The sequence below is a fragment of the Lissotriton helveticus genome, chromosome 3_1 (assembly GCF_964261635.1).
Source record: "Lissotriton helveticus chromosome 3_1, aLisHel1.1, whole genome shotgun sequence".
NCBI lineage: Eukaryota > Metazoa > Chordata > Amphibia > Caudata > Salamandridae > Lissotriton > Lissotriton helveticus.
In genome coordinates this window covers 373,746,738-373,818,826 of record NC_136061.1, presented here as the reverse complement: position 1 = coordinate 373,818,826, position 72,089 = coordinate 373,746,738, and the positions used below count along the sequence as shown (strand labels likewise).

Sequence of the window (72,089 nt, the reverse complement as noted above, 5' to 3'; positions counted from 1 at the left end):
CTAGCAGCCGCCACTGCTAATATGTAAAGATGAGAAATGGCTCAAAAGCATTGTGCTCCTATGGGGAACAGTTTCCAATCTGTGACAGTATTTAAAAATGATTAGACTGCATTAAACGAAAGAGTAAGGCTTCTATTTTAAAACTGATTATGAATAGTAGGGTGTTGCACTTTCTTTTCAACACGCCATGAATCAGCAGAAGTCTCGCAGTTATGTGGGGTGAGATTTTTTTTTAATAGTTCAGTCTGTAAGAATATGCATCCACATCACAAAACAATACCAACATTTACAATTATTACCACCTATTGCATCATTTTGGTCCCAGGGCCACATTAAGAGATTGCTTCTGTGTGTTACAACGCCGAGTATGCAAAACAAATATTTTACAACTAACCTCAATGCGCAACTTTTATTGAGCAAGAATTCTTGCAGAATGCCTTTTATCACAGTTCTTTTTCATCCCTGCTTCAGTTCTAAAATCAGAATATAATGGGAATACATTTGCATTTTACATTTTATTCCCCTGCTTTTTATCTTTATGGTAGGAGCTTAAGCTTATCTTTGTGCTTCTCCCGACAGATCTCTATGGTGTGGGATAACAAATCCAGGACCTGCCTCTGCACAGAGTTATGTTGAGCTCTGCCCACTATTATTTCCTTTACAGCACCTGGTTCTGTAAAGCATGAAGGGAGGAAATCCACAATGTACTCTATCCTCCCTCAGTTGCTTCGATTAACCCCAGCAGAGCAGCAATCTTCCTCTATCCCTGTCCTCAATGTCACTTAGCTGTGCAGTGTGTGATTTTATCCCCGACTTTATGCACACCATCGCCCTTGATAACCCATTAGTCACCTCTTCTGCTGCAGACACTCTTTTAAGGTCTCTGCTACAGATAGCTCTAGCTCTGTTGGCCAGCCCCACTGTTCCCAATATAAATAGAGTGGGGTTTTGGATCAGCCCTTTGCATAGGATTGGATGGATGGCTGGTTGTCTATCACAGACCTCGGTTGGCCTTAAAATTAATTTGTTTGTTCCATCCAGGTGCATATCAGTGCCACAGTAGTCTGATTGGCCGACATGTGATGTAACCTTCCTTTGCTGATGCTGCTTGTGTTCAGGGAACAACTTTTCCTTTTACTTTAAGCCATCAATTGGAGTGCATCTATTTTCTTGTTCTCTCCCCCTTGCCACTCTTGCTCTCCATGTTTCTTTCCCCTTGCCTCAAGCTTGTATGCTGCTTGCCCGCCCATCTCCATCCCGCTTGTATTTTTTCCTCACCCCTGTTCCCCTGTTGCTCTCTCTCCCACTAACTTATTTTTTACTTTTTTTAGCTCTACCTCGCTATTGACCATTGCTGTAATTCATCTTAAGATGTATTTGACCATTTCAAGGTGGGTGCTTATGAGCGCGCCTCTGCATGCAGGTGCAGCAGGCAACAAGAATGGTTTTGTATTATTTTAACACACCCTTTTAAGATGGCCACTGTGGATCTGCACACATCCACCGTGGCCATGTTTGAACTGGATTTGTTGAAACATTATAAATGCATTGCAGGACATTCTGTTACAAAATGGCTGTGGCAGATGCATGCATCTTCGCTGTAGCCAGGTAACCCTCAAAAGAATTACTGGCAAAATCTTTCACTGTCATTTGGCTGGTCCTGTGCTTAATTCTAAGTCTGATGCTCTGCTTCTTGGTTTGTCAGTGTTTCTCCTTTCTTTGGAATGACAACACACTATGGTCTATCATCGTGCTTGTCCTTTTATTTATCTTTTCTTGGCAGTAACCATCTGTGCTTTTTGCAGTATTGTGATAATGTTGGAAAAGTCTTTAGGTAAGAAAGAACTCAATTACGTATTTGTGTTTATCCATACTTTTCGTGCATGTTATTTCTCAATATATGTCAGCCCCCCCCCCCACTGCTATTTTAATTTTAACTTACGATAACAGTGGCATTTTTAACATTGACATTTTTGGTTAGAATTACTTGAAGAAACACGCAACCACAACAGCTGTGAAATGCAGAGATCTGTGTCCTTTATTATTTACTGCGGCTGAGCCCGATGTGGATAAAGAGGCCAAGCCATACAGGATTTCCAAGCTGGAAGTCCCTATCATTGACCTCATAAAGGCACATAAGAAAATACAGAAATATTTGCACAGGTGTGGAATTGGTGTGGAGATTTGTTATGTGCACATTAGCATATGTTCCACGGTTTGAACTTTGTAGCGAATGAATACTAGAACTGTTCACATGACAGCGTTATAAGGGTGGAGCATCCTTCGTGGGGAAGGGGCTATGAAGGGAATGTCAAATAGCGTTGTAAAATGTCTCCTCTACGGCCTCTCCTATAAGGTGGACGCCCGCATCTATGTTCCCTCTTGTGAAGCGTGTCTCTTCTGCTCTATGACCCTGCGGAAGGGGGGTGACCCTCTTCTTGTTTCTCAGTAGAATCACCATCCAAAAAACATGGTGCCTCCTAGTTCCCTCTTTTTTTATTTGACCCTCCTCTCTAAGATTTGTCCAGCAAAATCTCCATCTTAAGGCTTGGGATCCCTCCTAAACAGCTGGTGAATTATTTGCACTATCACTGAAGGGCAGTTGTTAGTAAAGCTCTATTCCAGAGGTTATCACCCCCTGGAGAACAGATGTACCCTGCTATGACTCCAGCATCCATGATGGTAAAGTTAGGCTGTACCCTCTGTGCTACTTTTCTTTGAGGGGTCCCTCTTATAGTTTGTCGCTCACCTCTATACATTCCCTCCTAGAAGACGTGGATGTGCTTGTCTCTATGCTTCTTACTATGAAGTGTATCTTTCCTCTCTATGATCTCATTTGTGAAGAAGTTCTCTCGTAACTATTTCGTAGAGCGGCTGTCTACCCTGTATTCCCTTCGGTAAAATGTGACTTTGTTCTCTATGGTCACTGTAGCATTCTGGGACTGTAGCCCCTCCTATAAAGGAGTGTTTCTAGGCAAAGCCAGCACAGGTAAGAGAGGTGGGGCGTTGCAGAGGTGGGGGGTAGGGGGCTGGGGTAAGTCGACAGACGAAAGGATAGGTAAAATTAAATAATAAAAAAATAAAACCACTTACCTTGAACTTGCTGCATCGGTAATGCGGTGAGCACAAGGTAAGTGGTTTTATTAATAGTTTAATTTAATTTTACCGGGTCCGTCTGTCGACTTACCCCCCATCGCCCAGCCCTCGCCCCGCTCTTACCTGTACCAGCAGCACTCGGGTGTTGTGCTTGTCAGTGGTTAATCCTGTTGCTATAGTGGGATTCCCTCTATTTCTTTTCCCTCCTCTTACTATGGCTATCATAAGTGAGAATTACACAAATACATTTTACATCTCAACTTTTCTCTTTCTGAGGTTGATAAAATGAGAACCATTCAGCTGAGTTACAGAGACACTTATTTTAGTGCCACGTGGCCCCAAGACTGAGGCACCAAGTGCCACATGCTTATTTTCTTATCATACATGTGGGGAGAAATTCCTCGTAATGTATGCAATAGAGCTACATGATCATAGTGCTTCGAATATGAGGAAATTTCAGGCAGCTTCAATAACAGTGAAACAGAACCGCAACACCGAATATAAGAGAACATCAAAAACAGTGAAATGGAACAGCAACACAGAATATCAGAGAGCATCAATAACAGTGAAACGGAACAGCGACACAGAATATTAGAGAGCATCAATAACAGTTAAATGGAACAGTGACACAGAATATCAGAGAGCATCAATAACAGTGAAATGGAACAGCAATACAGAATATTAGAGAGCATCAATAACAGTTAAATGGAACAGCAACACAGAATATCAGAAAGCATCAATAACCGTGAGATGAAACAGCAACACGGAATATCTGAGTGCTTCAATAATGGTGAAATAGAAAAAAACACGGAATATTAGAGAGCATCAATAGCAGTGAAATGGAGCAGCAATACAGAATATCAGAGAGCATCAATAATGGTGAAATAGAACAGGAACACTGAATATCAGAGCATCAATAACAGTGAATCAGAACTAAAACAGAGACTATCAGAGAACATCAATAACAGTGAAAAGGAACAGCAACACAGAATATCAGAGAATATCAATAATGGTGAAAAAGAACAGAAACACAGAATATCAGAGAGCATCAATAAAGGTGAAATGGAACAGGAACACAATATATCAGAACATCCATAACAGTGAACTAGAACAGCAACAGACAATATCAGAGAGCATCAAAAACAGCGAAAAGGAACAGAAACACAGAATATCAGAACATCAATAACAGTTAAATGGAACAGCAACACAGAATACCAGAGAGCATAAATAACATTGATATAGTACAGCAACACAAAATACCACAGAGCACACCATAAACTAGTATAGAGTAGCAAGATAAACTATCATAGTGCATGCATCCTCAAAGACTAACATGACGGAAAGAGCAACACATAGTATCAGAGCAGCAACCTACAAATTGGGAGAGCTAACAGAATATAAGAGTGTGTTAACAAATAATAACAGGGAGTACCAACACAGATTACCAGAGAGCCTCAACAAAGGATAAAAGAGGGCATCAACACAGAATACTACAGAGTCACTGAATATTGAAGAGCATCAACACAGAATAATTGGGAACATCACACATTATTTCAAAAATCGTCAACAAAACTAGCCTGGAACAGCTGCACAAAATATCCAAGTTCATCAACAAAGAGTAACATGGCGGAACAACACAGAATGCACAACCTTTCAACAAAAAGTAACACAGATAAACAGCAACAGCAAATATATCAGAGAGCACTAATAAACACTAATGTGTAGGAACAACAACATATAAATCAGAACAGCAAACAGCAATGAATAGATCAGCAGCATAGAACATAAGAGCAGCAACCCAGGTACTCAGAAAGCAGTCACACAGATTATGAAAGAGGCTTTCACACAGACTGACATGTAGTAGCAACCCAGACTATGAAAGCTGCAACCCAGGAATTCAGAGCTTGAAACACAGAATATTAGAGAACAGCAATAAAGAATAACTAGGAGCAACAACAAAATATCAAAGAGCATTAAAAAGGGAAAAGAAACACATCTTATCAAAGAAAATCAACAAACAATAACATGGACCAGCAGCAAAGAATATCAGAGAGCATTATTAACAACAAATAAAACAGCATGAACAATTAATAAAATGGAGCAGCGGCACAAAATAAAGGCATATCAACAGAAAGCATCGTAGAACATCAAAAGACAGCAGAGCAGCAACACCGGGTGTCAGAGAGCATGAACAAAGACTAGTGCGGAGCAGCAACCCAGAAATTCAGAAAGCAGCAACACCAAATATCAGAGAATGTTAACAAAGAATAACAGGGAGGAGAACTCTGATTATTACCACAGGATAACAGATCAACACAAAATATTATGGCACATCAACAAAAACTATCATAGAGGATCAACACAGAATATCAGAGGACATCAGCAAAGTCTAACTTGAAGTAGCAACTCAGGAATTCAAAAATCAACAACATAGAGTATCAGAGAGCATCAACAAAGAATAGCAGGGCGAAACAACACAAAATATCAAATAGAGTACAGTGCTTAAAATGGAAACATCGAAGTGTAGGTACTGTGTATCAGAGTACCTCCTTGTTTCTGAGAAGTGCTGGTACTCTCCAATTAAAAGTATTACATCTCTCTGGAGAAGTGCAGGTACTCTACCTCTCAAAATAAAAAAGTGCTGGTACTCTGTACCAGCCCATTTAAAGCAGTGACAGGGAGCAACAACAGAGATTAGCAGAGCATAAAAAAAAACAATGTGTCATAAACATAGAGTATCTTGAGGAGTCCCACAGAATATCAGAGAGCAAAATAAAGTCTAATAGCGAGCAGCAACGCAGAACAACAAACCGCATCAACAAGGACCAACATGGAGAAGCTACAAATGACACTAGAGCCTCAAAAAAAGCAGTAAACGATCATCAACACAGAATATCAGAGCAGAAACCGATGAATACATACAAAATCAACAAAAAATATCAGAGAGCACCCACAAAGAATAGCGGGTCCAGCAAAGTAAAAGAAGAAGCACAAAATATCAGAGTGAATGAACAAAGAATAAAAGAGCGAATACCAGAGATTATTGATAAAAATAAAACAGTATCAACACAGAACAGAGAGCATCCAAAGAGATAATAGGAACCAGCAGTGAAGAATACTGTAGAGCATCAACAAAGAATAACATGGACAACTAAAGCCAAATATAACAGAGTATCAGCAAGAATTTCGGAGCAGCAACCGAGAATTTCAGAGAGCATCCGCAAAAACTAACATGGAGCAGCAATGCAAATTGTCAAAGCAACCACACAACGAATCAGTAAGCATCAGGAAGGATTAATAATAGCAGTAACAAAGAATATAACTGAATATCAACAAACACTAACATGAGCCCGCAACACCGAATGTCAGAGAACGTCAACAAGGACTAGCGTGGACCTATAGCACAGAATCTCTGAGAAAATAAGCACAGGATTTCACTGAGTGGTAACACAGGATACCAGAGAACATTATCAAAGAGTAACAGGGTAGAAGCATGGAGAATATCAGGCGTGAGCAGTGGGGAGCATAAACAATGAGTAAACAGCATTTCATAATGTAATCAACGCTAACTGACACAGGGCAGCAATATAAAACATCAGCAAGCATCAACAAAAAGTAAAACGGAGCAGCAAACACTGAATATGTATAATATCCTTTCTCCATGTTACTGCCAATTGTATCCGCACTCTTGCATAGGTGCTCTGTCCCTGCGGTGGCAAACCGCTTCATCTCCTGCTCCACTTCAAAAAGTACGGAACAGCACTCTGGTTTTAATGCGCGTATAGAATTCAAACAAACAGATGCGTTTCAGCGTAAGCCTTCGTCAGTGTCGACGGACGCCGTTTTCCAAAACATACATATACTGAATTAATTTAGTCAAAATCAAAGTAGAACAATTACATTAGTGACATTTCAGGTGCCATCTTAGAGTGTTCAAGTTACACAAAAGTGGTTTAAAATACTATAATAATTCATCATGTATCCTATTGTTTATATCACACCACTACATATTGTCAAGAGTTGATAATCACATTGGGCAATTCATTATACACTGTTGGTCGGTCTCAAACCTACTAACCGATTTTCAGATGCTATCGGTCTCTCATGATTTTAAACACATCGTTAGTACCCAAATGAGCACTTAATTATTCCGCCCAGGATGGGCTAACTCTTTCAAAGTTGAGAACACCCTAATCAATTATATCAATGAGTGATTATCACTATTATTCCTGCTTCTAGTACCTGATTCTTCAGTGTCCTGCTTTGCTATGTAAAACTCGATCCACTTCCAATACTATTTTCACAAATGTATCATTAAATCTTCTCCACCATTCAGACCTCCTGGTGACTTAGTTTGGATATCTGTAATATATCTTGACTCCAACTGACGTAATTTATTTTCTCTGTCACCGCCTCTGATATCCCTAGGTTACACAGTTTAAACAGAGAATCGTAGGAGGGCCCTATTGCTGTTGTGGTGGCTTGCAAAATGACTTGCAACTGGATAGTTGACGTCATTGTTTGTTATCACCCTTTGATGCTCTAACACTGTAGTTTTGACCGAATGTATGGTACTCCCTACGTAACATAAATCACATGGGCATACCGGACAATAGACTCCATAAGTCGTGGAACAGGTCATGACCTTTGATCTTATATGTGATCACTCTTCTACTGTTGGCACAGGCCTTACATTTCCCACCTGGGAAATGAAATGTGATGCTTATATAGCTCAAACTGCCACTCCTAACAGAGTCTCCTGGCGCTGTAGATGACACAGAACCGCTGTATTAGATCAGGACCTATATTAATACCAGTCAGCAGGTATCTGATATTCCAAGGATCCATGTCTTTAGAGCTTTTCTGAGAGGCCCTTACTGCTCCTTTGCTCTAAGTTCCTTTGGCATGCAATTCCAGGCCTTTGCTCCTAATACCGTTGCCGATTTCCCTCCTTTAGTTGTCAATTTGAAGACAGGCGGCTTGAGAGGGTTGCAGCACTAGATCTAAGTGTCCTCACTGTAGTGGAAAGAACCATGAGGGCCTTGTATGCTGGCACTTGAACTTTTCTCTGTCAGATGACTTTCTACTACATGATCCCTTATGGATTGCGATCGTCTAAATTACACCTTCGGGTAGAGTGGAAATTCTTTCCCAACTACACTGTCTGATTGTAGGATCTTCAAATTTCTGGGTAGAATTGCTCTAATCTTATCTGTTGCATTAGAGTAGCTCGTAATCATTCTGTGGATTCCCGCATCGTTCTCCTTTCCCGATCTGTCTCCTGCAATAATGACACTCTCTCCTTATCCTTGACCTTTTTCTGTGCTGTTTCAAGTGTGTGTTGTGAGTAACCCCTCATTCTAAAGTGTTCTAGGCTTGCCTATGCTGCCTATTTGTAATTGCTTTGCTGTGAGCTATTCCTTTTAATACGAGGTAGCTCCCCATACAGAATACTTCTTATGAGGATCTTTGGATGGTTACTCCGTCCATGTAAGACAGAGTTGCCTACAGTACTTTTCCTATACAGGGTGTCTGGATAGCATTAGAGCTCACAAAAACATGCAAGTCAAGGAAATTCACCTCGGTGGTAGTTGTTTCCCCTGTGAATTTGAGATTTAAGTGGTTGCTGTTCAGACTGGAGATATATTGATTTGCTGATTCTTGTGACCCTCTCCAAATAATGAAGAGGTCATCAATATATCTCCGCCAACAAACAACCTGTCCACCCATTCCTCCATGTCATCAGCCCAGGCCACCCGCTTCTTCCACCAGCCTACAAACAAGTTCACATAGCTGGGGGCGAAGCAGGTGCCCATTGCCGCTCCCTGTATCTGTCTGTATCGTTGCCCCTGGAAAATAAAGATGTTATTACTCAGACAGAAAGCAATACATTCCAAAATCATATTGTTATGTTCTAGGTATCTCAGGGATCAGCTTTTCAAAAAATATTCCACTGCTGCCAGTCCATCGGTATGTCTAATGCTTGTATACAGATTAGAGACATCAAGTGTAACCATTGTGAAGTCTGCTTCCCATTCAATCCCTTGAATCTGTCTCAAAAAATCTTTAGACAGATTCTCTTCAGAACTCTGGGCAGGAGTGGTATAGGCAGAAAGACGTACAAGAGTACTGAGCTCCACTGTTGACAAAAAGCATATCAGAGTAATAGCCGCCTTTGAGACTCCAACACATAGAACTGCTGACATTGCACATTATCTTCGGAGCCAAACCGATCTTACCAATGTTCTCCCCACTGCTGGAAGTGACTTTGCGCCACCTCTGAGTGGAGACACCATTTGTAATTCGCTAGGCATCAACGTCTGAGTTTGTCTGCCCTGGCATTCAAAAAGCACGAGGACAATTGTGATACAAAGGGAGATTAGAAATAATCCACAAACTTGGAAACCTCCTATAGATAACACAATGGGTCTCCCTGGTGGTCTAACAACATCTTTGTGGATGGATTTTAGGCAGTTGGTAAAATGTGGGGATTCTTGGGTGTTTGTTTGGCAGAAATAGAAACTCCTCCTTGGACAAAATTCCTTTCTTGTGCCACTTTTCGATCAATTCAGCGTACATCTGAATGCTCAATAAGTAGTCTTGCTCCGTAGTTAAAGCATAGTTCTCTCTGTCATTTAACTGTCTTAGAGCCTCATTACAATAATTTTCTTTCGTCTGCAATACAACATTTCCTCCTTTGCCCGAGGGCTTTAAAACAATTGAGGAATCTTGGTTGAAGCTTGTTAATGCTTGTCATTGTGTGAACGTGAGATTCTAATTCCTTTACCCAGTTCTCTTACATTCTTTAGTTCTCAGTGTTAAAAGATCTTTATTTACATTGTTGGAGAAAACATCAATAGCGTCTGGCAGCATTTGGGAACAGAATCTCGAGGATGGTTTGAACGGGCTCTGTGCGCCCACTTACATTATTCCAAGTTCTTGGATTCTCTCAATATTATCTCTTTCGGGTCCTTGCTGTGGGCTTTCTTCAGCTCACAATTCTCCAAGGATGGCCAGAGTATTCAGATCCTGTATGTTCATTAAATCGGGCTCCTGTGGTGTAGGTACTCTTGCATTTGAAATTGGCCCAGATTCCTCATTTTGAAGAGTTTGTATAGTTTTATTTTTCTAATGAATTTAAATAAATCTATGCAAGTCTGTGTATACTCATAGTCGTTCATCGGACAAAATGTTAGGCCAAATTTGAGGACTGACGATGGCTTATGCTGAAACGTGTCTGTTTGTTTGAATTCTATATGCGCAATAAATCCTAATGTGGATTAAAAACGAGAGTGCTGGTCCGTACTTTTTGAAGTGGAGCAGGATATATATATATATATATATATATATATCAAAAGTTTGCAGGAGCACCCAAATTGAAGGCAGCCTCAGGGAGCATAAATTCTCACGTTAAAACGTAACAGCAGGCTGGCAGGCAACTCGATGAGGCATCCATCACAGAGTTCAAGGCCAAACGCGTTTCGAGAGCTCCAGGCTCTCTTCATCAGTGGCATGGTATGCGGACAACTGACTTCGCTTGTTCATATGCGCACCAAAGTGAAAACACCTGCCGAGTTGGGCGGGGCCCGCCGCACGGCATCCTGGTTGTTGTAGTGCACACAGTCTTTCTCAAGTGAGCGCGGCAGTTCAGAGTCCCGGTCGTGAAGAGCGGCTCATCGCCTTGTGCGGACCTCGCCAGGCCTAGTTGATGCCCCCATCATACCCACTGTGAATTAACTTGTGTTATTGGGACTCTGAACTGCCGCGCTCACTTGAGAAAGACTGTGTGCACTACAACAACCAGCAAACTTTGGATATATATATATATATATATATATATATATATATATATATATATATATATATACGTACATATATATACACACACACACATATATATATATGTGTATATATATATATATATAAATATATATATATATATATACATACCACATAAGAGTTCCAACAAATTGGATTTAAAACTGCAGTAACATAGCCTGAGACAGAAGCAGAGCATAGATTGTCAGAGAACAGCAAGAAAGACTATGAGAACAGCAGCACACAGGATCAGAAAGTAGCAACACATGGGATATCAGACAACACCAAAACATGGAATATTTAATTTAAAACAGCATTTATAGAGCGCATAGCTACCCTAAGGCATCTCAGCGCTTAGCAGCAAGACAGGGAAGAGCTAAATGATTTATAGAGAGGCATTTTAGAACAACCATGTTTTGAGGGGCTTTCGAAAATGGAGATGTTCAGACTCTGACCGAAGATGTATAGGAAGAGTATTCCAGAGTCTAGCTACGTTGTACGTGAAGGACATACCTCCACATCTCACCCTTTTAACTTTGGGGATTACGGCTAAATTTAAGTTAGCTGAGCGTAGGCAATTCGTGGGGTGATAGAAGGTGATAAGAGAGTCATTGATTGATGGGCCCTTCCCCCATAAGGTTCTGTGGGCTATGCACAGAGATTTGAACTTTATTCAATCTGAGATTGGAAGCCAATGTAAGGTCTTCAAGGCTGGCTTAGCCGACTGAGTTTTAGGCGTCCCAAGCAGCAGCTGAGCAGCACAATGCTGAACGACTTGGAGTTTACTTATCATTGAATAAGGAGCTCCCAAATAAAGTCCTGTAGACCAGACGAGAAAGACCCAAGGCCTGGACCATGATTCTTCTTGCCCTCATGGGAAGGTGGGGCAGGACTTTCGGCAGGAGTCTGAGAATACCATAACATGCTCCTGACCAGCATCACTGCTTGGTGGTCGAATGTAAAGGATTTGTCCAGCAAAACACCTAGGCTTTTGATTTTAGTATTAGTAGTTGGAGCAGGGTCAAGGCAGGTTGGCCAAGCTTGATTAAGATCCATACTCAGAGAGTTGCCCAGGAGCATTAGCTCTGTTTATCCTCTGGTAAGTTTAAGACAGGAGTGGTCCATCCATGATGCCACTTTCTCTAAGCATGCTTCCAGGTGGGATGGAGTGCTCTGCTGGTGGTTGAGAGCAACCACCAACAGTGTACCATCAACTTACGTGTTGATTCTGATCCCATATAACGAAATAATATCTGCAAGCAGTTTCATGTATACATTGAATAGTGTGTGGTTCAGGGACGGGCCCTGAGGCACTCAACAGCTGAGCATTAGGCTCTTGGATACAGAGTCTCCTGCAAATACTTGGAATGACCTACCATCTAAATAGGACCTGAGCGCCACCAGAAACTCCGACCATGCTAAATCTATTTAAAAGAATATCAAAATTGATTGTGTCGAATGTAGAACTTAGATCGCGGACGATGATGACTACTGCTCCTCCCTGATCAAGAATTCTCTTACATTCTTCAACCACAGCCAGCGGAGCAGTTTCTGTTCCATGTTGAGGGTGGAACCCAGTCTGTGAGTAGTACATGAGTTTGTGAGTTTCTAAGAAATCGGAGAGTATCATATTGACGTACTTCTCTAGGATCTTACAGATCCCAGGGAGATGGGATGGTAATTATCCAGGACATCAGGGTTTAGGCTTGGCTTTTTAAGCAGAGCCTTCACCATGGCATGCTTCCAGGTGGCTAGGATTAGGCCAGGAGAAATAGATAAGTTTATCATCTCTAATATGACTGGAAGCACTACTTCATTAACTTTGCGTAGGAAGAGTGGGGATGCTGGGTCGAGAGGAGAGACAGATTTTATTAGGAAAACAATTTACAATATAGTATACAAATTCATGGCAGGAAATTCCTCCAGTGAATGCTCAGTGGGAGAAGGGGACTTATCCATTACTAGAAGATCACTGGGACATGGGGAACCAGAAAATGCATTATAGATATCTTGAATATTTCCACGGAAGAATTCTGCAAGTTCATTGCAGCAGGCAGGCGAGACAACTTGTTGTGTGTCTGAAAGTGGAAGCTCTAGGAAATTCTTTGCAATGCGAAAAAGTTCCCAGAGAGTGTTAGCTTCCTTCATAGTAAAGTGCTTGTGCTTTTTTTATTTCTGTTTGGTAGAGTTTTATAAATTCTCTGTATTTTAGTTTACTCAGTTCACTGTAACCAATCCTCCATTTCCTCTCCAGTCTTTTACAAATTTATTTTATTGATAGGAGTTTAGGCGAATACCATGGTGACATTCTCCCTCACCTTTTTGTGGCTAGAAATAACAGGGACGACTGCATCGAGTGAGGAATCTATCCAGTGAGTAAACTTTTTCGTGGCTACGACAGGGCTGGGGTCTAACTTAGGCTTAGAGTTTTCAAGAGCAGTGATCCAGGATTCTACAGAAAGCTTGGACCATGGACAGTCTCTCCTATTAATGGGATCAGTAGTCATGGGTTGAGATAACGACTTCAGAGAGATAGGAATTAAAAAGTGATCAGACTAAGGCAGATGAAGAGGGTCGCCCACTGACAGCTCACTGTTGTTGGAAAAAACAGGGTCTAAGGCATGGCCTTTCCTATGTGTAGGATCTTTCACTTTTGGTGAAAGCTGCATGGCTGATAGGTCTTGGGAAAGATTCAAGACATCCGCATTTTTTGGATCATCAAAGTGTAGATTGAAATCCCCCAGAAGAGTGATATTAGGGGAGGAGCTTGCTTAAGTAGCCAATATTTCAGGGAGAGAGTTAAGAAATTGTCCGCAGACACCCGGGCAGCGGTAGATTAGAATCCCTGAGAAAGTCTGGGTTAGCAGAGAGTAGAATAGAGAAGAATAGACCTTCAAAACCCAGGATAAGATTAGGCTCAACACGAAAATTGAAGGAGTTTTTAAAAATGATAGCAATACCTCCACCTTTCCTAATTTCATGGTCTTTCTGCTGGATATTATAACCAGAGGGGGAGGGTTTGAATCAGGTCAGTGTTTTGGTAGTGATCTACAGTTCAATAAAAACATTTTATAGGTATAAGGTGACTGTGGGTTTGGCAGCATCTTTGGAGCGGAATACAGTCTGAAAGAACACCGAGTACACCGGGAGTCAACTTTTGATAAGCACATGTTGGCAATCATCTTTACATGGGCTCCTTAACTTTAATAGTTGAGAGGTGGAATAGGCAGTTTTACCTGAGGATAAATAAGCAGAGGTTGTGGCCCCTGGCCCCGGTCAGACGCAGACGGACGCAGACGGGCTTGCCTTCGGTGCGCAAGCGCTGCGCCGCTGCACGTCCACGCTGCCATGCGGCTTTAATGGAGGCCCCCCTAAAGTTGTGCCACACCCCCCCCCCCCTCTACCCTTCTCTCTCCATGCAATAGGAAAATCCGTGGTGGACCAGGAAGCAGGGTGGGGCAAGCGGCGTAACAGAATTGTCCAGGTAAGTGTTAGCACGTAAAAGGCAGTTAAAATACAAAACTACAGGCTAAAATACAGACTCACGCTGCTTACGAGGAGTTAAAGGTCCTCCTGTCAACCGCTGCGCGTTCCCGCTGCCATGCGGCTTTAATGGAGGCCCCCGAAAGTTGTCGCAATATTAGAAGCAGACTTCTACATATAGAATATCAGAAGGTGGCAACACTCTGAACACCAGCAGCACACATGTTGGAGAGCAGCGAAACCGAATATCTAGGAGAAGCAATGCATACAGTAGAGAGTAACACCACACACAACACCACGGAGTCTCACCAGATATAAATTAGTTTATCTGGGTAGAACAGCATAATGTTCGAGATAAGCAACACAGGTTATCAAAGAATAGCTGCACATATTTATGCTTTCTGCCCCGCTACTCTTTGATGTTCTGTGTCAGGTCTCTGTTGGTTTGTGATGATGTTTCAAATAATGTGTAATATGCTACTAGAATAGCAAAGAACAGAAGCAGAAAGGCTATCAGAGAGACGTGGAAAGAGAATAGTGAAGAGCAGCGACACACGTGTCAGAAGTTTACATGCTGTCACTGTCAAAGTCCTGCAACTCAGGATATCAGAAGATCACTTTATATGCTCCCCGTGAGAAGTAAAAACAGTAGCAAAGGGCAGCTTTGTATGCTATCAGGGAGGAGCAACAAACTGTACAAGAGGTTCGCTTTACACCCTAACACACAGCAACAACACAGTATTAGAGAGACAAAAATAGGAAAGAAGCACTCAAAAATATCTATAGTCTGCGATCTCTTTATCCAATATAACTGCAATTATGTCTATTCTTGCAGTGATGGTCACAAGACTTTCCACATTCAGTCCATTAATGTATCCTAAAAAACCAATTCATATGAGGAATTATGTAGTCTGTTCTTCACTCTTCTTTATAACATGTATTATACAAATATACAAATTGTCAGCCGAGCCAATGCATTTCGTCCCTTCAACGGGACCTCATCAGGGATCCATTATATTTATAGTTATTTACAGTAACGAGATTGCGGATTAAACATATTTTTGAGTGCTTCTCTCCTATTTTTGTTTGTTTGATTTGTGAAAGGTATGAGGGTTGGTGGCAGTAGGACCTCACGAGGTGAGCCCCGCAGTGGATATACCTTATGGATTAGGGCAGGTGCGGTGGTGAAGGACCAATACTGCCTTTTTCTGTTGATGTACACAATATTCCAGGGCAGTTTTGCAAGGTATGAGAGAGCAGCAACACACAGTGCAAGAGGGCAGATTTACATGTTACCATAAACTGCAACACACAATATCGGAGAGTGGCTTTGCATCCAGCCAGACAGCAGCAACACACAATAGCCGATGGCAGTGGTACATGCTCCCAGAGCGCAGTTTTACGTCTGTGCTGTTGAAGATATTCTAAGAGCAGCAGCAGACAGAATATCAGAGAGCAGCAACACACAATATTAATTCATGAATCGTATTGCACAACTATACAAAGCAAATACTGTAAACCAAAATGTGGCAATACTTGTGTGCTATTTTTTTAATTTTAGGGAGCAGCAAAACAGAACAAGCATTGGCAAAGCCAAGGTCTCGCCTTATGGATTTATTAGATTTGTCAATGTGTTTAGCCATGCTCTGCAGCATCAGCCTGATGCTGGGCCGCATGGTAAAAAGCTAAACAAAAAAAACATACCAAAAGGTGGGATCGCTGCACAGCTTCCTTTTGTAGCTGTGCTCTTGTGCAATAGAGTATGGGCATGCCTACAAAATGATGAGGGGCCATTTTAGGTTGAGCCTAAAAGACAGTACAGCTGTCTGGGTGCAAAACGCATATTGTGGGATTACCAAGAGCATAGAAGGGCTTGGAACCCACCCGTTGCTTACTTTTGGTTGGCTTTACTGTCACTCTCACTTGTCTGCTTCTTGTTCATGTCTGGCTTGTCAATCTTATGTTTTTCCCTTCCATGTAGCATATCCTCTTTACTATCTCTTTTGATTGGCTGGCTTTTATCCTTCAAGTAGGTGCTTTTCAAGCACTATTTTTTCTATTTTGGTTAAGCACGCCATGAAAGTGCATCCGTTTTCCAACTGTCTCTTTCGTGTTTCTCTATCCATCTACACTCCATGTTGCTCTCTGTCACCGTGTCCTTTTCCCTACCTACTCCATGTTGAGTTCGCTCAGTGCTCTTCCCTGTTGCTTTATCGCCCATGTGCCCCCCCCCCCCCCACCTGCTTCAAGTTGCTTTCTTGCACGTTGCTTCTCCTCCAGCCTAGGCTCCTTGTTGCTTGTATCCTGCAGCCCTCTGTGCTGCTTTCCCCACCTGCGCCCTCCTTCTCTTTTGCCTGTTGCTTATTCTCTCCACACCTTTGTTCCGTGTCGCCCACTGTTTCTCCTCCCCACCTCATCTGTTGCTTCCCTCGGACTCCCGCTTGATGCTGCTCCCCACCTGCACCTTGCATGCTGCTCCCCCACCTGCACCTTGCATGCTGCTCCCCCACCTGCACCTTGCATGCGGCTCCCCACCTGCACCTTGCATGCTGCTCCCCCACCTGCACCTTGCATGCTGCTCCCCACCTGCAACTTGCATGCTGCTCCCCCACTGCACCTTGCGTGCTGCTCCCCACCTGCACCTTGCGTGCTGCTCCCCACCTGCACCTTGCATGCTGCTCCCCACCTGCACCTTGCGTGTTGCTCCCCCACCTGCACCTTGCTTCCTGTGTTTCAAAAAATTATTTTGCACATGGCATCTGAATGATGCAGCAGCTGCGCCATAAGCTTTTTTTTTTCTTATTTAGCCGTGCTACACAGCATCAGAGGTGCTATGCAGCATAGCTAAAAACCATTGACAAAGCCATTTGGTATCTATTGGGAGAACTACTGGCTTTGCCAATGCTTGATTTTATTTGATGATTCAAGATAGATCAGTACATTAAAAAAAAGATAGAAAAGTATCACAAAAGCGCTTTTACGGTGGCCGTGCCGGCAGCAATTTGATTCCTTATCTCCTGCTAAAAAAAAAAAAATACAGGGGCAGATTTACAAGCCCCTTGCGACACAGTTACGCCGCTGTTGCGTCACTACTGTGACGCAGCAGCGGCATAAATCATGCGCCATGTTGTGCCATATTTGCAACGTGACGCATCTGGGGAGATGCGTCATGTTGTAAACCCCTGCGCCACATGAAACCTGCATCAGGTTTCATGTGGGCGTTCCAGCGCAGGGTGGGTCTACAAGATTTCACTGAGTCACTTTTACGGCCATGCTGCGTCAATACCCTGCGCCTGCTTGAAGCAGGCGTAAGGATTGATGCAGCATGTTAGGCATAGGGCACCTCCGAACCTTGCTGGAGCCGCTCGCACTTGCGACGCGACTCCAGCAATGCGCCACATTTTGTCCGGGGGATGAGGCACGCATATGCCCATCCGTGCACCGCAGCACACGAAGCATTGTAAATGCGGCGCATTAGTGGTGGCGCACGGGTGGGTAGATGAGTCGCAACTCTTCTGGCGCATCCCTGCTGATTAGCTGTACATCTGCCCCACATTTGTTAACAACCTAAACACCGTGGCTGAGGGACGCAACAACAGGGACTGGTGGATGGAGGAAAAAACACATGAATAAGAAAGTTACACGGTGTGAGAAGCACATGAGGGTGAGTGAAACATGGTTGGGGAGAAGCACATAGGTGAGAGGGTGCAAAACGGAGCACTGTAGAGGGGGGAAGAGAAGTAAAAAAGGGCAAAGCTGGAAAACACATGCACTCTTATGTGATGCTTAACCAAACATACAAAAGTGGTGCCTGAACAGTAAGCAGTGAGAGGACATAAATGAGGCTAAACTCCAGGGGGGGTACAATCACAAGAAGAGGAATGAAAGCTCATACTACTTAACAAATAACAACCATCCAATTGAGAGTGACAATGGACTGATACGCATTGAACGGGCTCTAAGCCCACCATAACCTGACATTAGGGCTTTTCGCTAGCCAGCTTTTCGACAGCCTGCACTGGTGTCTGAGAGAAGCTGTATAATGTCAGGAAGCATCAAGACATACAGAGTATTAACAAGCAGTTTTCCAGATCATGAGAGCGAAGGAAAATAGAGAATATTATTGATCAGCAGCACAAACAATCCTGCAACAGCAACCCTGAATGTCAGCGGTCAGAACAAACAGAACCTCAACAAGCATTGGAAATGCAATAGGTCTCGCAATAGAATAGTTAGACATTTTTCTTTTTGCAAATGGAAGAGTGGCGTTGCGTGGATGAGTAGCGTTGCGTGGATGAGTGGCGTTGCGTGGATGAGTGGCGTGTGTGAGTGGCGTTGCGTGTGTGAGTGGCGTTGCGTGTGTGAGTGGCGTTGCGTATGTGAGTGGCGTAGCGTGTGTGAGTGGCGTTGCGTGTGTGAGTGGCGTTGCGTGTGTGAGTGGCGTTGCGTGTGTGAGTGGCGTTGCGTGGATGAGTGGTGTTGGAATGCAATAAGTATCGCATTAGAAAAGTTGTAGTTATTGGTCTTGTAAATGACATACATTTTTTTTTTTGCGATGTTAAAATTGCTATATTGATGGCTTTGTCATTTACAATGCCAATAGTTATAACTTTTGCAAATGTGACACCTATAGCATTTGGAATGCAACATGTTTAGTATTTACGTGACTTATATGGCAGCTCTGGTCGTTATGCTACATCTCTAGATAGTTTTATCTTCCGCAAATGTGACACCTATTGTAACACAATATGTGTTGTGAGGGTGAGTGAGGGTGAGGGGATGAGGGTGAGGTGTTGAGGGGTTGAGGGTGAGTGAGGGTGAGGGTGAGTGAGGGTGAGGTGTTGAGGGTGAGGCGTTGAGGGTGAGTGAGGGTGAGGCTGAGGTGTTGAGGGTGAGTGAGGGTGAGGAGTTGAGGGTGAGTGAGGGTGAGTGAGTGTGAGGGGTTGTGGGTGAGTGAGGGTGAGGATGAGTGAGGGTGAGGGGTTGAGGGTGTAATGTAATGTAATGTAATGTAAAAAGGATTTGTATAGCGCTGCGTTCACCGGACGGTTTCTTGGCGCTGATCACCAACCCAAGAGGAGGCAAAGAGGGAAGAGAGAAGAACTTTATGTATAGACACCGCGGAAAAGGTGAGTTTTTAGGAGAGAGCGAAAGTGAGGATAGGAAGAGGAGAGTCTGAGGTCTAAAGGTAGGGAGTTCCAGAGTGAGGGGGCCAAGAAGGAGAATCTAAGACCTCCGTGCTTTTTACGCCTGTACCTAGGTGTCTGGAGGAGGGCGTGATGGGAGGAACGGAGGTGTCTGGGGGGGACGTACGGATGAAGAAGAGAGGAGATGAAAGAGGGGCCGATACCGGCCAGGGATTTATGGGTTAGGCAGCCAAGTTTGAACTTACAGCGCTCCGACACAGGAAGCCAATGAAGGGCTTTGAGGAGGGGACGAACGTGGTGATGTTTTGGCTGACGATGGATAAGGCGGGCGGCCTGATTCTGGATTAACTGAAGTCTCTTTATTTGATATTGTGGAATGCCTGCGTATAGGGCGTTGGCGTAGTCGATCCGAGAGATGACTAGCGCCAACAGCGCCAGGGTGAGAGCTTCAGTGGTCAGGAAGTGAGCTATTTTCCGGATTTTTCTGAGCTGGTGGAAGCAGGAGGATACTGTAGCGCTGATCTGATGATTCATAGAAAGATCTTGTGAGATGTAGACCCCTAGGCTTTTTACTTTTTCAGCGGGACTAGGAGGGGGGCCAAGGGAGAGGGGCCAGAAGGTGGAGTTCCAAGGATTGGCTGGCCCTCCGACAAGAACGAGCTCCGTCTTGTCGGGGTTAAGCTTAAGATGGTGAGCGCCCATCCAGTCGCTGATATGGCAAAGGGTGGACTGGAAATCCTGGGCCGCTTCCTGCGAGTCAAGGTTGAAGATGAGCTGAATGTCATCTGCATAATTAAATGCAGTGACATTCCTGCCCCGGAGGGAGCGGATCAGGGGGGTAAGGTATAAATTAAAAAGGAGTGGAGACAAAGACGAGCCCTGCGGGACTCCGCAGGTGAGTTTCATCCTGTCCGCCGAGAATTGGGAAATTCGAACAGATTGGTGGCGGTTCGTCAAAAAGGAACAAACCCAATCAAGGGCCGTCCCTCCAATACCAGCCTCCTTGACACGGTCGACCAAGATGGAGTGGTCGACCGTGTCAAAGGCTGCCGACAAGTCCAGGAGGATTAAGGCTTGGCTGGCGTTAGAGTCAGCACCTCTGCGGAGTTCCTCCATAACAGAGAGAATGACCGCCTCAGTTGAATGGGCTGGTCTAAACCCAGCCTGTTGGGGGTCCAGGAAGTTGGAGTCCTCAACAAAGGAACTGAGGATGCTGGTGACATATGACTCAAGTACCTTACTAAGGTAGGGAAGGAGGGAAATGGGACGGAAGTTGGCCATGATCGTAGGGTCGGCGCTGGGTTTCTTCAGGATGGGTACTACTTCCGCGTTCTTAAACTGACTGGGAACCTCACCGAGCAGAAGGGAGTTGTTCAGGAGGGCCAGTGGAGGGGTGGGGCAGGCTGAAAAGGCAGCCCGGAGAATCGCGGGGGGGCAGCAGTCTGTGGGGGAGCCAGAGGAGACTTTATTAAGCAGACTGATGAAGACTTCTTCTGATATCGGGGGGAACTGAGTCAAAGAATGAGGGTTGACAGGGGGTGCAACCTCAGTTAGTGGTGTAGCCGGGGGAGTGGAGGAGATGCTATTTTTAATTTTAATAATTTTTTCTATAAAGAAACAGTTGAGGGAGTCGCAGAGTGCTTGAGACGGAAGAGGTTTGAGAGTTACCCTATCCGGGTGTGAGAGCTCGTCTACGATAGCAAAGATATCTTTAGATTTCTGCGCAGAGTTAAGGATTTTGGTGGAAAAGTAGGCGGTTTTTGCAGCAGAAATGGCTAGTTTGTACTCTCCCAATAATTTTAGAAAGGGTAATTTCTTTACGGGGTCGTAGTTTCTGCGCCAATGGCGCTCGGCCTGGCGGAGACCTAGTTTTAAGGTTTTAAGGCTATCAGAAAACCATCGATGTGCGTCGTGGGGGCGCTTGGATCTTATTAGTTTAAGAGGGGCAACCTTGTCGCTGGCATATTCTAGCCAGTCGACTAGTGCAGCTTCTTGGGAGTCAATGGGGCCAAGAGCGGCCGGAACCGAGGATGATAAAGAGGTGAGGAATAGGTCATGGTCTGCTTTGTTCCAGTTGCGAGCTTGGAGGCAAGGGCCTCGGCTGCGAGGGGGCGGGGGAGGAACCAGGAGGAGAAAAGAGATTAAATGGTGGTCGGACCATAGGCAAGGTGAGATCGTGAGCGACTTGATTTCAAGGTTATATGTCCACACCTGGTCAAGGGTGTGGCCCTTGGAGTGAGTGGGTAAATGAATGTGTTGGATACCATTAAGCCCAGTTAGAAGATCGGTGAAAGCCAGGGATTGGGGGCTTTCATGGGTGTCTGATGGCCAGTAATTGAAGTCTCCCAGGACTAGGAGTTTAGAATTGTTGATGGTGAGCTGGGAGAGCAGGTCACCAAAGTTCGAATAAAAATTGGGCATAGATTGTGGGGGACGGTAAACCAAAACACAGGTAAGAGGGGAGACAGAAGATACGAGTCTAATTCCCAGACAGTCCACCTGAGGGATGTTAAGGAGGGAGAGGGAAGTGAACCTGAGGGAGAGATTGATAATGGCGGCTACGCCGCCTCCTAGTTTGCCGGTAGGCCTATTAGCATGGAGTATATAATATCCTGGAGGGATAGTGAGGGTGAGTGAGGGTGAGGGTGAGTGAGGGTGAGTGAGGGTGAGGGTGAGGGTGAGTGAGGGTGAGGCTGAGGGGTTGAGGGTAAGTGAGGGTGAGTGAAGGTGAGGCTGAGGGGTTGAGGGTAAGTGAGGGTGAGTGAGAGTGAGGGTGAGTGAGGGGTTGAGGGTGAACGGTTGAGGGTGAGTGAGGGTGAGGGTGAGGTGTTGAGGGTGAGTGAGGGTGAGGGGTTGAGAGTGAGTGAGGGTGAGGCGTTGAGGGTGAGTGAGGGTGAGGGTGAGTGTGGGTGAGGGTGAGTGAGGGTGAGTGAGGGTGAGTGAAGGTGAGTGAGGGTGAGTGAGGGTGAGTGAGGGTGAGGCTGAGTGAGGGTGAGTGAGGGTGAGGGGTTGAGGGTGAGTGAGGGTGAGGGGTTGAGGGTGAGTGAGGATGAGGGGTTGAGGGTGAGTGAGGGTGAGGGGTTGAGGCTGAGTGAGGGTGAGGGTGATTGAGGGTAAGGGGTTGAGGCTGATTGAGGGTGAGGGTGAGGGGTTGAGGGTGAGTGAGGGTGAGGTGTTGAGGGTGAGTGAGGGTGAGTGTGGGTGAGGGTGAGTGAGGGTGAGGGTGAGTGAGGGTGAGTGAGGGTGAGTGAGTGTGAGTGAGGGTGGGGGTGAGTGAGGGTGAGTGAGTGTGAGTGAGGGTGAGTGAGGGTGAGTGAGGGTGAGGGTGAGTGAGGGTGAGGTGTTGAGGGTGAGTGAGGGTGAGGAGTTGAGGGTGAGTGAGGGTGAGGGTGAGTGAGTGTGAGGGTTTGAGGGTGAGTGAGGGTGAGGGTGAGTGAGGGTGAGGGGTTGAGGGTGAGTGAGGGTGAGGGTGAGTGAGGGTGAGGCTGAGGGGTTGAGGGTAAGTGAGGGTGAGTGAGGGTGAGGCAGAGGGGTTGAGGGTAAGTGAGGGTGAGTGAGAGTGAGGGTGAGTGAGGGGTTGAGGGTGAACGGTTGAGGGTGAGTGAGGGTGAGGGTGAGGTGTTGAGGGTGAGGGTGAGTGAGGGTGAGGGGTTGAGAGTGAGTGAGGGTGAGGCGTTGAGGGTGAGTGTGGGTGAGGGTGAGTGAGGGTGAGTGAGGGTGAGTGAGGGTGAGTGAGGGTGAGGGTGAGTGATTGCGAGTAGCAAAAAAATCGTATGGAGCCTGGGGCGTAGCGCAGGCTCCTGCAGGGGGAGGCTGGGACAGGCTGGGGTACCCCTTGAACTCAATTTCTACGACTATCCCTGAGTTGTGAGAAACTGGTGAGGGGGGGGATTCGGAAGGACGGGGTGACATCATGTAGATTTACACCATGGCATCGTGCTCCACAGCAAGCGAACGTCTCCCACAAACGGCAACATAGCGCGGCACAAAAACTCGGACTCTTTCCCCTGAGAGAAACGCGCACAGGCCTGCAGAACGGCTTATTTCCACCCTGTCAGAAATGGCACCTCAGCATGTGCCTTCCCTCGTCACTGAACAGGGCATATTGAACAGGGTCGAGGGCTGGAGGGCTGGCAGCTCGTCCTGTTCTCTTCCGTGAATGTCTAGCTGATTTGTCTTGCCAATAAAATATTATTTAACCGGGAGATGGAAACGTGCAGAGAAATGGATAGAGAGTGAGCGGAGACAAATGGAGGCGGGGGCTGGGGAGAGCGAGGGTAGGGAAACAGACAATAGGAAAAAGTAGAAACAGGAAACATGCAGCAATGGAGAGAACACATCAGAAGAGCAGCTGTAAAATGGGATTGCGAGAGGGAAAATGAAAGGACATGTGGGACAGAGGAGAAGAGCACGAGGTGACCCAACAGGAGTAGATGGGTACTGGGGAGACATGACAGAAGTTAGAGATTAAATAGGTGCGACGGGGGTAAGAGGGCTGAGATATAGGGGTGCTTAGAGCGACGGAGATGCAGGGAAGGAGAGTGACGGTCACAGAAGGGGAGAGGTGTATAGAGATGGCGGGAGGCGGAACTATCCCTGAGTTGTGAGAAACTGGTGAGGGGGGGGGATTCGGAAGGACGGGGTGACATCATGTAGATTTACACCATGGCATCGTGCTCCACAGCAAGCGAACGTCTCCCACAAACGGCAACATAGCGCGGCACAAAAACTCGGACTCTTTCCCCTGAGGGAAACGCGCACAGGCCTGCAGAACGGCTTATTTCCACCCTGTCAGAAATGGCACCTCAGCATGTGCCTTCCCTCGTCACTGAACAGGGCATATTGAACAGGGTCGAGGGCTGGAGGGCTGGCAGCTCGTCCTGTTCTCTTCCGTGAATGTCTAGCTGATTTGTCTTGCCAATAAAATATTATTTAACCGGGAGATGGAAACGTGCAGAGAAATGGATAGAGAGTGAGCGGAGACAAATGGAGGCGGGGGCTGGGGAGAGCGAGGGTAGGGAAACAGACAATAGGAAAAAGTAGAAAGAGGAAACATGCAGCAATGGAGAGAACACATCAGAAGAGCAGCTGTAAAATGGGATTGCGAGAGGGAAAATGAAAGGACATGTGGGACAGAGGAGAAGAGCACGAGGTGACCCAACAGGAGTAGATGGGTACTGGGGAGACATGACAGAAGTTAGAGATTAAATAGGTGCGACGGGGGTAAGAGGGCTGAGATATAGGGGTGCTTAGAGCGACGGAGATGCAGGGAAGGAGAGTGACGGTCACAGAAGGGGAGAGGTGTATAGAGATGGCGGGAGGCGGACGAGGAAAATGGTTAGAGAAGGAAAGATGAAGGAAGCACGAGGGAGAAAAGGAAGACGTAAGAGGGTGAAAATGCGTAGAAAACAGAAAAGATTAATAGGTGGGGGAGAGGGCTAGCGAGGGGAGAGCAACAGAATAGACGATCGTGATTAGAGGGTGAAAGGAAGAGAGATGAGAGATCGTGGGACGGAGGTGAAGAGAGAGATATTCGTATAACGTGTAAGAGGAGATAGCTGGAGTGATAGATGAGTTGAGATGAGGATGAGGGACATCGAGAGGTAGGCGATTAAATGGAAACGTATTGAAAGGAGATGGGCAGTTGGAGGAAATTAACAAACAAGACGGAGGGCATTGCTGTGGGGAGGGGGTGGAGGAGAAATGCACACGGCGGGCAGGGGAGGGGGCGGAGCGGGGAGAGCGGCATGTGGGTGTGAAGAAGCCGGGGCCTTTGAAGTGAAGCTAAGCTTCACTTCAAAAGGTGTCGGGAGGAATGCGGCTGAGGGAACAGACGGCGATTGCGGCTGAGGGAACTGATGTGCACGCGCTTTTAAGCTCAATGCACATGCGCATTGAGCTTAAAAGTCACGGGCACTGCAAGGAATCGCCACGATTCCTTGCTTCTTAGTTAAAGGTTGTTTAAGCCGCAATAGGCTCGCAAGCTCGATGCGCATGCGCATCGACAGGCGAGACCTAAAAAGCAGTAACACACACAATGCCTGAGAGCAGCACAGCATAGACCGTCAAGGAACAGCAGCACATGTAAAGATAAACAGGAGCACCACACAAAATATCAGAAAGAAACAACACATAGACTATTAAGGCACAGAACTGTGGAGGGCAGCAGCACATACCTTTAGAAAACAACAATACAGAACAACACAGAGCAGTAACACAGCCCATGAAAGAAGCAAACTGATTCAAACAAAGCAGCAGAAGGTAGAATACCGAACAGAGGGGCATATTATCAAGAACCTCGTTAAAATTATCGCCGTTTTAGCGGCGGGAACTGCCGCTAAAACGGCGATAAAGGTCTTGATAATATGCGTTATAGAATTCCAATAGAAGCCCAGGTTAGATGTTCTGCACATCTAACCTGGGCTTCTATTGGAATTCTATAACACATATTAGCAAGCCCATTATCGCTGTTTTCTGCCGCTAAAACAGCGATAATTTTAACGAGGCTCTTGATAATATGCCCCAGAATCCACAACCAGAAGATGAAAGAGCAGCAGGTAGATTGCTGTCCTGCTCGCTGATAGGTCACAAATATTAACAGACAGTGAAAACATATCTAAGAGAACAACAGCACAGAAAATCAGAGAACAACTTTACAGACTACAAGAGCGCAAGAGTAACAGCACCTGCATACAGAAGTACACACGATCACGAAGCACCAAGACGTAAAATATGAGAGCAGCATCAAACACGGTTTTAGGAAACAGCAGCACACAGAAAGTCAGAGAGTAGCAACAATAATTACCAGATCAGATCAGATCTATATTTGGTGTTTCTGCTTCTTGTTCCTCTCTAACATCCTGAGATCATCCTCTGATAGAGCAAAACAGAATACTAGGCAACACCAACACAGAAAATCTGAGAGAAAAAATGCAATGTAAGAAAGCCTCAACACAGAACGCAAGGGAGCATACTGATAGAGTGCAGTGGCATATATACAATCAGGGAGCAGAAATGTAGACTGTTAGAGGCAGCAACACGGAGAAAATCGAATCGCAGCCGCTTACATAGTGGAAGAGTACCAAAACAAAGTATTAGGGCAGCAACAAACAACTCCTAAGTGAGGCAACGCAAAATATATAACTGATGAACAAAATATCAGCACACCATAAAATATCAAATGGAAGCAACACAGCCTATCAGAGAGCGCCAAGAACATCAGAAAGAGGCAACCAACGAAATACAATAAGAGTAACAACAAAATGGAGGTGCAACAACACAGACTAGAAGAGTAAAAAAGCATAGACTTCCGGACCGCAGCAACACAGGGTCTCATACAAGAACGCAGTGGGCTATCAGGGAGCATAAGCACATACATTATTAGAGAGAAGCAGCAAGCAGAATGTTACACTGTAGTAACATAGAACAACAGAGAAAAGTAATACTAGACAGAAAGAGAGCACAGAAAACAGCAAATGAGAATATCGAAGAGCGACAATTCATAGAACAGTAACAGAATATTATGGAGGAGTAATAGGAGCTCTGGAGCAGATGGAGTACCAGAGAGTAATATCACACATAAAGGCAGAGGGCAGCGACCAAGACTGGCAGAGAGTAACAATGCATAGAATGTCACAAAATGAGAACACAACACCATAGAGCGTGTCTGCAAGAAATCAAACACTCACAGCACAAGGGATATCTGTGAATAGTAAAATAAAGATATGAGAGTGCAACAAAATGTAAAACGTATGAGAGTAGCAGCCGGTGCTTAATTTGAGCTGGCGGTTTCCGGTGCCCAGCACGGGCACTTATGACAGTCTGCCAGATGGCAGTGCTGTTTGTCTAATTTAAAGAGAAGAACAACAACAGCTGTTTATTAATTCAAGATACATTAAAAATTACTAAAACCTGTCGCCAAAGCCATTCGTATAGCTTTCGGGACCTGGAGGAGACAGCACTGCCACACTTGTACACTTGTACTAGTGTGATGGTTAGTAGTTATGTTCTTACTGTAATTGGCAGCGCTGACAGCAGCAATGGGTGGTGTGGCCTCCTCAGGAGGGTCCTGGCAGTTATAATTTTACAAATTAAGCACTGGTGGCAACACAGAATATCAAAAAGCAACAGCATAAATTACATCACCAATGAACATCAGCAAACTAGCAAAATAGAGAACATCAAAGAGCAGCGACGCAGATTAAGAAATAGCAACAAACAGTATCAGGGAGCAACAACAAATCGTGTACATGAGAGCAGGACATGTAGAAAATAAATAGTGACAATGCTTACAATACTGTGGGCACCAATACAGAATATCAGAGAGCAGCAACTCACAACATTGTTAGCAAACCTCCCCTATTGCACAGGGGCGCCACAGCACATAAGATCAGGCAACAGCACCACAGGATGGCAAAGTCACTCAGAATGTTAGACAACAACTGAGTATAGACTGCCATAGAGAAGTAGCACAGAGTTTGGTAGAGCAGCAAGATGGAAGATCAGAGAGCACCAAGAAATGATGTACCAGAGAGCAACAACAGCAGGAATCGGTGTATCGACGGTCTGTGACATTCTACAGGCTGCAGTTTGCTGATATTTTCCATTGCTGCTCTCTGAAGGTCTCTGTTGCTGCTGTCTGCCTCTGTTGATGGTACTTGAGATTCTCTAGATCGCTTCTCGCTGACACAGTCTGTGTTGTGGTTCTCTGATGTGTGTTGCAGATGCACATGCTGCAAATAAGGACACTCGAAAAATCATGGTGCCTCAAGGTGCCCCCTCATTCATGGCTCAGCAGGCATCCCAAAAATCATGCCGCCAGTAGACATCTTAAAAATCATGGTGCCATGGGGCATCACCTAAATCATTGTACCACCAGTCATCCCCAAGCCATTTTGCCACAAGGCATCACCAAGTCATGGCGACACTTAGGATCCCCCAATGCCAGGATCCCCCAATGCCATGGTGCTAACAAGTATCCCCTCAAGTCAAGGCACTACCGAGCATCCCCCAAATCTTATGCCACCAAGCATCCCCCAAGTCATGAGGCAAAGGCGCCCACTTCATATCGAAATGCTGCCTGATAATCCTGTGATGTTGTTATAATACCACGAGCAATGAGACAGCTGAGATACTTCAGCTAAACTTGCAAGGGCAGAAGAAAAAAAATCAAGTTGCATGCTTCACTCTTCTTGAATGCACCTTTGGAGGCAGACCATTCTATAGGGATGGAGAGATATTGTGCTACGTGCCAGTGAATTCGTAAGACTGGTAGTGCCTGTGCCTGATATGTAACCTATTTTTCCCACCACTATCAGCCTTTCAGAGGTTACAGACTGTTGGTGGCCCAGTTGACCTCTTCCCAGAATGATTACACACTCTCTCGGAAGCAGAGGATGGCTGGGTGCTCAGCACGTCACAAGTCACAGCACTGGCTTAAATCCCAAGATCCTCCCGCTTAGACCTGGCCTTCTCCCTCAGGCGCTTCAGTCCTTTTCTATCCTTCCTCCTCATCTTCTTCTTCTGCCCTTCGGCATTTGCAGTGGGCTTTGCTGGAGTTGGTGCCACAGTCTTTTTGGTAGGATGGTTGGTAGTCGGGGTTGCCAGCGTGTAGTTGGAGAGTTGAACCTCGTCTCTGCCTGGTTCATCATTTAGGACGTCATTAAACACAACCTGTTTCCCTCCTAAATCCAGATTCTGGTCAAACAAATGCTGCTCCAACTCACTATCCAGGGTCTTCCCTAGGCTTTCCACCCACAGATCCTTGCGTGAAATGGGAGGTGTAGCTGATGCTACTAGGGATGTCGGGATGGGATCCTCACTTATGGGAAGAACCTTCTTCTTCCCTTTGAGCCCTTTTCCCTTCCTACGCTTTTTCCCTTCTTTCTTCTTTTTCTTGTCTTTTCTCTGCTTTTTGCTATCAATTCCGGTCTTGTTCTCGGTAGTGGTACTTGGGCTTATTGTGGTCACCATTACTTTCAGAAGGTCTTCTGTGACCTGAATGACCTGTCCAAGTGTTGGAGCCTTGGAAGCATCTGAACTATGCTCCTCAGTGATTCCAAGTGGATGGGCTGTGGTTCCAAGAGATCGAGCTTTGCTTCCAAGTTGCCCACTTGTGGCTCTATGTGGCTGAGCTGTGGTTCCAAATGGATGAGCTTTAGTTCCAACAGAGGTTCCAGTCGGTTGTGCTGTGCTGCTTCCTTGTGGTGAAGTCGAAATTTGAGTGGTTTGATTCTTTGGTTTGGTTGTCGGGACATGGTTTATTAAGTCTCCACCATAATCATACAGCACAGGGGGTTGGGGAACTGCAACTGCTACCGTACTGTACCTCTTGCACCTGTAGAAATGAGAAAATAAAACAAAGTCAATGCCAAGTACACTAATTTTAATTAACCGGTATTGGCGCCACATTCTCATACGGTCCTGTAACCAACTTTACACTATTGTGAAATATGATTTGCCCTGAGAGTATCTTGAGGAAATAAATATGACAAAATGACTATTTTGGTCCATGTAGCGTAAATGGGGAAAATGCTATATTTTGCTTTGAATGCATGCCAATCTTTGCAGCCCACTGCTCATACCCCAGCCTGAATCAATTGAAACCCTATACCAGCAAGTAAAAGGAGTGTAAATTGACAAAAGTGAAGGGTCATAACAGGATCATAAAGGAATAAGAAGTCAGTCTTCCATGTTGGCTATGGTGTTGACACCAAGCCAATGGGTGGTCTGCTCAGAAAGAGGTGGGAAATATCCAACCGTAAGTTGTGAGTTTCGCCTGAACTTTTATTAGTAAGTGATAAACTATGCACCATTAAATTTGAGAGAAATCCACTTATTGTCTAGGAAAGAGGGTCTGAAGGCTTGCTAGTTATAGGATTGTAAAAGAGCACAGCTTGTGCAACGATAACATTTTCGTGGTACTTAAAACACACACTCTTAAGCAGGGGCACAGGATATTGTAGGCAACGGCATGGTGAGTAAATGTGCCTTTTGGGTGTGTCTAAAGGAGTTAATGTCCTCAAATGATTAAAGATGAATGGAGGGTGCGCACCTGGAAGTACCAATGCCACTGGTATCAGTACTACCAGAATTCAGAAATAATGGACCATTGTGGATGAGCCCCTGAGAAATGGGAAATCACAATGGAAATCGTTTTTTGCACAGATTTGAGTCTTGGACGTTATTCCTCATTTGCAAGCTGTTTACCTTCCACACTTTTCACCCTTTTCTATCTGAAATGTTTGGAGGTGGGGAGGGGGCATACCAGGTGTGGGTTTCCCTCTACCTTGTAATCCTGATTTGGCCGGTACCTCTCTTTGCTGACCAAATCAAGATTATCCTGCCTTCTGAATGAGAGCCAAAGTGTCTTTAACTGTAATCAGGAGTTGATAAGGCACATGCTCTTGACACCTGAACCCACACAGTAGCTGAGCCGCAGCTTTCTGGAGTCATTGCAAATTCTCTATTGATTGTAGGGTGGCATCCAGATATTCACCAGTAGTATAATAAACCCTGTATTGTACCAAGGCCATAATGTCTTGTTCCCTTCGAGCTGGGCTCAGAATGTAAATGTCCTATTGGGGTTCAGGGGGGATACATTGATTTTGCCACCCTGAAGATCGGTGAGACCACTGTTGCCTAATTGTCCAAAAAAGTACCTTTTTTTTTACTTTGGCAACTCAGTTGGGAGAAGCCTATGCTTTTCAGAACATATTTGTTGGATGGCCAACTGCCGACTACCATGCCCAATCCCAACTTCTGAAGCACACCACGCATCAGTATCGGAGGAGATGATGTGCAAGGCAGCAAGGCTGCCGCTCGTGTTATATCTTTCAGAAAACAGTCTAATCAATTCAGAGGAGGAACCAGAAATCTAGCTCCTTCACCTTGCCCCATGAAATGTGATCACTGACCATTTTGAATGTTGCAGAATGATCAAATAGTATTGGAGCACCAAAAACCGCTGCAATTTAACTAGGATTGTCAAGAGCAAAAGTAACAATCGCTTCTGTGCTGTAAATTGGACGAAAAACAGAATGTGGGGTGAAAATGTGGTTCTCCTCTATGGAGGCTTGCAGCTGTTTACAGACATCTTTCTATCTTAATTTTGCCAAGTAGACATGGTTGGAAGTGAGCCTAAAATGTGCACTCTCATTAGGATTGGCTCGGAGCCGTAGCAGAGGAGATCGAAGAGTTAATAAATTTGAATAAAATCCCAGGTGTAGCTTGGAAAGGCACCAGATCCTCCTGAATAAGGCTAATAGAGGGTCTTCTGAAATCCATGTGACTTTTGTTTTTTTATCATCCGTTCAGCAAGGGAATATAGAAATGTTTGTGAAACTAGTCAGCCTCACTGTGATTATATCTCTGAGTCCTCGGGGATATCCACTGAAATACTCAATAATAAACAATTATAGAGATCCAGAACCTATAGTGCTTATATTATTATATATTTGTAAGAATTTTGAAATAGAACATGGTGAGGTAGTTGTTTCGTTCTGAGGCAGTCATATTATGTTGTGTGTTAATGAGCTACCAAATTTACTTCCACTGGGAAGAAATTGGGAAGACATTTCTCAGCCTTCTGTAAAATTAAAGCCACCCATTGCTTTCTTTTTAATCAGTTCTGTGATTAATTCAATTAAATTAAACTCCTCTAGCCACTATTGTATTATTGGAGAGCTGAGACCTCTAGATCCCATCATCTTTGAATTTTGTTAGGTGGGATTGAAAGGCTGTCAGTAGACCAGCTCTCAATTCTGTTTTGATGTATTAATGGATTACACTGTGACTTATGATTCCATAAAATGATTGGTGCCAGCAAACACTACTACTCTCTGCCTGAACCCGAAGCGGTGTCGCCACATGAAGCCAGCAATGACAGTGCTCCATTGGGTCCCAGTAGATACTAGGATAAAGTTTGAAGTTCTCTGTACAGCCTACAAAACCTTCTGGATCAAAAGGCCATTATACCTAGAAACGCTCACACCTCATTAAACGACTAACCTCTGCACGCCGAATCACCCAAACAGCATTCAGACGGATCATAAGCAGAGGCAGAATCTTACGAGTTGAGCCCAAGGTGATAGGCGGTGGCATACAATAAATCTGAGAACAAAGCCAACCATACGAGATTCATGTAGGACCTGAAAGGTACCATGACCAATTCCATCTCTCCTTAAACAGAAACGCCTTTTCTGGGCAGTATGATAAAAAACATCTGTGTGGTCCCACCATCACTGATTGGACAATGCGCTGATTCTGGTTTACCCAGAAGAAAATGCTGGAGTAATCAGAAGAAGATGCTCATTACTCTACAAACATTCTTCACAATTAAATGCAATCGTTGCCAAATTCCAGTAAGAAGTAGATTCATCAAAAGGGTAAATAGTGACAATTCAATGCTGCTGCCAACAGTTTTGTGTATTAGCCAACAACCCAAAACCGGATGCAAATAACTGGTACCTCCAGCAGGCTGACTGGGCTTTAGCCTTCAAACGGGAAAGGACGAATCCTTGCACAATACAAACTGGAAATGTAAAGAGGACAGTATCAGATGTGTATTCATACTGTACACATCTACACGGGGTCGGGCAATTACCTGTTATATGATAGATTGTGTGTTAATATTAGTAGTGTAAGCAAGGGAGGGCATTTGTAGAACAGTGGGGCCTGAGCATGCAATGGCTGCCCCCTGGTCTCTAGGTGAGTCTGAGACACTTACCAGCCGTACCAGAACCGCTCCACGCACTGCTCCTCATACATGAACTCGAAGCACGGCACCTGGATGACATTGAAGAAGGCCTGTCCAACCACACGCGAGGCTGTGTCGTTCACGCTGCGCAAACAGTCCTTCATTCTAGGAGGCAAGGGGGGAGAAAGCAGAGTCACAGATTGACCATAATTCCCACTGGGCCTGCAACCAGACACCCATTGGAACAAAGTGGCCCTACTACATTTCCCATGAAGCACAGGGTAAGGAAGTGCATCTGAGTGACGCAATAAGAGCGCCAGTGCCATCCGTTGCACAGAAAACTAGGCAAAGAGTATGGAAAGACTAATGCTTAGAAAGGACGCATGAGGAGCCCCAGCGTCTTTTCCATGTCTCACAGGGACGTGGACTGAACACGCCTGCGCACACACTTGCCCTTCGTGTGTGATGCAGCCTGGACAAATAAATCGTCCCTCTGATGCTAACCATACTAATGAGGACGCACCACTGAAGTAACATAGCCCAAGTGGGAGCGATATACCCACCTCCATAGCCCGTATCAGACTGTAGTACATGCAAAGATACCAATCACATGAAAATGTTTTGAATGGTGATAATCGTAAACTAATATGATTTTGTTACCCCCACATTATAGATAAGCTCACATGAATGCCATTTCTGTTGAGATATCTCGTGTGGTGCACTTAAGGAAATAGGTAAGAAACACTAGTTCACACTGGGCATTAGTCAATACATCCTCTTTTCTGTTTTGTTTTAACAGCCCGTATTCGTGAAATTTGGAATGGATATGGAATGTATATGGTACCTGGAATGTATGTGGTTTGATATTGGCAAAGGAATTTTAGGTGTGGCGCCATAATCAAGTTTTCTGACAGTATATAAAACATAATTTTGGGCCTGAGGATGCCTTCTTTTGAACCATGCCCCTCACATATGAAGTCGAAACACGTTGACGCACAGTATGGGGAGCATTTACAGGCAATATGAACACTGTGCATACAACATGGAATATATTGGAGGGGTGTGTAGTGTGGCGTAGGATAATTGTCCTTAAGTTGTATTATATTAATTGCTAGCACATTTATAATTGTTAAGATCGGGACAATTATCCACATCACACGTCAATCACCTAAATCACATGTTTTTGTATGCACAATTTCTTTTAAATATTTTTGTTGATTTTTAAACTGAGGTGTTCAGTGTCAACCAGGTTTTCCTACTGTGCTGATACAAAAATAATGTTGAAATGAGTTAGTAAAGTAATAAGGTTTAACACTTGGAATGAAGCCGGAGTGTAAATAATGTAAATAATTTCTGATCATTTATGGGCAGTAAAGGTCTATTTTTTCATTGATTTTGATTGGTCCCTCCCTCAGGGTCATTAGCTGAACCTTTCCATTTCTAATACAGTCTAAAAGCAAGGGCAACTTAGGCAGCGTCTTGTCAGGATGACACTGAAATCTTTAATAATTATGGGGATTTTCAATCCGTTTCCTTCCTTTTCTAGAAATTGCCCTTCCCCCATCTTTTGATACATTCTCGTGTTCCAGTTTAAGCTTGAACACTTAGTTGATTATGCTCTCTCCTTTTGTCTCCGTGTCTTTTTAATTATATTGTTTAGTTATGACGTTTTATATACACCCATTTCATTTTCATCTGCAAAAGGTACCATTAAGAACGTTGAAAAAGCATTCAGTCTCCAAAAGGTCATCAAAATCTGAAAAGCTTCCTAGAGGACCAGTTACATAAAGAGCCCCTCCAGTCACTCATTATGCAAAGAGCACGGTAAACCGCCGTGTTGTGGTCTTTGTGGAACCGCCAGAGGAAAACATGAATTTGTAGCAGCCCAAGCAAAGCAGTTTTTAAATTGACTAGAAACAATGTGCTGGCGCCCCTCTTCTGAGTCTGTCCTCAGTCTAGCGATCGGTGTGATTTAGGTGGAGGGCCTCTAACTACAATGCGATGAGTCTGTATTCAATCAATCAATCAATCAATCAAGATTCATGAAGCACAGCTAATCACCTGATAGGGTCTCCAGGCGCTTACAGGTCCTGAAGGCTTATACGAACAGCCAGGTCTTGAGGGCCATTTGGAATTCCGGAAGTGAATTGAATCGGTGCTGCCCTGCGAAAGCCACCAGTACATGATGAGTAGTGAACTTATAGCCTTTGTGGCTCCTTGAGCATCCTGAGAACCCAGGAAGGAAGCTAGATTAAAGCATCTTTGGCCCCAAGAACATCCTGTGAACCAACGGGATGCTTTAGTATGGACATTGTAGCACATCAGTGCCTCCATGACTATTCTGAGAGCTCAAGAGATGCATAAAGCAGTGGTCAATTCAGGGCATCATTGGCTCCATGGACATCTTGTGATAGAAACTGGTAGCCAGGCAGCTCACTTTTAGACATTTAGGAGTGTTCTTGGTATGAAACTGTTCCAAAACATTAGTTGGGGTAGTCAGTTTAAAGGTTTTTTCTACAAAGGACACCCTGACAACTCAAGAGAAGCTTGAGAGTCAGCTTAGACCATCTGTTGGATCGTGGACATCCATGAGCTAGTGTTCCCTTCAGAGCATCTTTGGCTCGATAAACTTTGTTAGGGCGTAAGAGGTGCGTGTGGTGGTGGTCACTTCGGAGCATCTTTGGCTCTGTGAAGTTCTTGAGGGCCCCAAAGATCCTTGAAGTTGCAGTCACTTTAGAGACTGTTTGGCTCCATATATGTACTGGGGACCCAAGAGATGCTCGAAGGGGGATTACGTCAAAGCGTTTGGGGCTCCATGAAGTTGCTGTGATCCAGGGGGCCTAAGAGATGATTGGGGGTGGTCACTTCAGAGCATCTGTGGCTCCACAGACCTCCTCCTGAGGGCCCAAGAGATGTATGGGGGTAGTCACTTTGGCGCATCCAAGAGAAATGCTGGTCATCAGCCTCTCCATGTAGGTTTGAAGGTTTACCAGACATTGATATGTTTACTCCTCTGCCTACCAACTCTAGAACATTAAAATCTAGCACGTTTTCTGTTTTCATCCGGTGAGTTCTTGATGCACTAGAGACAGGACCGATGGGCCAGTGGCTTAATAGGAAAATTAGAGAAAACTCAATCGCACGCTGCAAGTTCTGTGTAAATTCTAACACCAGACATGCATGGATAGCCAAGTTACCAATTGTAATTGTCTGTTTTAACTATATGTTAAAGCATATCAAAGAAGTCTAAAACACGTACATTCTGTTCAGATTGCAGCAATGATGGGAGTTAAAAGCAGTAGAGTAGGCGGCAGATACAACACACTGGACAAGGACAAGATCCTTCTCACAGAGAGATCTTTTTTCTGGCCTATGTTCTAGAGGGAAGAGTACTTTATAGGAAGGACCTAGTGAGGCTCTCGGGCACCCATGAGGGTGGTTGAGGTCTGGTGGCATCAATGGTTGTGGTTATTATGCTCTGCAAATGTGACTTCTTAATCTAGGAGTTTCAGAAACCACTGAAGAGGGTCTAAATCGAGATGAGTGGTTAGAAAACTATTGACAGAAAAAGACTGTTCTTAATCACCCTTTATCTGATCATTGGATCATTTCTGATGATACTTCTGTTCCTGCAGATTAATAAGTAGATAGCTCAGTTACTTAGGGCCTGATAGCGCTGCATGGTTGCGTCGACACAGACATTCCTACTGCTGCAGAAGGACAAGTAACTGATGCTTCCAGCAGATCCCAAATTACCAATGCACATGGATTTACTGGCCATGTTTTTACTGACTGACCCACTTGACTTTATTAAATCAGCATGACTTGTGTTGTATCCTTGGGTGAACTGGGAGCAGGTTTGGCCTGCTAGTTTGGTGTCTAGTTTTCAGGTTGAGCTCCTTCTTGCTGTCTTGCTCTATCCCACTTGGCAGCTTAGATTGCCGTCTGAAAGGAGCCCAAGCTGAGCAGCATTTCTTAGCAGCACTGCGGCCTCGACTCAGGAGACAGCCCAGCCTTACGGGTGGATGCAGCACTTCTAGATCTGGATCTTGGAGACAATGGTGCAAACAAAAACCTGTGTAGGATCATGAACCTTAGGCACCTGACCTAGCTCTGATCCCTTGTAGAAAGCCAGGGAAAGGGATTAGTGGGGAGGCCATGTTTGTAAAATAAGGACTTTTGTTTGGGATCATGCAGAAAACGTGTCCGCTTGCAGAAGGCTATGAACACTGGAGTTATTACAGTGTCTGTTGTTTTCGCAGGCTGTGCCCGCCTCCCCCTCTTCCATGTCCCACCGTGTGTGTAGAAATGAAGACAGTGTCCCTCTTTACTAGCTCCCAGACCAGGTGCACAAAGACATAGCTAATCATGCATTAACTGGTCGCTCCTTGTAGGTACTTATGGAGTTCCACTGACCCCCTAGAGCGCAAGAGTACAGATTGGGTATTGTGTGTTGTTGCAGGTACCTGAACGGTTACTACTTGTCAAAGGCAGCTCTGTACTCACATATCATGGGGCTTGATACTTGCTCGTGGCCTGCTTCATACGCACTCATGGCCTGCTTTATAATAACTCGTGGCCTGCTTTATAATGACTCGTGGCCTGCTTTATAATGACTCGTGGCCTGCTTGATACTCATGTGTGGCCTGTTTGATACTTTCTCGTGGCCTGCTTGATAATTGTGGCCTGCTTGATACTCACTCGTGGCCTGCTTGATACTCACTCGTGGCCTGCTTGATACTAACTTGTGGCTTGCTAGATACTCACTCGTGGCTTGTTTGATAATTGTGGCCTGCTTGATACTCACTCGTAGCCTGCTTGATACTCACTCGTAGCCTGCTTGATACTCACTCGTGGCTTGCTTGATACTTGTGGCCTGCTTGATACTCACTCGTAGCCTGCTTGATACTCACTCGTGGCTTGCTTGATACTTGTGGCCTGCTTGATACTCACTCGTAGCCTGCTTGATAATCACTCGTGGCCTGCTTGATACTAACTTGTGGCTTGCTAGATACTCACTCGTGGCTTGCTTGATAATTGTGGCCTGCTTGATACTCACTCGTAGCCTGCTTGATACTCAATCGTAGCCTGCTTGATACTCACTCGTAGCCTGCTTGATACTCACTTGTGGCTTGCTTGATACTTGTGGCCTGCTTGATACTCACTCGTAGCCTGCTTGATACTCACTCGTGGCTTGCTTGATACTTGTGGCCTGCTTGATACTCACTCGTGGCTTGCTTGATACTTGTGGCCTGCTTGATACTCACTCGAGGCCGGCTTGATACTTGTGGCCTGCTTGATACTTGTAGCCTGCTTAATACTCCCTCGTTGGCTACCAATAGGCTGAGTGTGTCTCTGGCAGGTTATCATGACCTCCTCAATAAGAGCACCAGCGACTATGCCCTCAGTCCTCGCAGGCACCTGGGTTCACTGCATGCCCATCTTCTGATGACATGGCAGTCAGTGGAAGCTTCCTGTAGCACACGCTTGGCACTCCCCCCTGTCAGGCAGCTTGCTTCTCACTTTCCTAGTGGCTATGTCTGATGGTAACCAGTACAGGTTACCTCTAGGCCTACAGAGGTGGGTGAGCGGGTCACAAGCCGGGCACCGGCTTTTTGCATGCGATTGGGTACTCACTCATTGTCGCAGGCACAGTGGCTGATGGTGTGCCAGCGCATGTTCCGGTAGCCGTAGTTGTTGGTGAAGGGATGGATGACATGTTGACAGTGGTCATGCTCCCGGCAGCAAGCATCAGTCTCCTTAAGTTCTCCTGGAGAAAAGTGAAGGAAGCAGGATGGGAAAAGTGAGAATTATTGTCAAGGCAACTAAAAGATTGCTAAGCCCTGGCTATTGAGACAACCAAAGCCACAGTGAACTAGAAGCCAATATGATCTTGGCTCAAGTCAGCTAATACTTATGTATGTATATGTATATTATATACATTTATAATTATATTTATGTACATGTGTGTATATATATTATATAAATATATATACACCCACACAAAACCCCGCCTCATAGAATATACAAAGATTCGCTCCCATTGGATAGTTGATATTTTGTGTAGTGTGGCATTGTGTACAACGTGAGTGGTGTCACTTCACTTCACACTAGTGATTACACACAATGGTGCTCATAAGTTCCAGAGGTGGTGCTTGCAACTTAACATAATACTGAAATGAAAAGATTTATAAACCTCTATACAGACAGTTGGAAGGAGAACAAAACAAAGAATGGTGGGGATCGGGGACCTGCAGGGTTAGGAAAAGCTGGGGTGGTTGGTGAATGACAGTTGGAGAATAAATGGGCGTTGTCTTGGGGTTGGCTATGTGGGCAGACAGGGTTCCTGTGCATGCATGCCTGCGTGTTTGCAACCTTGTACTCGCTCTCAGAGGTTGAAGACCTAAGAGAAGATGTGTGGTTGAAGGACATCACTGTATGAGAGAAGGCTGGAACTAGGTAAGATTTGACAGGGTAATGTATTCAAGAAGCATGGGGCAGAAAATGTACATGACTGACCTCAGAAGCAGGTGAGTTTGGTGTTTGACCAAAGTATCAGCGAAAAAATATTGAGGCTCACAAATATCGTGGCCAGAATACTGTGGGGACTTAATAACGAAGATAAGAATATCGTTTTTTAGATATGAAATACAGTTTTTTTAAATATCGTTGTATATGATAGTGTTTTTTCAATGTTGTTGTATAAAATACAGTTTTTTAATTTGTTTGAATTATAGTTGTTATTTTGCAAGTATAAGTTATTATTGTAAATAATATCTCTTTTACTTGTTTAGTAATGTTTGTAAATTTCTCTCTTTTTAAATTGAATTAGAAATTCTGTCAGTCAGTCATAAGCTTTTATTCGATATGCAAGATATCTTATAAGCACACTTACAATACAATCATTTTCATTTACAAAAAGCATCACTTAAAGAAGTCAGATTAGACAAGACATTTAAAAAGGATAAAAGAACAAAGGTGTTCAATAATAAATTATCTAAAATAGAATTAAATCGCTACTGACAATCTCTTACAACGAATAAGCCAAAACTGTTTTAAAAATTTTGCTGTTCCACATACAATTGGGGGGGATGTGTCCGTGGTTAGGATGCGTAAGGCTGCTAAATGGCTACGTGTACCCATGTTTCGGCAAAGAGGCTTCAACCAGATACTCCTAGGCCTTGCATAGTCCGGGCATTCGAACAAGACATGTGCGACGGACTCTATCTTGCTCGGGCAACAAGCACAATAGGGGGACATACGGGCCGCTAGACTCCAGTTTGATACCAGAGCACCAAGAGGAAGGGAACCAACTCTAAATTTAAAATAAAGCGCTCGGTCAAAGGGAAGGGTAATTAAATCCAAATAAGGCTCAAAAACCACAATGTCTTTAACTAGTAAAAATGCGGCAGTAGACTTGCAGTGGTTCGAGTTTGTAATTAGGTGCTCCGCAGCCCATTTCCAGAAAAGGGCCTTTACAACCTCTTTCGGGGGGGCTGAACGTGATAACCAGTAGTCCCCCAGACCAATTTTCTCCATTAGTTTTTTAGTGTCTCTTAGCCATCTTATTTTTGCCCAGCCCCCCAGGCTCATTATTTCCCCCAGGCCATCAGCGTAGGATTTTAACTCCTCACCCCTCCAAATTCGTGTCCATAAAAGGAGGGGGCGAGCAGAGCTTGATCTTTGATGCTTTTGCAGCCTGTGTCCAACAACACTGGTACAGAAGGAGTGCTCAGGGGGATGGCAATAATTGATTTCAGTAGCTTAGTCTCCGCTGTCGCCAGAGCATCCAGTCGGCAATGGCCCCACAGTTCCGCCCCGTACAAGGCTGATGTCACTACTTTGGCCTTGTAAATTTCGATTACAGGGGTGAGCGATCTCCTCGGTGAGGCCCGGAACTCCCTCATAAGAGCTCCTCCTACTCTCTTATGGTTCAGGACCATTTTGTCTATATGGTTTACCCAGGACATTCTATCCGTTATCCGAATTCCGAGATAGTCGAATTCGGATACTTTCTCTAGAGCAACAGAGTTAAGCGTAGGTGGACGGCCCAGTTTCCTTGGTGGATTTAAGACTAAATATTTGGTTTTGTCCACATTTATTATTAACCCTTTTGCAGCGCAAAAGTCCTGAAAGCGCGTTAGCAGTTTCTGGAGGCCTTGGGGAGTCTTCAAGATCAAAAGCGTGTCATCCGCAAAAAGCAGAGTGGGGATCCGAACTCCTCCGAGACAGGGGGCGTCGGCTGGTTCTTGTTGGAGATAATCTACCACTCCGTTCACATAAAGTGAGAATAGGGTGGGCGCCAGGACGCAGCCCTGTCTTACACCCCTAGACACCGGTATTTTCTCAGTGACCTCTCCGTTTTTACCCCAACGGACCTGTGCAAAGGTATTGGCATGGAGGCTAGTGAGGAGGGACAAGATATAAGGGGGTAATCCCAACTCATAAAGAACCCTCCATAGTTCTTCCCGGGGGACTAGGTCAAAGGCAGTCTTCAGGTCTATAAAGTCCAAGTAAAGACTACCCTTGCCTAGTTCCACCACCTTCCACCCCAAAAGTGCCAACCTGAACACCTGCTCAATTGTCCCCATTCCTGCCCGAAAACCTGCCTGAAAGTCCGATAGGATTTTATTCTCCTCCACCCAATGGAGGATCCTTCCAAGTATAGCTTTACCAGCTATCTTTTGGGTGGAGTCTATCAGGCTTATTGGGCGTTAGTTCCCCGGGGTTCCCCTACACCCTTTTTTGTAAATCGGGACCACCACCGCCCCTTTCCACGACTCTGGCACTGCTCCTCCCATCATGATGTCATTGAGGAGAGCAGCAATCACGCTTCCCCATTCCACTGGGTATGCCCTCATAAGATCCCCCGGAAGGCCGTCTGGGCCCGCTGCCTTGCGGGGAGCTACCCACCCAATCACCCCTTCAATTTCTAGGGGAGTGAAGAGGTCATAAGCGTGAGGTTCGGTTACTAGTGTTAGGTTCAGCCCAGCATTCAAGTCTCCTTCTGGAGGGAGGTATAAAGCCCCAAAATGTTTTACCCAGTTTTGAGGCGGAATGTTGCAGGGTCTCGTAGTTAAAGCGGGTCTATTCCGTGAGCCTATAAGATTCCAGAAAGCCCTTGTGTCCCTACTTTTACTAGCTTGGAGCAGGTCTTCCCAGAACTTGTCTTCCCACTCTCTCCTAGCAATTTTGAGGGATTTGTTATAGGCCTTCCTTGCATCCTGTATATCACATGGGGATTTATACTTTACTGCCTCTACTAAATTTGCCTTATGAACCCTACATAATTGGGTATACCAGCCATCATCTACTTTTTTAGATCTTTTATTACCCGACTTACTAGAGTGTAAGGTGAACACATTAGACAGGGCCTCTACCAGGGAGACAAAGAGCCCACTCGCTCTACCCACCCCTTCTAAAGAGGACCCAAGGAATGTCACTGCATGGTTTAAAATAGAAGAAATTTCCCCTACCCTTGCCTCTGAGAGGACCAATTTCGCCCATTTTATTCTTCTACCGCAGAGGGTGACTTCAGACTCATCGGGGGGTGCAAGTACCTGAATAGTATTTGCCTTCCCTCTAGGACACCACCACTGGTCCATGCTTAGGGAAAGCGAATTGTGGTCGCTTTCAGTCGCAGGGACCACCAGCATGTCCCTTACATGGGTCCATAAGCATACATCTATTAACAAATAATCGATCCTAGAGGTGTGTCCCGGTCTATTATACGTGTGGGCCCCCCCCCTGTCCGAGGATGTCCTCCCGTTGGCTGCCCTTAAATTAAATTCGAGACTCAGGGAATATAACTGGAGCGCCACTTCTGACCACCTCCTGATCGGAGAAATCTCCAATACAGGGATCCCCAACCTAGCATCCTCCTCGTCTTGGTCAAGGGCAACGTCCGAGCCCAGAGGCTCGAAAGTACAATTCATGTCGCCTGCAACCAAGGTGCACATCTTGTGTGGGGTATTTTTTAGAATGGTCTCAAGTAAAGAAATTACAGGAGACTTTCTCCCACCCTTGGTCCCACGGGCATAAACGTTATAGATATTTAAGACCAGTCTCCCCCTTAGGTCTGTTAAGGTGATGTTTTGAATATCCGGGCAGCCTGTAGGAAGTTCCTCTACTCTGCAGTCTAAAGAAGCAGCAACCCAAATAAGAAGGCCGCCCGAAGGGCGCCCTCTCCCTGTTTCCGAAGTTTGAGCGGAGACAGAATAAGAAGAGTATCCCACCCTATGGGCCGGCACCAGGCTCCATGTCTCTTGAAAAATACATACAGAATGCTCATCAACCCAAGCAGTAAAATCTGGTAGAGCCAGCTTTCTTGCAATCCCTGCGACATTCCAACTGAAAACCTTAAAAGCTAGGTCCGTCACAGCTGAAATTTCTATGGGTGCAAGAATATCCCCGTCTGTGGTCCTCGTCAAAGATATCTGGGGGGAACAAGGACCTTGGAGACTGGCTTTAGAGGCTAGCAACCCGCTAGTTGAGAGGCTTGAGGTGGGCAATTCTCCTGGTGGGTCAACTCTACTCCCAAATTCCAGTCAGTGGCACCTTGGTGCCCACAAATAGTTCACCCTTGTGCCTCCCATTGTCCCTGTCCAATGTGTCTCCCCATTTTGACAGAAATCAGGGGAGATTACGCTTTCTCCAGTTAAGTTAACAGGTTGCCTGGGGTAAAAGTAGGATAAGTCAACCACTTTAGCCCCTGGTGCCCCCATATTTTTAATGGGAGTACAGATAGAGGGCACTACTCTAGGGTCTTGGAAATTTATAATTATGCAATCCCCTTCCTGAGTTTTTTTTCCCTGCCCTACCCAGCCAACTCTACGGACACTTAAAATAATCCCATCTACGTCCAAGGGAATAGGCTTATTTGCCTTCAGCCAATGGATACACTTGTTCTTAAGTGATTGGTGGTTTTCCATCTGGCCTTCCTTTAAGGGGGGGACATTTACCATGACTGCAACAAAGGGTTGACAGTCTGGCGGGAGGTTTACTGGCGGAATCCGACGCACTGGATTTCTGGGGACCAATAGAGTGGACGCTGGGGCTGTAGGTTGGGACATAGGTCTAAAGGTTTTCCCTATCACTAAACCTTGAGATTTAGAGCATGTGCCAGCCGTTTGAGTATCTTTCGCTTTGCCGCTAGCTGTCTGTGGCTGCTTTTGAGGGATAGGCTTGGGCTTATTTATGGCAGGCTCTAAGTGCATCGGTGACCCCTTACAATTTGGCCCTGCTTTGGGATGGGGGGTAGGTTTAGGGGCTGGAATTAAAATACTGTTAGAGCCAACCTTCTTTAAACAGTTAGGGGGCTTAAGTACACTCTGGGATGGTGGTTCGTTCCCCTTTACACCCATGTCCTGGTTTTCACTTACTAGAAATTCTTTATTTAGCAGTAAGTTGTTAGGTTTGTAGTAGATAAGTGATGGAATTTTCCTAATATGTAATTTATTCGATCTTATGTAGTATCATATTTACTTCACAGTTGATTGTGTAAATTGAATTAATTAATTGTTATTTTAATTAACTGTTGATTTTAAGTAATTATTAATTGGGTGATTTGTTTACATATTCAATAAATTGTATTAAATAATTATATTTTTATTATTGAATTCACCAATAAACCTTTATGGGTTCCAAAGTAACGTGCTACTCGCCGAAAAAGCGCTTCAACACCCCATCAAGGGTAGCAAGCGCTATATAAAGGTACCGTATTTTCTGGCGTATAAGACGACTGGGCGTATAAGACGACCCCCTACTTTTCCTTTTAAAATATAGGGTTTGGGCTATATTCGCTTGCTTATTAAATGATACCGGCGTATAAGACGACCCCCAACTTTTGAAAAGATTTTCAAGGGTTAAAAAGTCGTCTTATACGCCAGAAAATACGGTAAGCCTTTTTCCCTCTTCTATCCCTCCACTATCCTCCTCAATCCAAATAACTGACTAACATATCCACCGCTTAAATTGCTATCATATTTTCACTACATTAATTCACCACTAATCCTTCATGGCTTCCGGAGTAGCATGCTTCTCGCTGAAAAAGCGTTGTGACTCCTCGTCTGGGGTAGTAAGCACTATATAAATGCAATTACGATACAATACAATGTATTCATTTTTATTGTGTTGATTAATATTAATGTAATGTTAATAAGTTTTTGTTTTTCAATATGTATATTTTATTAATTTTATGTATTTGTGGGTTTCATTTTTAGGGTAGTAGGGCAGCAAGTGTTGTAGGTGAAAATAGTTTTAATATTTTTAAAACGTTGTTTTTCATTTGTAATGTAAAGCTTTTATTTTGAAAATATTATTGTATTGGTTTCTTACTTAATGATTACATTTACTATTTTAAATATATTTTTTCTACATTTAATTTTTTATTTTAAAAAAATGAATACATAGCAGTTGCGAATAGTAAATCTGATTTCTTCCATAGTCCAACACTTCCCTACCTAGGAAGAGGTTCTGCATTCGTCCTGGCCTCAAATGTTTGCTAGGCTGCCTAAAACTCTTCTCACATCCGCTCTAGGTATCTGTTCTGGTAATCTCAGTGACGATTGATGTATTTTTTTAAAAATAAACTAAAGAGTTCATGGCAGACATTGACAGTTACTTATTGTGGTAGGCTATGTGCCTGTTATAGCTGCTGCTCAGCCTTTGTGTCTGTGGAGTGGAATGTTGGTATGAGAGCTGGTTAGGGAATATTGGATGAGAGAGAGTGTCAGTTGGAGAAAGGGCTGAGCAGCTGGGAGGCTGCTCCTGGTGGAGCACTACATAAGATCTTAACTTGGAATAAATCTACATAAAGAAACTACAAGGAATGGACCTACATTATTTACAACACATTTTGGCGACAATTTATGGAAGTACCTGCCTCTGCTACCTTAATGGATTATTTCTGAGAAGCCTTAAACTACTACAAGGTAATGAACCTCTTTAATCTACAAGCTACGGATTTAAAAGCATACTGGCACCCCTGAGCCCCACCAGTGAACACTCCATTGGTCACCCACAACCCAAGAGTGCCAGTTCCCGGGACTCTGCATAAGATCTTTACTTGGAATAAATCTACATAAAGAAACTACATGGCATGGACCTACGTTATTTACAACAGTGCCACTTTCGTTCAAGTTTCACACAATAATTGTGTGTGTCAATCTTCACACAGCAAATCTCGGTTACTTTAGTCGGTACCAATCTTCACACCATTGAGGTCTGTGCCGTTTTAAACCTGAACAATCTTCACGTCATCACTCATCCCTGCGTCACTTTAGTCAGTACCAATCCTCGCCCCACTAATGTTTCTGTCACCTCAGTTGGTATCAACATTCACACCACCTACACTGGGTAATGGGCAGTGCTTTAAATGGGCCGGTACTCACCGGTATTGGGTACCAGCACTTCTTAGCTTTATCGCTCGGAGTACCAGCACTTCTCTACTGCCGTGGAGAGTACCGGTACTCATGAAAAGTGAGGCTCATTGCCTGTGCTGGTGAGCAGGAGTGGAACGTGTCAGTGGCAGCCAAGGCGCCGCTTCTGCAGCCCCCGATCTGAGCACCGCTGAGCTATTCAGCAGGGCTCATTTGAATAATGTCCGGCTACTCACCATCAAGCTGTGCTTGATAGAGCAGAGTCCATTCAGACCCTGTGCTGTCAATCACATTCACACTATCCTGTGCGTTCGTGCAAGCACAGGAATCATGTCAGTGCCCTGGCAGTGGCCATCAGGCCACGGCCAGTCCGGCCTGGTGGCAATAAAAAGGCCATGGTAGGTGAACAGTATAGCGTGGCTTTAATCATACCCTAGTATTTTGTGTGTCTGCTTGTGTTTGTGTGTAGGCCTGTTTTTGCAAGAAAAAAGCGAGAGAAAGAGAGACAATATCCAGACACTCTCAGGAGGTATTTTAAAGAAATGGGTGGCACTTTGTTTGTACATGTCTGCTCGGCAACAAAGAATCATTAATAACGTAAAAGGGAGGGTGGGTGGGTGAGTGAGAGTTGAGGAGTGAGTGGATGGATGAGTGAGAAGGGTGGATGTATAGATGGATGGATTAATAGATGGATGGATGAGTGAAAGCATGCATGGGTGAAAGAGGATGGATGATTGGAGAAAGGGGCGGATGATGGGTGGATAAGTGAAAGACTGGATGGATGAATGAAAGGTGGGGAGAATGGATGAAAGGGTGGATGAGTGAAAGGAGGGATTGAGTGAAAGGGTGGGTGGAATAAAGCAGTAGAAGGATTGCTGGATGGATGAGCGAAAGGATTGGTGGATGAGGGAAAAGGTGGATAAAAAGATGGATGAGTGAAAGGATGAATGGATAGGTTTGGATATGGATAGGTTTGGATATGAAAGGTGGATAGACGGAATGGTGAAAAACTGAATGATTGATGAAAGACTGAATAGACGATAGAATGTAAAGGTTAAATGGTGGACATCAGCAGGTAAATGGTAGGATGAAAGGAGAAATGGATAGATCGATGAAAGAGATGAGAGATATCTTCTGGGGAGGGGCATAATGAGTTGCTTCATTTCTTGGTGCCATAAGAGCTTTGGTTCAACGTGGCAGTATTTTCAGTTTCTTCCTACTTGCGTGCTCAAAAATATATAGTATTGTGCCAAACAGCAATTAACAGTATGACATTAAGAAGGTGCAAATATTGCAAAAAAAGGGAAATGTTAACATATCGCATTTCTCTTTCATTTTGTGTAATGAGTTAACCTGCTTTGTTGATATGAACACATTTCTCGTGTAATTTGGTATGTGCTGCAACTAATATAGAAGTTAAGTATCATCAGGTCTTGCCCTTAGCCCCGCCCCCTCACTACACCTCAAGCTCATTTTAATGAGTACCTGCACTTATGTGTACCCATTTAAAGCACTGGTAATGGGTAATCCTCTAATGGGGGGTTAGTGAGAGTGCATGTAGCTACCACTGCTCTCCGAGTCTCCAGATTACTGTGTCAATACAGAGAATAGATTAACTCCCTGGTAGCGGCTCCATAGCACTGAAGAGAGGCCATGCGAATGCCCGATTGCATGCTGTAGAAATGCATCAAACATGACGTAACATCCAAGAATCTAGAGGTAAGCCTCACATGCTCACAGTCTCTGGAATATGAACGCAAGGGGCTTTAAGTGGGCAGGGGCTATCCGGTGCTGAGTACATGCACTTCATTAATTTGAAATGGAGAGTTAATGCACGTTTTGGTAGTGGTCCAATACCTTTAATGGAAGAGTACCGGTGCTGCTCAGTAGCAAACAGGTCCTTTGTGACAGTGAGTATCTGCATCCTACTTTGCATTCTAAACACTGAAACCAGGGCACAAGCCCTAAAAAAAGAAGTGGGGGGATGCTGTCACCGTAAGTGACGACAGGAAGTGACGTCATGAAAGGTGGCTTGCACCATCGGGCTCATTGCCTCCCCTCGCTCACCCCTTAGATGCGATTGCATCTGAGGAGTCAGCACGTGAGCAGCGTGCTGTGAGCTCCGAGCTCCTCGTCCCAGAGAGGCCAAAGAGTGAAGTTCAGCTGTTTGGCAGGGGAGACGGCGTGCACCCGGTAAAATAAGTGGGGGGACGCCGTCCACCCGCGTGGTACCCCGACTCGAGCCCTGACTGAAACACTGCATTCCACTCACACTCTAGGAGGCAGACAGCTTGGGAACATTACGTATACAGCGCGCACGTGCTCACAGTCCCTCCAGGAATGTTCCTTCACAGGACACAAAAACACACGGAGGAGACGCACATCGCCACACACACCGATGGACGGGTACAGTCAAAGAGCAGCCAGGGGCTTGCGCTTATTCCCACGTGAAATGGGGTCGTACACCTGAGACCAGCACTTGTGTCAAGAGCTTTTGGGAACTTATCAACTGAACTCTTGATAGGAGCCATTGAAATGTCATGCACAGCATAGCCCTCCCTCTCCACACATCCGCCGCCCCCTGCGTGCGTACTTACACACACAGCCACCGCGGAATGCACAGGTGGGCTTTTCCAGCCAGAGGTGCACTTTAGCACCTCTCCATTCAACTCCCCCTCCATCCTCCGGGACACAACAATGAAGGGGAGTGAGGGTGAGAGACTGAAAAGGGTGAGGGAGATCAGAGAAGACGCACTGCATGAGGGGGAGGATGAGAGACATCTGGCTGAGTGCAGAGGGAGTGACCAGTGCTTTAAATGGGAACAAATAAGTGCAAGTACTCTTAAAATGAGCTATGAGTGTAGCAAGTGGGCGGGGCTAGGGGCGGGGCTAAGGACAAGACATATAAGACACTTCTACTATGTGGCTGAACACTTATACATTCTAGAGTGCGCACTCACAGAAACAAGCCGCAATGCTCACACAAAACATTCCAAGAATTTCCTTTAAAATACCTCCCGAGTGTCTGGATTCTCTCCCTCTTGCACTCGCTTTTCTCTCACACACACAAACATGCGCACACAAGCAGGCAAACACCCAGGCACAAGCAGACAGACTCTCACACAAAAGACTCAGGTGGGATAAAGGCCATTTTACACCCCTTATCTCCCGTGGCTTTCTTAATTGCTGCTATTGCTGCTGTCAGCGCGATGCCTGGATTCGAGTGTGTGCACAAATGCATACCATGGTGTGAATGTGATTGATAGCCCAGGGCCTGAATGGACTCTGCTCTGTCAAACACAGAGTGGTGGTGAACACTGGACATTATGCTGATGAGCCCTGCTGAATGGTTTAGAGGTGGCTCAGCTTGGGCTAGAGGCGCTTTGGCTGTCAGACAGCCTCGTTCGCGCGCGTGAGCCATAGCAACAATGAGCCTACCTTTGATGAGTACCGGTACTCTACTTGGCAGCAGAGAAGTGCCGGTACTCAGAGCGGTAAAAATAAGACGTGCTGGTACTCAGAACCGGTGAGTAACGGCCCATTTAAAGCACTGGGAGTGACACTGAGTACATTGGACGTGACCCTGTACTCTTCAGTACAGAGGGAGTGACACTAGACCCGTGAGTACAGAGGAGGTGATACTGGACTCTTCAGTACAGAGGGAGTGACACTAGACCTGTGTGTACAGAGGATGTGATACTGTACTCTTCAGTACAGAGGGAGTAACACTAGACTGACTACAGAGGTTGTGACACTAGACTCTGAAAAGCGCGAGACTAAGCGAGCGCGCCCTTAGGGCCTGGCCCCCTGGACCCCGCCACACCCCCAGAGTTCGGCCGTGTAGCCCAATTGGCTACCGGCCAGCACAATTGCTTCCGGGTCAGCGTTACGTGTTTCCGGCAAGTGCGGGCAATGGTGGGTGGAGCCATGGGAGGGCTATTTAGGCCCTGGGTTCACCGTTGCACATTCTGTTTTCCTGCACTTGGCCCCAGGATCGTTTTGGGGTACACGAGGAACATCAGTCCCCGGATTTGGTTATCCTGCATTTAGGCGGCAACGACATGGTGGACTTGGGGCGCATGGCAGTCAGGAAAGCCTTATTGATCGAGTTCGCCTGGTTTGGGAGAGCGTTTCCTCATTCACGAGTTGCATGGTCTTGTATGATACCTCGCCGGACATGGGGCGCAGGAGTCAGATCCAGAGCCTTAAACGTGTCAGTGAGGCGCCTCAACGGGGAATTGGCCAAGTTGTGCTCAGTCCTGTGCCGCTTGTGTCATATTCCACATAGACTAATCACAGGGGACATGATGTTTCACCAAGACGGTGTGCATTTGTCGGACATTAGCACAGACGTATGGATCAAGGGGATCTGGTAATTTGTTCAGAACTTGTTTGCAGGTGGGGAGGGTGAAGGACCTCTGGCCCCTGGTCACCCGAGTGGCAGAAAAGAGGCCACAGAACATTGATTTTCAGGGTTAACAGGAGGCCTACTTACATACTCCCGAGGCCAGCACTGAGGGGAGAGACGGTAAGCTCGCCGCAGGGAGAATGGGGACACCGGCTGGGGAGGCAAGGGCGCCAGGTCATACGAGCCTCCTTGGCAGCCTGGTGGTAGAGGGGTAGGCCCCAGAAATGGCGGACAAGTACCGAGGGCTCACCACACAAGGACGCAGGTGGATTGCGCCTTGCGTGGTTCTCATTTAGGAGATGCGAGCCAGAGGGCTCCTTGGTGCTGGAGCAAGTAAATAGTGTATAACCGATGATTATGATCAGTGATAAAAATTGTAGATATTAAAAATGTAAATATTGAGTATATAAATGTGAACTTCTATAAATGCCTTTTGTCATGTTTATGAATGTTGATTCTTATTAAACATGGCCGTGTTTACCCACACTCTTGGATTGGCAAATGTTGATTGCGGGATTGCATGTGGTTGGGGCGGAGGACATCCTGGGGGTCCGGGCTCTATTGAGTAGTGACACTTGAGTCTTGAGTACAGAGGGAATGACACTGGAATCTAGGTACAGAGGGAGTGACAGTGGACTCTGAGTACAGAGGGAGTGACACTGGACTCTGAGTACAGAGGGAGTGACACTGCAGTCTTGAGGACAGAGGGGGTGATACTAGACTCTTGAGCGGGAGTGACACTGGACTCCTCTTGAGTACAGAGGATGTGACACTGGACTCTTCATTCCGGCGGAAGACAGTGGGAGTGACACTAGCCCAGCGAGTATGGAGGGAGTTACACTAGTCCAGTGAGTACAGAGGGAGTGACAGTGGCACCTTGAATACAGAGGGAATGACACTGGACTTTGAGTTCTGAGGATGTGACACTGGACTCTTGAGTACAGAGGGACTGACAATGGACTCTTGAGTACAGAGGGAGTGACACTGGATCCTTGAGTACAGAAGGAGTGACACTGGACTGTGAGTACAGAAGGAGTCATAGTAAACTCTTGTGTAAAGCGAGAGTGACAGTAGACTCAGTAAAGAGGGAGTGACACTGGCCACTAAGTATGGAGTAAGTTACACTGGACTGACAATATGACACTGTACCCTGAGTACTGACTAAGTGACACTGGCGTCTTGAGTACAGAGGTAGTGACACTCAACTGTGAGTACAGAGGGAGTGACACTGGACTCTTATGTATAGAAGATGTGATCCTGAACTCTCAGTACAGAGGGAGTGACACTGTACACTGAGTACGGAGGGAGTGACACTGGACTCTGAGTGCTGAGAATATGACACTGACTGTACCCTGAGTAATGAGTATGTGACACTGGAGTCGAGTACAGAGGGAGTGACACTGGACTCTTGTGTGCAGAGGATGTGATTCTGGACTCTGAGTTCTGAGAGAGTGACACTGGACTCCAAGTACAGAGGATGTGACACTGGACTCTTGCATACAGAGGGAGTGACACTGCAGTCTTGAGGCCAGAGGGGGTGATACTAGACTCTTGAGTACAGAGGGAGTTTCACTGGTCTCTTGCATACAGAGATAGTAACACTCAACTCTGAGTACAGAGGATGTGACACTGAAATTTGAGTAGAGAGGAAGAGACATTAAACTCTGATGAAAGAGGGACTGACATTGGACTCTGAGCACAGAGGAAGTGAATCTGGACCCTGAGTACAGAGGGGGTGGCACTAGTCATGTGGGTACAGAGGGAGTGACAGTTGAGTCTTTAGTACAAAGGTAGTCACACTAGACTCTAAGTACTGAGGATGCGATACTTGAGTCTTGAGTACAGAGAGAGTGACACTGGACTCTTGAGTACAGGGCGTGTGACACTGGACTCTGAGTACTGAGGGCGTGACACTGGACTCTTGAGTACAGGGCGTGTGACACTGGACTCTGAGTACAGCGGGAGTGACACTGGACTCCTCTTGAGTACAGAGGATGTGACACTGGACTCTTCATTCCGGCGGAAGACAGTGGGAGTGACACTAGCCCAGCGAGTATGGAGGGAGTTACACTAGTCCAGTGAGTACAGAGGGAGTGACAGTGGCACCTTGAATACAGAGGGAATGACACTGGACTTTGAGTTCTGAGGATGTGACACTGGACTCTTGAGTACGGAGGGAGTGACAATGGACTCTTGAGTACAGAGGGAGTGACACTGGATCCTTGAGTACAGAAGGAGTGACACTGGACTGTGAGTACAGAAGGAGTCATAGTAAACTCTTGTGTAAAGCGAGAGTGACAGTAGACTCAGTAAAGAGGGAGTGACACTGGCCACTAAGTATGGAGTGAGTGACACTGGACTCTGAGTACTGACAATATGACACTGTACCCTGAGTACTGACTAAGTGACACTGGCGTCTTGAGTACAGAGGTAGTGGCACTCAACTGTGAGTACAGAGGGAGTGACACTGGACTCTTATGTATAGAAGATGTGATCCTGGACTCTCAGTACAGAGGGAGTGACACTGTACACTGAGTACGGAGGGAGTGACACTGGACTCTGAGTGCTGAGAATATGACACTGTACCCTGAGTAATGAGTATGTGACACTGGAGTCGAGTACAGAGGGAGTGACACTGGACTCTTGTGTGCGGAGGATGTGATTCTGGACTCTGAGTTCTGAGAGAGTGACACTGGACTCCGAGTACAGAGGATGTGACACTGGACTCTTGCATACAGAGGGAGTGACACTGCAGTCTTGAGGCCAGAGGGGGTGATACTAGACTCTTGAGTACAGAGGGAGTCACACTGGTCTTTTGCATACAGAGGTAGTAACACTGGACTCTAAGTACAGGATGTGACATTGAACTTTGAGTAGAGAGGAAGAGACACTAAACTTTGAGTACAAAGGGAGTGACATTGGACTCTGAGCACAGAGGATTTGACACTGAACTTTGAGTAGAGAGCACTAGACTCTGAGTACTGAGGATGCGATACTTGAGTCCAGAGGGAGTGACACTGGACTCTAACTACAGAGGGAGTGACACTGGACTCTTGAGTACAGATTATATGATACTGGACTCTTGAGTCCTGTGGTAGACAGAGGGAGTAAAACTAGTCCGTAATTACAGAAGGAGTGACGGTAGCTTTTTAAGTGCAGAGGGAATGGTGCTGGACTTGTGCATACAGAGGCAGTGACAATGGACTCTTGATTACAAAAAAATGTGACACTGGACTCTGAGTACAGAGGGTGTGACACTGGACTCTTCAGTACATAGGGAGTGACACTGCAGCCTTGAGTACAGATAGAGGGAACACTGAACTCTTGAGTACAGAGGAATTAACACTGGACGTTTGAGTCCGACGGAAGACAGAGGGAGTGACACTAGTCCAGTGAGTACAGGGGGAGTTACACTAGTCCAGTGAGTACAGAGAGAGTGACAGTGGCATCTTGAGTACAGAAGGAATGGTACTGGACTTTGAGTACTGAGGATGTGGCACTGGACTCTTCAGTACAGAGGGAGTGACACTGGAGTCTTGAGTACCGAGGGGGTGATACTAGACTCTTGAATACAGAGGGAGTGACACTAGTCTCTTTCATGCAGAGGTAGTAACACTGGACTCTGAGTACAGAGGATGTGACACTAAACTTTGATTACAGAGGAAGTCATATTAAACTCTTGTGTAAAGCGAGAGTGACAGTCGACTCTCAGTACAGAGGGAGTGACACTGGACACTGAGTACAGAGGGGGTGACACTCAACTGTGAGTACAGAGGGAGTGACACTGGACTCTTGCGTTTAGAGGATGTGATTTGGGACTCTCAGTACAGAGGGAGTGACACTGTACACTGAGTACTGAGGGAGTGACACTGGACTCTGAGTACTGAGAATATGGCACTGTACCCTGAGTAATGAGTATGTGACACTGGAGTCGAGTACAGAAGGAGTGACACTCAGCTGTGAGTCCAGAGGGAGTGACACCGGACTCTTGTGTGCAGAGGATGTGATTCTGGTCTCTGAGTACTGAGAGAGTGACACTGGATTCTGAGTACAGAGGATGTAACACTGGACTCTTGCATACAGAGGGACTGACACAGCAGTCTTGAGAAGTACAGAGGGGGTGATACTAGACTCTTGAGTACTGAGGGAGTGATACTAGTCGTGTGAGTACAGAGGGAGTGACAGTGGAATCTTGAGTACAGAGGAAGCCACACTAGACTCTGAGTAATGAGGGTGCGATACTTGAGTACAGAGAGAGTGACACTGGACTCCAACTACAGAGGGAGTGACACTGGACTCTTGAGTACAGAGGAAGTGACACTGGACTCTTGAGTACGGGGGAGTGACACTGGACTCTTGAGTACAGAGGGAGTGACACTGGGCTCTGAGTCCTGCGAAAGACAGAGGGAGTGAAACTTGTCCGGTAACAACAGAGGGAGGGACAGTGGCATCTTAAATGCGTAGGGAATGCTACTGGACTTTTGCATGCAGAGGCAGTGACAATGGACTCGAGTACAGAAAATGTGACACTGGACTCTGAGTACTGAGGGTGTGACACTGGACTCTTCAGTACAGAGGGAGTGACACTGCAGCCTTGAGTACAGAGGGGGTGACATTGGTCTCTTGCATACAGAGGTAGTAACACTGGACTCTGAGTACAGACAATTTGTGACACTGCACTCTTGAGTACAGAGGAAATGACACTTGCCTCTAGGTACAGAGGGTGTGACACTGAACTCTGAGTACAGAGCATGTGTGACACTGAACTCTTGAGTACAGACGGTGTAACACTGAACTTTTGAGTACAGAGGAAATTACACTTGCCTCTGAGTACAGAGGGCGTGACACTGGACTCTGAGTACAGAATATGTGTGACACTGAACTCTTGAGTACAGACGGTGTAACAGTGAACTTTCGAGTACAGAGGAAATTACACTTGCCTCTGAGTACAGAGGGTGTGACACTGGACTCTGAGTACAGAATATGTGTGACACTGAACTCTTGAGTACACACGGTGTAACAGTGAACTTTCGAGTACAGTGAAATGATACTGAATCCTTGACTGCAGAGGGAGTCATATTGAACTCTTGTGTAAAGTGAGAATGAAAGTCGACTCACAGTACAGGTGGGGTGACACTGGACTCTAAATACAGTGGGAGTGACACTGGACTCTGAGTAGTGACAATCTGACACTGGACCCTGAGTAATGGGGTTGTGACACTGGAGCCTTGAGTACAGAGAGAGTGACACTGAACTCTAAGTACTGAGGATGTGACACTCTACTCTTGAGTACAGAGGGAGTGACGCTAGTCTCGTGAGTAATGAGGGAGTGACACTAGTCCCATGAACACAACGGGAGTGGCACTGGACTCTTGCGTACAGAGGATGTGACACTGGACTCTGAGTACAGAGTGAGTGACAGTGGCATCTTGAGTACAGAGGGAATGGTACTGGACTTTGAGTACTGAGGATGTGACACTGGACTCTTGACTACAGAGGGAGTGACACTAGACTCTTGACTACAGAGGGAGTGACACTGGACTCTTGACTGCAGAGGGAGTGACACTGGACTCTTGACTGCAGAGGGATTGGCACTGGACTCTTGCATACAGAGGATTTGTGTCTGGACTCTGAGTACTGAGAGAGTGACACTGTACTCTGAGTCCTGAGGATGGGGCACTCGACTCTTAGGTACAGAGGGAGTGACCATCCACTCTGAGTAAAAGAGAGTGACACTGGACTCTTGTGTACAGAGGGAGTGACGCTAAATTCTACGTAGTACGGAGGGAGTGACACTGGACTCGCGAGTACAGAGGGAGTGGCACTGGACTCTGAGTACAGAGGGAGTGACACTCGACTTTGAGGATGTGACACTGGACTCTTGACTACACAGGGAGTGACACCTGAGTCTTGACTACAGAGGGAGTGACACTAGACTCTTGACTACAGAGGGAGTGACACTGGACTCTTGACACACTGGACTCTTGACTACAGAGGGAGTGACGACACTGGACTCTTGACTACAGAGTGAGTGACACTGGACTCTTGACTACAGAGGGAGTGACACTGGACTCTTGACTACAGAGGGATTGGCACTGGACTCTTGCATACAGAGGATTTGTGTCTGGACTCTGAGTACTGAGAGAGTGACACTGTACTCTGAGTACTGAGGATGGGACACTCGACTCTTAGGTACAGAGGGAGTGACCATTCACTCTGAGTAAAAAAGGAGTGACACTGGACTCTTGACTACAGAGGGATTGGCACTGGACTCTTGCATACAGAGCATTTGTGTCTGGACTCTGAGTACTGAGAGAGTGACACTGTACTCTGAGTACTGAGGATGGGACACTCGACTCTTAGGTACAGAGGGGGTGACCATCCACTCTGAGTAAAAAGGGAGTGACACTGAACTCGTGAGTACAGAGGGAGTGACACTGAAATCTTGACTACATAGGGAGTGACACCTGAGTCTTGACTACAGAGGCAGTGGCGCTGGACTCTTGAGTACAGAGGGAGTGACACTCGACTCTTTGAGTACAGAGGGAGTGATACTGGACTTTGAGTTCTGATGGGGGAGACACTGAACTCAGAGACGAGAGTGAGAGATGCTGGGGTCAGAGGAGCGGGTTGGAAGAGAGGGAGGCCGTGGGTCTGAGGCTGGATGCAGACACTGGATTGTCAGAGAGAAGAGAGTGAGAGATGCTAACCCGGAGCAGAGAACGAGTGACGCTGGCTTATGCGAAGTGAGTAAGACAGTGGATTTAGGGAAGGAAGGCAGAGACGCCGACCTGCGAGAGGAGGGTGAGTGATACTGGTGTATGAGACGGGATCTTGGATTCTGGGAATGCGCCCTCGGGGTGAGAGCCTGAACCCCGAGAGTGGCACCGGTTTCTGAGAGGCAGACTCAGATACGCTGAAATCCGAGAGGAGAGGGAGATGCCTGGGTTGTGGAAATAGGGAGAGACTGGACTCTCAGAGGAGTGACCTTGGACAATGAGGCCAGAGGAGGAGAGTGGACTGCTCGAGGGGAGGACAGGGAGGAGAAGACATTGGACTGTGATTGGGAGGAGGGAGAGACTGCAATCTGAGAAGAAGAGGGCGAGACACGGTTTTATGAGGACTGGGCCCTGTTTCTGGAACGATAAGGGGAGGCTGTGTTTTGGAAGGAGGGGGGGGGGGACATTGGGTTCTGAGAGAAGAGCAGTCTCTGGCGAAGAAGGGGGCACTCGATTCTGAGAGAGCGCAGGGGGAGAGAAAGAGATGAGGAGTTTAAGAACACGCGGACAGTGCAGAGAGACCGCGAGATTGAGCGCGACAGAGACTGCATTTTAAGCGGAGGCGAGGGCGCGACACACCATTCTCGGGCGAGACACTGGATTCCTTGAGCGCGACAGACTTTTGTTTCTGGAAGAGAGAAAGAGACGGACTCTGGCAGGAAAAAGTAGACAATTGATGCGGAGAGGCGAACTTCTTCTCAGAAACAAATACTGTTTTTACGACATTTTATATTTAATTTTTATTATTAAAGTTATTATAGGCAGTAATAATAATAAATAGAAGAATGCGATGAAGAAAAGTCGCAAAATGTGATCAAATTAAAGAGTAACAGTAAAACACGCCGCATAGCAATGGAGGGTTAAAGGGGTTTCACTCAGTCATTCATATTCCAGTCAGTTGTGAGCGACAGAAGTTTCGTTCTCACGAAACAGCTGTAAAGTACAAGCAGCGCAGACTCTTTTTCTGCCAAAAGAGATCCTGGCTCTTAGAGAGAGTGACTGGGGAGGGTTGGGGACGGGTGAATGGTTGGCATCCTGGGCAGTGGGCGCTTTGCTTTACCCTACTTCTAAGCACTGTACGGCGGTCAGATACGGATTCTTACCGAGTTGCTCGTCATCCTCGGCGCTGTTCCCAGCCCCGCACCAGAGGGTCCCGGGGTAGGTGAAGCCCCTCCTGGACCGCTGCAGCCCTCCCTCGACGTGAGGCTGGTCTCTGGGGGTGCCCGCACCTTTGTCCTTGAGGAAGATCTGGCATGCCAGCCTGGCTCCGGCAAACCCCTCAAAGCCTGGAGCCTGAGTGCCCGCTGCACCCTGCCACCCTTGGTCCTCGGTGACTCCTGCACCCACCGTCCCTGGGTACTGGGTGACCGCTGCCGCCTTTACCCGACTGCCAGCTCTGCACGTGAGCATGAAGGCACTGACGGTCTCTGGTGCCCCCTGCAGCTCGCAGGACACCAGCTGCCCCTTGGCATCAAGGGTGGACGAAACCAGCTGCCTCCCGTCCGACACCTGCTGCAGGGTGTATGGGAGAGGAGGCAGCGGGGTGGTCTGTCCGCACACCGAGCCCCCGCGCTCCCGAGCGTCGCCCGTCGCAAGCAGCCCCACGGCCGACAAGGCCCAGAGGAGCACCAGGCGCTGCATGACCAGGCGCTGCATGTCCAGGCGCTGCGTGTCCAGGCGCTGCGTGCCGCCGCCGCCGTTCAGCACCAGCTCAGCAGACAGCGTCGGCCGGCAGGGCCCCCCTTTATAGAGAGCTCTGCAGGGTGGCCTGATGCGGGGGAGGGGCCAGTGCCCCTGATTCCAGCCCCCTCCCCTGTCCTCATCTCACCCCCGGCAGTAATCTTCGCACGAAGGCCTACCGCAGACCCCTCGGCGCGTCTTAAGGCTTTGCCCTCGCACTGTGATATCTCCTGCATTGACACAGTATATCCTTCTGCTGTGCTCCGGGACAGTTCGGGCCCCTTCTTTGGTACAACAATGGTCCCCCTTTATTGCCCTCGCACAATAGTATCCCATGCACCGGGGTACATCCTTCTTCTGTGCCCTTGGACAACATGCCCCCTTGCTTGCACCGCCAACTTTTAGGCATGTGCCAGGGCGCCGACCTTGAAGGGCCGCTGGCGCTCCCTGCAGCAGCCTCCCTTTAACTGAAGTCCAAACAAAAGTGTGCTTAAACCTTTTTATGAAGGCTGCTGGCGCTCTCTCTGATTTTTATTTATTTTTCTTTTAATCGCGCTTCATAATCTCACCCCCTTACCTTCCTCCCACTCCTCCCAAATTTTCAATACATAGACAAAGTGGACGAGTGGGATGGGCGGTGGGGGGGGGGGGGGCACGGCGGTGGTGGTGGGTTCGGGGATTGTGCCAAATCTCTGATCAAAAGCCAGCCCTGACTGTTTGGAGACACTGCTCTGCTGTAAGACAGTGACGGCCCCTATCTTTGTACTGTTATGTGTGTATGTTAGGTTATGTTAACTGAGATTTGTATAGCGCTCTATTACAATTAGTATGACATGGCATCGCAGCGCTTATTGATTTCGAAGACCTTCAAGTCCAGATTTCGAGAACTCTGTCATAGGCTGGAGCCTCAGGTGGACTGGTGAACAGCCTGGTAGCCCCCTGACAGCTGACCAACAGCTGGACACTCAGTGGGACACCTGGGCCGTATTAGTGATAGGACGCACTGTCTTTGCTTGCATCATGGCGCACCTTTAAACAGGTGCGCTGGGCGCAAACAGGGAAAGTGCACTCTATTACATTGAGGGACTTATTTACAGAAAAATGACGCTGCATTTTAAAAGCACAAGGATGCCTCATTTTAACAACAGTACTACGCATCCGTGTGCTTACCCCTGCGCTGGCGAACAATTGACTGCCATGCGCCAGCAAGCGCAGGCCCCCTTGCAGCATGTTGCTAGGGTGCCTGCATTTAGTGGATGATTATTTTTAGGTTTACATTTCTTTATTGATTTTCAGGAGTAAAGAGAGACAAGTCAGGAAGAAAATCACATACAAAACCATAACCCTACTTATCGTAGGGAACATATGAAGGTTAGCCAAGACAGTAGAACCCCAAACTCCCCCCTCGCCCCAGGGACCTTCAACCCACCTCCCACCCCGTCCTCCGTCGCACCCATTATGTGTCAGGCAAGATTATGGAAGCCGAATCTATGACATAATATCGACAGACAGAATATCTACATACAAAAATATCGACACAAAAATATCGAAATCAAAAATATCAAAGTTATATCTACATAATGGTAAGTACAAAAATATCGAAAAAATCATATCGTTGTACAAAAATATCGAAATAAAAAATATCGTTTTTTCCAATGTATTAATAATAATTTAAAATTAATTTAAAAATACATATAATTTTAGAAATATTAAATAAAAACATTAAAACATTAAAAAAATTATAACTAATACCTATACATTTAAAATAAATTTAAAATTCTACATATCCATTTATAAATATACTTACTCATCTACATCACCGCGTAGAACGTGAGAACCCGCAGTCCCGCCGCTGGAAGTCTGGAGCCCTGTTATACCTTTTTGGACAGGGAGTTATTTTAACTACATCTTTGCCACAACTATATCTGTGCCAAAACCAAAGTATAAGTGCAAAGGAAAGTCTCTTTTAAGTAAGATCCCCATATCAGGTGGATTTTTATCGTTTTTCAAGCTTGGTCAAGACATCTTTAACTGACCTAAATAATCTAAAGGTTCCGGACGGCGGGAGTAACTTCAAAATCTGTATACTTTATCAGAAAAAAATTCACATCGGTGAACAGATAATATCCATCTACAAAGACAGAAAGTGCGAAGTCACTTGGACATCCTAGTATAAATACAAGACATCGACGCTGCTTCTATTTTATCCCAACCAATTGATCTACACTCAAAATATATCTTGATCATAATTATCTGTGGCTGCTCCAGAAGAAGGCGCTGGTCGCCGAAACGCGCGTAGAGTACCAACCTGCCACTTATTTCCCTTTTACTTTTTGTTCAACAATAAGAATGTTTTAATATGTGAAATGTTTTCATTATTATGTCACCTTTCTAATTGTTGATTTTTTTAATATGAATTTTAAAGGTCTTGAAATATGATCTCATGTCTAATCATTAATAAAATACTGTAACTTTATAAATTTGTTGTAGCTTAATTTCCTTGATTCTATTATTACTGAGAGTGGATTTGTTTTTTATGATTGCCTAGATTGTTACATATCAACCTTTGTTTATCCCTGGTCTAGGAATCTGATTCTTACTGTATACAGGGGGTCCTTGTTACATATACACTAAATATACTTACTCCACATATTACAACAGTAGAAAAAGCGTTGGATAGCGTAAGGGTTTAAATTACTATTCCCACTCCAGAGGATGCAACAGTAGCGAAAGCGTTGGATAGCGTAGGGGTAAAAATTACTATTCCCACTCCAGAGGGTGCAACAGTAGGGAAAGCGTTGGATAGCGTAGGGGTAAAAATTACTATTCCCAGTCCAGAGAGTGCAACAGTAGGGAAAACGTTGGATAGCGTAGGGGTTTAAATTACGATTCCCACTCCAGAGGGTGAAACAGTAGGGAAAGCGTTGGATAGCGTAGGGATTTAAATTACTATTCCCACTCCAGAGGGTGCAACAGTAGGGAAAGCGTTGGATAGCGTAGGGGTTTAAATTACTATTCCCACTCTAGAGAGTGCAACAGTAGGGAAAGTGTTGGATAGCATAGGGGTTTAAATTAATATTCCCACTCCAGACGGTGCAACAGTAGGGAAAGCGTTGCATAGCATAGGGGTAAAAATTACTATTCCCACTCCAGAGGGTGCAACAGTAGGGAAAGCGTTGGATAGCGTAGGGGTTTAAATTACTATTCCACTCCAGAGGGTGCAACAGTAGGGAAAGCGTTCGATAGCGTAGGGGTTTAAATTACTATTCCACTCCAGCGAGTGCAACAGTAGGGAAAGCGTTGGATAGCGTAGGGGTAAAAATTACTATTCCCACTCCAGAGAGTGCAACAGTAGAGAAAGCGTTGGATAGCGTAGGGGTAAAAATTACTATTCCCACTCCAGAGGATGCAACAGTAGGGAAAGCGTTGGATAGCGTAGGGGTAAAAATTACTATTCCCACTCCAGAGGGTGCAACAGTAGGGAAAGCGTTGGATAGCATAGAGATAAAAATTACTATTCCCACTTCAGAGGGTGCTACAGTAGGGAAAGCGTTGGATAGCGTAGGGGTCAAAATTACTATTCCCACTCCAGAGGGTGCAACAGTAGGGAAAGCGTTGGATAGCGTAGGGGTAAAAATTACTATTCCCACTCCAGAGGGTGCAACAATAGGGAAAGCGTTGGATAGCGTAGGGGTAAAAATTACTATTCCAACTCCAGAGGGTGCAACAGCAGGGAAAACGTTGGATAGCGTAGGGGTAAAAATTACTATTCCCACTCCAGAGGGTGCAACAGTAGGGAAAGCGTTGGATAGCGTAGGGGTAAAAATTACTATTCCCACTCCAGAGGGTGCAACAGTAGGGAAAGCGTTGGATAGCGTAGGGGTAAAAATTACTATTCCCACTCCAGAGGGTGCAACAGTAGGGAAAGCGTTGGATAGTGTAGGGGTAAAAATTACTATTCCCACTCCAGAGGGTGCAAAAGTAGGGAAAGCGTTGGATTGCGTAGGGTTTAAATTACTTCCCACACTACTCCCCCTGTAACACACAACACACTAAACATTATAAAAAACACAATTAATAAAAGTTTCAATTAATCAATTAATAACAATAAATATTATTAAATTAATGTAAGTATAAATTAACTAATTAACACTTATTAATTAGCAATTAATTAACAATAAATACCAATAAATAAATACAATCTCTTTAATTAATTACATGTAATTATATAACACCCTACTCCCCTATAAACACACAACCCACTACACATAAATAAATCAAATCATTTAATCACGTAATAATTATTAATTACCAATTAATTATTAATTAACAATATCAAAAAATTATAAATTAAAATTATTAACACATTAACTCTAATTAATTTAATTTACTACTTAATATTTTTTAATTACAAATTAATTATTAATTAACAATAACACTAAATTAAATATATTAGCACAATAAATCTAATTAATGTAATTAACTAATTAATATTAATTAATTACCAATTAATTATTAATTAACAATAACAATACATTAAATATCTTAGCACATTAAATCTAATTAATTTAATTAACTAATTAATATTAATTAATTACCAATTAATTATTAATTAACAATAACACTAAATTAAATATATTAGCACATTAAATCTAATTAAAGTAATTAACTAATTAGTCTTAATTAATTGCCAATTAATTATTAATTATAAATATTTAAAAATATATATTAATTAATTAATTATTATTAAATTACTTCCCACCCTATTCCCCTATAAACCCACAACCCGCTCTAATACTAAAACGCAAAATGTTAACAAAATTACTAATTTTCAAACATACATTTCTAAACATATTTAGCAAACATATAAACAACATAATAAAATACATAACACTAAACAACAAAATTTCGATATTACTAACATACATACCGTAATATCGATATTCTGTCTATCGATATTATGGCACATCGATATACTATACCATCGATATTAAAACATCGATATTATTGTATATCGATATTTTAATTTCGATATTTTGTCTGACTACCATGGAAGCCACAGCTGCAGCTCACGGCACCCCCGGTGGGGGCGCCGCGAGCCTTAGAGGGCGAAGGTACTTGGGGCATGTGAGTTCTTGAAATTCAAAGGTAAGTAGTGATAAAAATTGTTTCCAGAGGTCTCGGAATGAGGCTCCTTGATTGGAAAGAAAGAGAGAGAGAGAGATATGTTCCATATTCAGGATATATCATAGGCGATGGAGCCACCCCAGTGAGCCAGAATGTTCTGAAGGGCAGCTCCTAGTGCCAGGCCTATCTGGCGGCCTCTGCGTAATTTAAGAGGGAATGTAAGGGCTTTGGGCAGTCCTAGGAGAGTGTAGGCTGGGAGGAGGGGGAGCTGTGTATCAAAATGAGCATCAATATCATTGAGCACGTGCGTCCACTAGTTGGTGATTTTATGGCAGTCCCATTGTAAATGTGACAATGTACCAGGAGAGCCGCAGACACGCCAGCATAAGGGGTCTCGAGCGCAGCGTTCCCTCTATGAAGTCCAGGGGGCGTGAGATATCAATAAGTGGCTATATTAATGGGATTATTATTTTTGTGCTGGAAGGGACACCTTCCTGCACAAAAGCAATCATTGATGGCATATTCCTCTTTCTTTGCACAAATAGAAAGAGGAAAAAGTGATGAGAAATAAAAGTATTCCTCCTCTCGCCGCTCCTACGCCTCGGATTCTGACACATTCCCAGCTTTACAAATCTTTGTATATCTGGAAATGCATGAGGTCCCATTGATGTTGCGTGGAAACTCCCACAGCAACACCCAAGGAACGCCCCTTTCATGCAGAGTAGTGTGTAAAAGGGGCCCATATTTACAAGGCCATGAAAAGTCATACAGCATGGCTTTACAAGGCCTTGTAAAAATGGGAAGGCACACTGCTCTACTGTAGCATAAAAAAAAGTGACGCCGCTGCAGCGCAAAGACCTTGTAAATGAGGCCCTCAAGGCGCTGCCCTGGGCCAGCACAGTCAGTGAAATAAGGGGTTTCAAAGCACTTCTGCACTGCCTGTCACCTGCAAACCAGCTCACCACCTTGTGGTTCCTAGCTGGCACTTGCATAGTTGTGCCCGTACCCCTTGGGAGCAAAGAGCTCTTCTCGTATTGGTCTTCTCTCCTCCTCTCTCCGTTCATCATCAGTAGCCTTTTAGAAGTATTCGGGGTCTGGGTTACTTTTAGCTGCTTGACATACCCCACCAGAGGAACCCTGTCTAGGGTCATACAATCTATGCAAACTTCAGCAGCCCCTCTGGCTTGACGACTGGGTGGCTCTGTCAAGGGTTGGGTGCTGAGTGCTCATTTAATTTCTGTCAGTAAAGATAATTATGGATTGTGGGAATGAGAAAGTACTTGTATCACATTTTCTCCAAGGGCCAATTTTCATGGGGGAGGAGTCCTGGGTAATTCTCTGCTGCACTCTCACTCTCACCAGCATGGAGCAGACTAGAGACAGGAGCTCAGTAATCCATAGCTGCATGTACCACTGCTTATTTGGGTGGGCCTGTCTAGAACCTGGAGTCAGAGTAACTCCCTCATATCACTCTTTTGGGTGGATACATCTAAGCATTTGTCGTCTGAGAGTTTCAGCTGCCCTCCTATCACTTGTCTGGGTGGACGAGCCAACACAACTCTCTGCTGCCTGTCTGATGGATCTAGTTAGAGTTTGGGGTTTGCATTCACCGGATTCACTGACTATGGCTTGAGACTTGAGCTTCTCCACAGCCTGGTGAATCCCTTCATGGTTGATGATGTGGGAATTAGTGGACTTGAGCTTCTCATCTGCCTTTCTAGGAGGAACTGAGACTGTGCCACCAGTCTGACGAGGGGCCTGTGTTCTGAGTACTCCTACCTGCCAGCTAATATTGCTTCTGGGTGGATGAGGTATAAATGAATGGCCTCCCAGGGCTCCATGGTCTGAGTTATTCCAATGCTTTCCTTTTTCACTGTTGGGTAATGCTGGAATGTCCTCCACACCTTCAGTGGTCTGGACAAGAGATCTCCCCCCTGGAGCCACCAGGGTATGACGGCATAAGGTCGTACTGATGTAGGTATGAGCTTATAACCCTCCCACCAATATATTGTACCACAGCATATCACACTAGAGCACGTAATAAAATAACACACAAGACATCATTGCTCAACACTATCTCATACTGTGCCATGCTACAGTACATCCCACTTTTATATTCTATTCTGAAAGTCTTGTAAAGCTTGTAGCTACCCGAAGGCCTCCCAGTGCTAAAACAGTAAGATTGCAATTAGTTTACCAGTGGAGCTACTTACCATAAAGCTAGGTCTTCAAGGCCGTAGTGAAAGGAAGCTCATTAGATTGCTGATGAAGTTCAAGGGGAAGGGTATTCCAGAGTTTGGGGCCTGATGAAAGAAAGAGTGGCTGCTCTCCCGAGATCTGTTAAACCCGGGAACCTGTAACAAGTGAGCGAGGAAGATCTAATTGACTTTTCGGGAATGTAGGGAGTAGCCAACGATCTTAACAAGTTGGGACTGCTCTTGTAGAGTGATCTGTGCATGGTACATATAGCCTTAAATTGAACCAGCTTCTCCACAGGGAGCTAGTAAAGATCCATCAGAGACCTTTGTTTAGCAGATTGATGCCTGGAGAGATTCATCAGAACTCTTGCATCAGCATTCTGTTTAGTCTGTAGCCCTTTTGTCACATATTGAGGTGACCCAAGGTACTGAACATTGCCATAATTGAGGCGGGAGATAATGAGGGCCTGAACAATTAGCCTTCTGGCTAACAAAGAGAGCAGGTTTATTACTTTTCTTAGTAGTCTCAGGGCACCAAAATAGTTAGCCGCCGTTAGTTTATTTGTTTGGTGCTCCATGGTGAGACTCGAATTTAGCTACATTCCGAGGTTCTTTATCACCACTTTGGAGTTGGGGAGTCCTTCCAAACAATCAGGCACAAGAGTTGGAACTTCCTTAATGAGTCTGTTGCCCAACATCATAACCTCAGTCTTGTCTTCATTTCATTGATATTCAATTTACAGTTGGCCATCCAGCTGGCCACCTCATGAAGACAGTGGACCAGATTGCGGTGATTGGAGCTGGGGTTGTGGGAGTTGGATATCACCAACTCGGTGTCATCGTCATTTGAAACCAATGACGACCCAAAGGAGGAAACAATCTCAACCGGGGGTAAAGGTAAAGATTACAAAGGGTGGGCTGAGGGAGAACCTTTGAGGCACCCCACAGTTCAGAGGGAGACTGTGAGAGTACCAAGACTGGTCTAGCACCTGGAATGAATATTCCTCATGAATGAAGAGAGCCAATTGAAGGCATGGCTAACAACACCCACATTTGATATCCTACAACCGTGGCCGTAAGAGCGGTAGGGATGGTGGGGGGGGATTTCGATGCAAGCTGATGAGGGAAAATTAATTATTTATTTAATTTCTCCTCATCATCGTTCGTCGAAATCCCCCCTCACCAGGCTCAACCGCTATTACTTGCACAGGCTGCGGCTGATATCCTATGGATAAGAGTAGCATGATCTAGTGTGCCGAAGCACAGCTGTTTCAGTGCTGTGGTCTAAACACAATTTGGGTGGAGTGGAGGATATTATTGGAATCAAGGAAGGTGGATAGATGTTCATTTACATGCTTCTCCAGAAACCTCGAGCATCCTGGCAGCAAAGAGATTAGCCCTAAATTGCTCAGGCAGAGAGGGTCTAACCCCAGCTTTTTTTAAATGAGCTTGACCACTGCATGCTTCCATGGCACAGGAACCTGTCCACTAGTGAGGGTGATTGAACTGGCCCACTAAAGTGGGAGCAATACTTTCAAACCCTTGATACAGGCTATGAAGAGGGACATGGTCCAAAGGGGCGGCTGATTTTACTACCTTTAAGAGGATCTTGCGGAGGTCGGGAAAGGCCAAGAGAATCCCTTTGGCCTGCGCTGGATAGGGTTTGCTACCGCAGGATACCTCATATACTGGGCCACCTGGAAAGGAAGAGTAAATATCTTGTATCTTTTTGTGGAAGAAGAGAGTCAGATAATTTCTACGCCCAGCTGAGGCTTTAAAGACAGAACCATTGGACTTGGCCTCCAAGATGTCCTTGAGGATCCGAAAGATCTCCTTTGGGGAACTGGCAAATTGCTCAGTTTTCATAAAGATGTAGGCTGATTGACAAGCTTTATTCTCCATGTGATAGCGCCTAGTGGCACTTCTATACTTGGCTTTACTGGCTTCATCGTAGAAATTTCTCCAGCATCTTTCCAGATGTATACAGTCTTTTTTCAAAGCGAGTAAATTAGCATTTAACCAAGGGGATTTCTTCTCCTGCTGGGGACTACTGTGCCATCGTGCATGTAAAACCGTGTCCAATGAATTAGTAATCCATTCATTGAAACTTCAAGTTGAGGAAGTGACATTGTCGGTCTGGTCAGGTCTAGTTGTCTGTAAGACTGCTGACCAGTGCTCTTACAGCTAGCTACAAGGAGGATGTTAAACAGCACACAGTAAAGCACATTCCATTTCCACACTCTAATTGTAGTATGATTCCCCTCCACCACTCATTCACTGTATCCTTGCCTTTGACCCTGTGCAGGGCTCCACTGCCTTTTTGCTAGATTTTCACTATACAATCACCACACACATATATCCACCAATACATATTATGCATATGCTTTCCCCCTGAGATATATATTCCTCAGCTATGTTTATTGACTACGGCGTTATGGAACTGTTTATATTCACCACTGTAGTTTTATACAAAATATATTTTTATTTCAGTTAAATTAATAAAAAACTTTAGAACTGCGAAAACGTCTACGCCACAGAAGTTAAAGGACTAACAAAGATAAGGTTACAATTAATACTTGTATAGGAACACAAGGGATTAGTTACCAAGTTCATCGCATAAGTAATGCCTATATCTTCGCACTAGATATTTTTACAGAGAGGAGTGTGAAAATCAGAACTGCCAATAGTGAGTGCATGAAACTTGTTTATGGTATGGTGGTCCTATTGTGGCAAAAGGCACCACTTCGCTGCCACAGCCAGCCTGCCAAGTCTAGAGATTTTCACCCTTTATGTGGATATTTTCCCACAAGGCAGTGCCAATTCCTTGGTGGGTTTGATTTGGTACGAAACAAGCATTGGAAAAGCCAACAGATTTTAGACATGTTGCACACCAGCGTAGCTGCTGTTCAGCATGGCTAAAAGTTAGTGGCATAGAGGAGAGTGGAGTGGAGTCACATTAAGTGGTGTAGAATGAATGGCTTTGAGTTGAGTGGAGTGGTTTAGAGTGGAACTGAGTGGAGTGTTGTAGAGTATCGTAGAGTGGCATAGAGTGTGAATGGTGGAGTAGAGGGGAGTGGAGTAGAATGAGTGATGTGTAGGGTCATAGAGTGGAGTAGGGTGTTGTGGCATAGAGTGGAATTGAGTGTTATAAAGTGGAGAAGTGGAGAGCGTAGTGAAATGCCATCAATTGGAGTAGAGTGGAGTAGGGAGTTGTGGCGTAGAATAAAATGTTGTAGAGAGTCGTAAAGTGGAGTGTCATTGAGTGGAGTGTCGTGGAGTGTCAAAGAGTGGCTTGGAGGAGCGTATAATGGAGTGTTGTGGAGTGGCGTAGATTTTCATCAAGTGGCATTGAGTGGAGTGGCGTAGAGTTGGATAGAGAGGCAGGATATAGAGTGTTGTAACGTAGAGTGGAGTAAAGTGTTGTAGAGTGGAGTAAAGTGTCATAGAGTGGAGTACATTGGGTTGCTATAGAGTGGAATGGAGTGTCATAGATTACAGTGGTCTAGCTTAGGGTGGAGAGGCATAAAGTGGCATAGTGTAGAGTGGAGTAAAGTGTCATAGACTGGAGTACAATGGAGTGCCATAGAGTAGAGTGGAGTAGTGTGGAGTTGAGTGGAGTGGCGTAGAGTGGACTGTCTTAGATCGTAGAGTGTCAAAACTAATGGCGTAGAGTTTAGGGGTGTAGAGAGGAGTAGAGTAAAATGTCATAGAGGAGTCCACTGGAGTGCCATAGAGTGAAGTGGAGTAGTGAAGAGCGGAGTAAAGTGGAGTGATGTAGAGTGGAGTGGGTTACCATAGAGTGGATCAAAGTAGCATAGAGTGGAGTACAGTGGAGTGCCATAGAGTGGACTAAAGTGTCATAAAGTGGAGTGGTGTGGAGTGGCATAGAGTGTCACTGGATGGAGTGCCCTAATGGACAGTGGTGTAGAGTGGAATGAAGTAGTTTGTCATTGAATGGAGAAGAGTTGAGTGGCATGGAGTGGCATAGAATGGAGTGTCGTACAGTGGGCCAGAGCGAAGTGGCATAGAGTGGAGTAGAGTAGTGTGTCAAGGAGTAGTGTAGAGTGCAAAAGAGTGGCGTGAAGTAGAATGGTGAAGAGTGTTGTGGAGTTGTGTTTGAGTGTAGAGGATTTGATAGTGTACTAGCATTACAGAAAACACATTTTCAATTGAAATGAACATTACATTTGCATAGATATAAATTTTTACTGATAAAACTACACAGCGCACAAACAATAATTTGTGGAAAAGGCATCACCTAGTGTATTGATTTGTTTCGATCATATTAAAATATTTGTTTCCATCACACTTAGGAATTACCCAAAAATGTGCTACTTTAGTGCTTTAATTATTCTGATATATTCTGAAATATTTGTATAGTTTATTTACACACGTGTAAATGTTGTGTGTAAGCAAAACATCATTGTTGAGCCTTCCTCCACAGTACCCCAGTACCCAACGTGATTGTCACATAAACCCTCTCACTTTAAAGTCAGAGAAAGAAAAGTAAACACCAAGCTCCCTCAAAAGACAGAGCCCAAAATGTCACCTATGTCTTCGAAAGCACAGCAAATGAAATGTAAAGACCTGTTTACTGAGAGCTAGCACACATACAAACGCACAGTAAACAGGCTATGCTTTGCTGGAGGGACAAAGACATGAAGAGGTGTGGCGCCGCGGCCAGGGCGACTGACGCTGGAATCTGGGGACCACGGTTCGATCCCCGGCTCCGGCGGCAGGTTAGCCCAGCACCATGTGACTCTGGGCAATAGCTCGCTTAATCTTCCCGACGGCCCCCAGCGCCTAGAGACCCTTACGGGTGATTGTGCGCTTTACAAATGTGGACTTTACTTTACAAATGTGGACTTTATACTGGAAAGCCTAAAACAAATAAAGCCAGCAAATAGAAAGAAAGCAACTGTGAATTATGAAACACAATGCCAATGGTAAGCAATGGGTGGAGTGCATTCCCAGGAAAGCTTTCTGAATATCCCTGTTGGAAATGGGATCCCTGGCTGGCCAGGGCTTTCGCCAAAGTCAGTCAGAGACCACCACTCCCAAGTCAGGGCAAGGGAGTTACACGCCAAGATAACCCCTGCTCACCCTCTAGGTAACGTGGCGCGAGCAGCAAGGCTAAACTTGGAGGCGATGTAAGTTAAGTATTTGCGCATGCACCCCAGCAACAACACCCAGGACCCACCACAAAGGAAACTCCACACACGGTTATATAAAAAATAGCCTTTGTATTACACCAAAACACATTTAGATAAAACACACA

At 45.3% G+C, this 72,089-nt stretch overlaps 1 protein-coding gene across 1 annotated transcript; it reads right to left on the bottom strand.

The window, feature by feature from the left end:
• Positions 1 to 28,979: 28,979 nt before the first annotated feature.
• Positions 28,980 to 59,447, bottom strand: LOC144824552 (uncharacterized). Its single transcript, XM_078683609.1, has 4 exons — positions 58,910 to 59,447; positions 38,878 to 39,010; positions 33,271 to 33,405; positions 28,980 to 29,880 (listed from the first exon to the last, which is right to left on the bottom strand). Exons 1-4 carry the CDS (start codon positions 59,445 to 59,447, stop codon positions 28,980 to 28,982), a joined length of 1,707 nt encoding a protein of 568 aa, XP_078539735.1.
• Between the last annotated feature and the right edge of the window lie 12,642 nt (positions 59,448 to 72,089).

What these genes read in the sequence shown, in the direction of transcription:
- LOC144824552 (XM_078683609.1), bottom strand. Translation starts at nt 59,447, where the DNA reads ATGCAGCGCCTGGTGCTCCTCTGGGCCTTGTCGGCCGTGGGGCTGCTT. An exon ending in CGAGGATGACGAGCAACTCG is followed by an intron (nt 39,011 to 58,909) that starts GTAAGAATCCGT and finishes ACTTTTCTCCAG; the next exon opens with GAGAACTTAAGGAGACTGAT. An exon ending in CACTGTGCCTGCGACAATGA is followed by an intron (nt 33,406 to 38,877) that starts GTGAGTACCCAA and finishes CTTGCCTCCTAG; the next exon opens with AATGAAGGACTGTTTGCGCA.